Raw genomic sequence first — 72,089 nt, 5'->3', positions numbered from 1 at the left:
TAACATTATTTTAGATATACTTTGATAGAATTAAAAGTTAATTAGTTTTAATAACACAAATATATAGTATAAGTATCCACTGTTTTGGCATTTCAAGTAATAAGTATAAGTATCCATTTAACATAAAATTTAATAGTTATTGGTGATTTTATTAGACGTTTTCTATAAAAAAGATTGTAAATCATACAGTAAGAAATAATATTTAAAAATATGTTAAACTTTTAGGGTTTTAAAAACAGTTAAGTATATTATAAATAACTTATGGTGTATTGGAAGTTAACATCATTTTAAATATACTTTGATAAAATTAAAAAGTTAATTAGTTCAAATAACACAAATATATAATATAAGTACCCACTGTTTTGGCATTTCTCTCCTTCTCTTCCAACACCACAGATGCATTTTTTGTTCAGAACCGTGCCGTTCTTGTCAACAACGTCAACACTTCTTCCAAACTCACAGTCGTTGATATCACTTTTCACTGAAAAAATTAAAATAAACTTTTTTATGCAATACAAAATAAAATAGTTTCAACAACTTTGTCTTCAGAGAAAATTTTGAATTTATGCTTCAAAAATTTCAAAAACTAAAAACTTTTGAATTACAAACAAAGTTGATAATTTTAAGCACTTTAGCACATAAACTAAGTGTTAGAAATTATTCATAGATGCAAACCACGATTGCAAATTTTTCCTTCGTACCCTAGTTGACACGAGCATACTGAACCGGTTGAATTTTGATTGTTGAGCGGTCTGGTAAGCTTGCAAGCTCCAAAAATACACTCTTCACTGCATTGTGGCTCTAAAAATAAAAATAAAAAGTTGTTTAAATATATAGTTTATAACTTATAGTTTTATGTATTCTTCAAGTGTGTTAGTATAAATAAAAAATACAATTAAAACTGTTTAAAAGATTTTTTTTTTAATTTTTGGTTTTAGGAAATTTATATTAAATACTTTTAAATTGTTAATCACGGCCATGAATATTCGATAATTAAAAATAAAATAAAAAAAATCACCAATATTTATCAAAAATACTAAATTAGTAGTAATGGTTAGAATAAAATTTTGAAAAAAGTCTAACCTTTAGGTATGTTTCTGGCGTTAGTAAGAACTAAAAAAGCAAATATTCCGAAAAATTTTAGAATTTTCATCTATTAAACACCCTTTTAGAAAAAATACAACTAGTTTAAACAAAAACTATATAACTAAAAACTATAAATCTTACAAAATCTACTGTAATCCGAGCACTATTTAGTTTTTTTTTTAATTGCTGTTTATTTGGTGTATGTATGTTAATTTAAACAAAGGCCGCTCTAAGAAGTTTTTTACTTTTTGCAGAAAAAAATAAACTAAAAGAGGAGAAGTTAAGTTATGCTATTGAAAACTTTCTCAGAAAAAAAAAACTACACTTAAGGTTTTATAATTTCTTTTTAAATCTTTTAATTTGTTTAAATGCTACATACAAAACTAAACTTTAATATTTATAATAGTCAGACAGGACTAAAAACGCGATTTATAATGAATTAAATTAAAATATTTTTTAAATCTTTAACTTCATTACAATAAGTTTTAAAACATGAATCGGCAAATAGTGATTCGCGGGAAAAAATAGTACTCAAAGTAAGAGTGTTATTTTAGACTTTGAGCTATAAAAAACAAATGCAGAAAAATAAATTTCAAGCTTTCTAATAATTAAGTTTTACAAAGTTGCTCTTATTTTTCTTTGAGAGTAATCTACTCTGAGCTTGAAATAATTTATATAACACTTTTGTTGTTTTTTTTTTATCATTCGATTTTACTTTAAAATAAAACTTTTCATAAATTCTATAGCACTCGAAGGATTTTTTTCATATATTATGTTTCGTTCCTAATAGAATACTGCCGAGTGCCGATCCCTGTTTTAAAATAAAAATGTTTTATTTTAGTTAGATTTTCAAGTTGGTTTCATAAAACGACAAATATCAGTAACAGCCACACTTAACAAATTAATTAATTGTAACCATTAACTATGGTTTCCCAAAGTTGGGAAAGTTGGGAAACATGATAAAAACTTAGGGGGCCAAGAGCAGCAAAGAGGCCACAGGGGGGCCATGAGCAGCAAAGAGGCCACAGGAGGGCCATGAGGTCATAATTTGAAACTTACACTAGATCACTAGAAATTCTAAAGTTGATGATGAAGACAAAAAAAAGATCTTAAGTGTTTTTAATGGTAGTTTTGAAACTTACACTAGGTATTCTCGAGTTGGTGATGAAGTGCAAAAAAAATTCAAAGTATTTTTAACGGTAGTTCTGTAAGTAATCTTGTTGGAGGGGGCCATACCTTTTTTGATTTCTTTAAAGGGGGCCATCTGAAAAAAAATTTTGGGAAACCCTGATCTAAAGAAGTATAAGGAAGAAAATCGACTGTCATAAGTATTGACCTGTTGCTGATAAATCTTTTTCAATCATCAAGCTACTTACTGCTTACTTACTTTTAGTGTTTTGAGTTAAAGATAAACTAACAGTAAAAACTTTGACTATTAAAAAGAAGCCTAACATGAACTAGACAAAGAACGACGATAACCTAACTGATTTACTTAACATGAATTAACAAAATTTATTTAAAAATCAGATCAAAAATATAATCTCTGTTTTGTTAACTTGTTATACTTTCTAAAAACAAAGATATTTTTAAATTGTGAGCTTCCAGAATTTTTTTTTGTTTTAGTAATATTAAATATAATATTTTTCTTTTTATTTAAAGTCAAAAAATAACTATAACATAATGTAAACAGACACAAAAGTCATATAAAAAAATTAGTGTATTCGTTCTTGATAAACAAAACAATAATTAGTACCACAACTTTGTACTTAATTATTAAATTTAACTAGTGATTCAACTATAGCAGCTTTTTATTAACAACATTCAAATCAAAAGCTTGCTTACACAAAAGTAATAGTTAACTACTAAATTAAATTGTTTTCTTTATCTACTTCACTTGACTATAATTTACTACTTTGACTAGTGTTACTGTTTAGCTTAAATTTAAATTTAACTAAACTTTATCAAATTAAAGTGATTTATCTCTAATAATTAAATATCCTTTATTTTTAATTTTTAAAGATAGCTTTTTATTAAACAATGTAACGCCTCTGGCTAAAAATTAAATTTAGCAAAAGAGTTTTCTCTAATTAGGGGTTTTTTATTAATTTGTTAACTTTGCCGCCTTTAGTTTTAAATGAGAGATTTGAAAAAGCTCAAGCTGAACTTCCTGGTGCTAAATTATGAGTATTGTCATTAATCTATTATTTTCTAGTTGTCTCTTAAATTGAAATTTCTAAATTAGTTAAATTGAAGTTAATTTTACTGTGGTTTGCATAAATTTGAATAAACTCTGCTGTTGATAAAATAAAATTGTAGTTAATTGTACTTTTGATTTTGCATAAATTTAAATAACTAAACCTTGGTGTTAATAGATCATTATATTGAAATTATCTGTAAATTGGTTATACAAAATTGAATAAATAAGCTTTGTTGTGGATAATTAGTTAAGAAGCAAGCTGCTTTTTGGTGCTCTTAATAATCTCTGAAATTTACAAACCAAATTTGATTAATCTAAATATCTAAATATCTAAAATATCTAAAATATCTAAATATCTAAAATATCTAAATTTAATTAAATAACTAGTGGGCCATACCTAACTATTATATAGTATATAGTGGGTATAGCATAATGAGTAATAGAGCCAAGCCCATCAAAAAGGATAGTATGTTCTCTAAAGAGGACATACATCATGCCTTAGACAAGGTCAACAACCCCGAAACTCGCTGTAGCCAGCGCAACATAGACAGCGGAATCAACAAAAGGGGTGTTGACCCACACTCTTCGCGCCGTAGCCAACCTGGTCCATCAGACCAACCACAAGCAGCGCGCGAAAGATATGGTGACCACGACGTGAGTGAACACGCTTTAATTGATACACAGAGTTTAGAAATCAGTGCCGAGATTGACATGAACATAGGGGGGAGTCAGTCAGGAAATAACCAAAAGGAGGAAGAACCCCAGGCAGCAATGGGCAGTTATCAACAACCTAGAGACCAGCCTAATCCAAGTGGTCTGCCAAGACAAAGCTACCCACCCCAACAAAATTCTACACCTAGCAACTATGGGCCTCCACCAAGGGTGACAGGACCACCTAGCAACAGCTCCATTCCTCCAGCAAGAACCTCACCCTTGCCACTCCAACAGCAACTCCAACCTAACCACTTAAACATGGACTATTCCCTCCAAAACAACAGGAGACCCCCTATTCAAGTGCCACCTCAAGAACTGGGTGCCGAGGAGTTAGTACAGGGGATCAAAGATTTGAAGGAACAAATTCGACGGGCTAAACTTCTAGAGGAATTTCGAAAATTACAAGAAGAATTACATGAATTGAGAAGTCTAAATCCATCCACAAGGACAAATCACGACATCTCAACTCAGGTTAGACAGAATACATACATGGATCCTCAAATCCAGGTTCCCCACCAGGTTTCACACACCTCAAAGGCTCAAGACCTACCAAGAAGCCAGGTGATATCTCAGCCTCATTCAAAAAACGAGATCCCAAACTCTCTGCAGTGAGAGGGAGAGTGATTGGGGCTACACTATCTCACACAAGAGCTGTCCAATTGGTAAATAAAACCGCCCCTCGACAGCAACCCCCATCTCAACCGAGACCAACCAGAAATGCCTCAAACTGCACTATAAGTCATCCAGGAAATGAAGTGTCCACACCTTCAAACAAACCAAAGATGACTTTTCATATAAAGCAAACAGCCTCACGTAGTGCAGCAGAAACACCTGATGAGAACCAAAGTTCTGAGCAACCGCAGCCAGCATCAACAGGGCCAGCGTCAACGGTCAGCGCCGCCGAAGCCAGCACCTCCACGACAAGCGCCAACGATCCGAGCTACCTTAGCCAGCACCACATCGGGCAGTCCCAACGGTCTGCGCAAACACAGCCAGCATCACCAGGGCCAGCGTCAACGGTCAGCGCCGCCGAAGCCAGCACCTCCACGACAAGCGCCAACGATCCGAGCTACCTTAGCCAGCACCACAACAGGCAGTCCCAACGGTCTGCGCAAACACAGCCAGCATCACCAGGGCCAGCGTCAACGGTCAGCGCCGCCGAAGCCAGCACCTCCACGACAAGCGCCAACGATCCGAGCTACCTTAGCCAGCACCACAACGGGCAGTCCCAATGGTCAGCGCAAACACAGCCAGCATCACTAGGACCAGCGTCAACGGTCAGCGCCACCTTAGCCAGCACCTCCACGACAAGCGCCAACGATCCGAGCTACCTTAGCCAGCACCACAACGGGCAGTCCCAACGGTCAGCGCAACCGCAGCCAGAACCACAACAAAAATCTCTCAACACTACCAATCACAACAAAGATAATAGTGTAGAAAAATGGACATTTCAACTGAAAAAATTCCCTGCACCCAAACCGAAGAACCTCCCTCAGGGCCTACTATTTGTAGCGGATTCAAACACAAATGTCATCTTTTTGGTTGACAGCGGATCCGAAATTTCAATCCTGCCGAAGGAATTGACTAACAGTATAGACAAATATTTTCCTAAACAAAGTGGAACCATCCAAGGGTTGGGTAACAAAACAACCCACCCTATTGGTAGCGCGGATGTCGAACTTCAATTGGGGAATTTGGAACCCATCAACCACTTGTTCTGGGTTACTCAAGAATCACGCCACTTTGGCATTATTGGCATGGACCTGTTAAGAAAGAACGAACTAGCGATCCTGCCATCTACCTCTCAACTATGCAAGATGGGGTCAAACGAATCAGCTAGACTGTTCGCACCTGCTGAGTTGCCCACCCCTATAGTCGCTTCAGTCAACCACATCAATCTGGGTGGTAAGAATACGACTCCGTTAGAAGAAAAATGCAAAAGACTATTAATGGACTTCCCTGAAATTACCAGGAAGCCAACCTACCACGCAAAGCCAAAACACAACTACGAGCTCGAGATAATATTGGATAATTACAAGCCTGCCATGGTCAAAGCCAGGAGACCTGGTGTTTTTTTGTACAAGCATAGAAAGATATTTGGTACTTTTTAGATGAATACTACTTAAGGGCTTATTCAAATAAGCAACAGTTGATTTTCACTGATTATTTTGTACAACACCTAGAAGCTGCTTGCATTGTTTATATTACTGTTAAATGACTTAACTTTAAGAATTTTTTTAATTTTAAAATTAATGGGGTTTTTGATTTTATATTTATTTGTACAACCATTAAAAATTGGTATCTTATAGACATGTTTTTTTTGTAATTATCTTAGCTAAAATAGGTACTGTGTGATATTGTATATAACAATCTAAAATTTTCTATATTGCATTGAGTTTTGGTTGTCTCCTGTTTAGCACTGGGAAAGCTTGCCAAGCAAATTGTAAAAATCATGGCTCAGTAACTTTCACTCATTTAGTTTGGTGGGGTAAGTCGAACTGCCACACCCCAGAGACCTCAGAATTAACCATTCTAATACTAACAAGCTGCCACTACGTACAGCAGAATGGTAGTGACGATGTCGATTCGTCTGGAAATGCATACATGGCAGCACATCTTCGAATCCCATGAGGGCAATGCCAACCCGTCTGCTGATGATGTCAAGCAGACCCTCAAATCCGTTGGCGTTGATGGCGATGGTGAACAACGCCAGGTCGCCAGCGATTAATTCGCGGAGAAGGACGTCAGTGGAGCCAAACTTCCCGCCAGAGTTCCGGGAGAACCGCTACAAGAAGAGCGGCCGCAGCTGGAGCAACCAGAGAAGAGGAGGAGAAGGCGAGTAAGAAGAGGCCGAGCCTCAACCTCCAGTGTAAGAGTAAGGAATCATCATCATGAACGGTAAACACTGACTTTTAAACAAGCTTTTGACTCATGATTGTAATTAGGAACTTGTAAATTTATATTTTAAAAAAGTCTTTTCTTTACAATTTCTTTAGAATTTCTTTTTTATTTTGTAAAAAAAGCATTTTTACCACACTTAAAAAGTGTCTTAAGCATTTACTACATTTAAATACTTATAGTTTTAATTTTACTTTAAAAATAGCTAGTAGAGTGTTTAAATCCAGATTTTGAATTAGCTCAAAAATGTTGTTATATGCAAGTACGTTTTAGCACATAAAGTTGATGATCATAAGTATCTCTTAAAATATTATTTCTGTTTATTACATGTAAATTACAAAAAGAAAGTTATAAACTTATGTTGCATGCTTATATATCTCTAAGTTGAGTGCTTTAGTGTATAATGGTTTTCACCTGGACTATATTTAAAGTTTTTTTCAGTTTAACAAACGTTTAACACCTTAAAACTAATATTTATCTAAAAAACCTAAGTTAAAATTCTAAAAATGTTTAATAAGGGGGGAAAATGTAACGCCTCTGGCTAAAAATTAAATTTAGCAAAAGAGTTTTCTCTAATTAGGGGTTTTTTATTAATTTGTTAACTTTGCCGCCTTTAGTTTTAAATGAGAGATTTGAAAAAGCTCAAGCTGAACTTCCTGGTGCTAAATTATGAGTATTGTCATTAATCTATTATTTTCTAGTTGTCTCTTAAATTGAAATTTCTAAATTAGTTAAATTGAAGTTAATTTTACTGTGGTTTGCATAAATTTGAATAAACTCTGCTGTTGATAAAATAAAATTGTAGTTAATTGTACTTTTGATTTTGCATAAATTTAAATAACTAAACCTTGGTGTTAATAGATCATTATATTGAAATTATCTGTAAATTGGTTATACAAAATTGAATAAATAAGCTTTGTTGTGGATAATTAGTTAAGAAGCAAGCTGCTTTTTGGTGCTCTTAATAATCTCTGAAATTTACAAACCAAATTTGATTAATCTAAATATCTAAAATATCTAAAATATCTAAATATCTAAAATATCTAAATTTAATTAAATAACTAGTGGGCCATACCTAACTATTATATAGTATATAGTGGGTATAGCATAATGAGTAATAGAGCCAAGCCCATCAAAAAGGATAGTATGTTCTCTAAAGAGGACATACATCATGCCTTAGACAAGGTCAACAACCCCGAAACTCGCTGTAGCCAGCGCAACATAGACAGCGGAATCAACAAAAGGGGTGTTGACCCACACTCTTCGCGCCGTAGCCAACCTGGTCCATCAGACCAACCACACCCTACGTGCGAAAGATAACAAAAAACTTTTTTTGGATTACAACTATAAAAGAATTATTATAAACCTCATACAAATTGTACGTTTTTTCTTTAAACTTTTGAGTGTTTTTAGTGATTATGTCTATATTAATTTTACTTCAAATTCACATATTTAAAGTTATTCTATGTACTACTAAGTTATTTGGTAAATATAAAGTATTAACCTACTTTTATTAAACTTTTACTGGTTACCATAACTTTTTTTTAAGTTGCTTATTTATAAAAAATAAACGTTAAACTAAACAAAATTATTACTATGTGTTTATTTTTCAAAACAATTAAAATTCACAAAAGTTAATAAGTGAAAATTTGCTATTTGACTAAAAATTTTATTTTCTCTAATCAGGTAAACATGTTTTGCAAAATTTTACAGCTGGCTTCCATTTACCTACACATGCGGTACTTAGTTTTATATTAGTTTTAACAAAAAAAGAGTTATACATAAAACTTCTATAGAAGTGTTAAATGGTTTGTTGAAAAAAATACTTAGTTTACATTAATATTTAAAACTTTAACAGTATTCTAATATAAAGTTTCTACTTGTACATCAGTTGTTAATACTAGCAGTTAAGTTTCAAATATATTAAATCAAGGTAGTCATAAAAGAATGATCTAATTTTTAGTCTAAAATTCGGGCAATTTTTAAAATTGTAAATTTAATTAAAATGTTTAAAAATTACTTTGCTGATATGCAGCTATAAGTTAGCAATTGTAAAGTATTAATGCTAATTTTTGTTTTTTATAAGTGAGAAATTTTGCTAAAACAAACTGGTAAACAAAAGAATTTTTTTATAAAAAGATTAAACAAGAGATTTTTAGTTAACCTGTTACCTTTTTAACAAATTACAACAATATGAAGCCTAAAACGAAACCGATTTAAAATATTTATAAAATATGTAAAAGTAATTAAGTTCAAGGTAAACTAATGAAGTGAATAATGCGTTTTTAACTACAATTTAATTAGTGTACTACAATAATAGATTTCATAATTATTAGTTATTACTATATTTTTCAACAAACAATCTTTTCTTAGAAAACAAATTAAAAAGTAAACATTTAAAAACTCAAAACTTCAATATTCTATATTTAGCAACTTAGTTATTAACAAACATTATTTTTTGTTAGTTTTTAGAGGTTTTTGTAAATCTATCCAGTGTTTATAAAATAGTGACTTTTTATATTCTAATATTTATGATGTGTAACTTTAGCATTTAACAAAAATTTTTCACACACTCTTTGTTTAAGAACCATCATTTTTTTACCTTACTGTTAACATAAAAGAAAAAGTGTATATAATTTTGTGATTCTTTTAAAATAGTTAGTTTTGAATGTTTAAAAATAAAATAATAGTTTTAACATGTGTTACACTAAACTATTTTTCATAGAACTACTACTAAGTTTTATTAGTAAAAAATTAAAAGTTTAAAACTTAGTAGCCAAACCATAGTTTCATGAAATCTAACAAAACTCACTAAAATTAGTTCATAATGTAAACTTTCACATTCCACAAGGCAAAAATAAAACAAAGTTGTTAAACTTCTACATTTAATTTTTCTTTTGATCATTATGTCCAATATAAATTCAATTCTATACAACTTTTGTTCTTTTTTTTTTAGCTTGCTTTGTAAATTATTGATAAACTAAAAAAACAAACATACAAACTTTAACAAACTACCACTATAACAAACAAAACATAATAAGCAGTTGAATCAGCAACTTTTAGCAAAGAAAAAAGAACAACTCTCCTTATTTCTCTCTCAGTGTCAATACTTATAGTTTTAAACGAACCATAAAAAAGTATAAGATAAGTAATTTGATCTAAAACTAGTCTAAAAATAAAGGAGAAAATATAAATAGGTTTGAAAGGAAATCATTTTAACGTTTTTTTATTTAAGTCATTTTTCATAAATGAAACTTAATATATAATAGAAACTATAATATTTTATAAAAACAAATTATATAAATACAAATAGAATTATAAAACACATTAAATATTTTATTTTAATTTTAATTCTTTTAAAATTTTAAACAACTTTTCATAATTTTAATTGTCATACTCGATTAGTAGCGGCAATATTTTTGATTTAAATTTGTATATATATGAATCAAATAGATTTAAAAACAGCCAATAAGTGTGTACTTAGCAGATAGAATACTAAATTTCTTGTTTATTTTTGGAAATTTTGCTTGACAGCATCAATTTGAAAACAATTGATTTGTATAAAGTTGTACGGCGTCAGACTAAAAGTTGTGATATTACATTTATTTTATTAACGCTTTATTTTGCTTGAGAAAAACTTTATTACAATGTAACTTAGTTCTATAAGAGCTGAGAGGAAAGCTAGTTTTTTGTATTTAGAAAATTAAAACCTCTGGTAAAATGCTGTAATTATTGAACTCCATACTTTTTATAAAAATTTTAGTGTTTTTGATAAACTTTGTAAAATATTTTAATTAAAGTTTATCATTTACGTTTAGAACAAATATTAGTTTGTTAACGTGTTCTACTTCAATTTTATTGGAACATCAAAACATGTATGCTAACTACACTCTTATAAAATAGTTTAGAGTTTAAATTAATATCAAACGTTTTCTTAAACGTATAAGCTTTTTATTTGAACGTTAGAAACACTTTATAAATATTTAAAGTAACAAGAAAACTGTATTACAGCACTACAGCTAAAGTTTCATTTTTAAACAATGTGTTCCAATATAAACAAAACTGTAAAAACTAGACTTATTAAAAAATTAATAATTATTTGAACAACTCTTTTTCATTTGCAACATAATAATCAGTACCATAATAGAATTTAAGACTAATAGCCTAAAAAACTTAAAGAGATATTATAGAAAATTACATTAGTCTTTTTATTTAACACAAATTTCAAAACCGCCGAGAAGACTCAGAAAATTCGTTTCAACAATCTGTTCTATAAAAGTTTAAATGAAAAAGGATATTGTCAAGTTGACCATGCTTTTATACATCATGTAAAGTATAATTCAGCTCCAATCTATTATTAACCTTCTAGTTAAAAAAATCGAGGAACTGAATATTTTAAGCTAGCTATTGAATGTTATAACTTTTTTTTCTGTAACAAAGTATTTTATTATCCGTTTAAAAAGGGTAGTTTTCAGAAATGAACGAAAGGACATTTTTGTACAGCGTCATTTTAGCGCCGTATTACACTTTTAACTTAATTTTATTTTTTGTTTTTTACTATTACGGTTACCCCTCGGTTGCAGTTTATTTGCATATAACTATTTATTTATTTTTTTTTGCTATCATGTTACCCCTAACCAATAATCTTGATCGCCAATTAAGTGGTTCTTTTTCTGCCAATTTGGTGAGCAACAACTGACGATTGTAACGGTAGCTTAAACAAATTATCCGTTCAAAAATGACTTTGCGCAAAACTACCACTCGTGCGAAATTGACCTTCCGTGCAAAATTTACAATTTGTGCAAATCTGACTACTTTTGAAAAAAAATACTCCGTGCAAAAGTGACCATTCGTGCTAAACAAACCCGTTCCTATTTTCTTCAATATACATGAAGGACCCGACAAAATCCTGTTCTGAGTCGTGGAAACTAAGTACTAACATCAATAATGGTGACGAATGAAGTCAAAATATAAATATAAGAACAAACAAATTTTTATTTAACGGATTAGAAATTATCAAGTTAGATAGGGTCAGAAACGATCGGGTTAGATATGATTGGGTGAGAAATTGTTGGGCTAGAAATAATTGGATTAGAATTGATCGAGTAAGAAACGATCGCTTTAGAAATTACCGAGTTAGAGATTATTTGGGTTATTAATGATCGCGGGTTAAAAATGATCAACTCCAAAAAGTTTTATAAATTATCACGAGTCAATCTCGTATTTTTTGTTATGGTAAGAAAGCGCACTAGTTTAATGAAAAGTAATTTTAAATAAAAAATTTTTTTTTTCAATTTTTCGGTTTTTATTATAGTATTTGGAGTATTTTCACATTTTCGCAAAAATTATTGAAACTGACTTCTAAAATACTTAAATACTTTAATAAGATATTTAAAAATATTTTAAACCAAAACTTTATAATCTAGTTTTATAAGTGGAAACTAATAACTAAGACTCTTTTTATTTAAAATAGAAATAATTCCTCGAAAAATGAAAGCATTTACAGTTATCTTAACATTTCTATCAGCTGTATTAATTTTAAATGTTGCTTAAAATATACATTATGTGGAATAATATTTATACTTTTCAAAATTCACCTCAGCTCTTATTAATTTTAGTACGCTACATTTTTGTAATGATAAATAAGGCAAAGGTTTAATTTATCATTTTCTTTAGTATATAATATCTCGAAGCTTATTATTTGGTCGTATAAGCAGATAGCTTACTAAATGGCTATAAGTTGATTATACTGAGTTTTTTAAAACTTACTTTTCTAACTTATCAATTGAAAAACAGAAGTCATATATAATTTTATCGGAATTGTAAGTTAAAGTGTTTAAATAAGGATTCACTATTTAAAATTAAGGTTTAAACAGTAAAAAAAACATATATTTAAAGCTTTTTATTAAAAAAATGTTTATAAACTACTTAGGATTTTATCTTAACTAGAACAATATTTATGTATTTAAACTTTTTAGGCAACACAGTTAGAAACGGACTTAGAAAAATAGTGTTGTTAAATTTTGTACATGTATAAAAAAGTTAACAAAATTGGAAAGAAAAGGATAGTTTTGAGTAAAAAATAACGAATTCAGTTTAAGAAGAGAATAAAAGTTCAATTAAAAGTTTTACAAAAAAATCAAAAAAAATCAAGTCTATACTTTTAGCGTTAGTAAGAAAGTTTATTTTTTTATTTATTAAATTCATTTTTTTATCCTGAGAAGGTTCAGAATTTCTTCACAATTTTTTATACATTACTAAAAATCACTAAAAGTTTTAAGGTTTAAGTTTACTTACAATTAATTATTTTTTGTAAAAATGTTCTTAATTGATATTTGAGAATGTGGTAAAGGCTAAATAAACAAAATTTAATTTTTATATGAACTTCACATTTATACTTTTTCTATACTATATACAACTATAATACGAACTTTGTGGAGTTTGTAAATCAAGTTTTAAAATTTTGTAACTTTGTTTTGTTTTCAGATCTTTGGAAGAAATTTTTTTTTTTTTTTTTTTAATTGGTCAAAAACTATGTTATAAATAGATCGAAAAGAAGCATATATATGCTATTCTTAAGTTAATTTTTTGTCTATCTTTGTACATGATTTGCTTTTATATAATTTATTCAATAATTATCTGACAAGTATAATGAAAAAGTTTAAATAGCCGTTTAAAAAAAATCAAATAAACATTTATACGAAAACTTAGCTCTACATACCTTTTTAAAAGTATCAAAATATTATGAATAAAAAATACACAGAAAAACATATATTAAATATAGATTAGGTACTTTTTATTTATACGGTTTATTTGTTTTACTCAAGAGAAAACTTTTATTTTTTTAAAATGCATGAAATTAGATATAGCTTAATGTAGTTAAAAATATTATTAAATTTGCTAACTCAATTAAGTAAAAATAAGCCAAAAAATTTATTTAGTTAGATGTACATAACACTTTAAATTTCATCAAAAAAAATTACACTTAAATTATAAAGTTCTAATACTTTTTGCATTTTCTCCTTTTTGAGAGAATATAATTTGTTTAAAAGCACAAGATTTGCTTGAGAATTTTTAAATATCTCAATTCAAACGTAACTTGAGTATTTTAGAAACTACCCAGAAAAAAATTAAGTTTACTTAAATTCCATTATAAAAAAATATAAAAAAAACGTTTCAGAATTTATACTTAATACTCAAACATCAATTAAATAAATGTCTTTTTAACCATCTATCCTTGAAGTTAAAAACAATACTAGTCATTTCTTTGCCTTTCTTTGTTTTTTTCTTCTTGTCTGCGATTGTTGAACCAAATCTGAAAGTAAAAATGTTGTTTTTTCTTGCTATTTTAGAATAGATCTTAAGGCACATAAAAACAGTTTTTGGTCAAACAAACTTATATTTTACAATTATATATGTACTTGTTTTAGTTGAATTACAACGTATGATATAATATATTGTTTAATAAATCGAATTTTTATCATCAAGTTTTTAATTAAGTTAACTACATCGACAGTTATCAACCTTGACGTTTTTTTCAGGAAGTCCTGTGACGCAACAGAGGTGGTCGAACTCGTCATGCGTCGGTCTCGTGTTTATGTTTTTGTAATGATTGACGAGCACGTCTAACTGGTGAGAAGTGAAGTTGATGCGCTGCCTGGAAAAATTAAAAAAATTCTATATAATAATTAATTACTTTTCAAGTTTTCTCTGTATTGAAGAAAATAAAAACTTGAAAAATATATATATGGTATTTAAAAACAAATTATACAGCAATCTTCCTTTATTCTACCAACATGTTTCTGTGTGTCAACGAATCAACACACTTCAACTGGGTTCTGTAAAAAAATAATTACTGTAATGAGAGAATAGAAGCATAGAATAAAGTAGGTGTATACATGTTTTCATTAAAATAAGATATTTTCTACAGATAATAGTTATTAATAGGTAAAATACTTAATATTAAATCCGACTGTTGTACTTGTGAAGTTACTTCACTAGGATCTTTTGTTAGCAAACAATTAAAACTTATTTTGAACAGTTATATGGTATTTATAAATTAAAATATAGGCTTTGAAAAATTCTTTTTTCAAACTTTCATCTCAATTAAAAGTAGCTTTAAACAAAATTATAACAAAACCTTTTAGCCCCATAACTTATGTTAAGTTTTGGCTTCACATCCAATCGCTCGTTCACAGGGATTAGTTGCTGGTCGTTCAACATTTGAGTGTAGTTTCCCTGAAAACCACTCGGATAACTCGTGTTCGAAGCACTGGGCTGAGCAATGAGTTGTAACTTTTTATTGATTTATTTAAAAACATCGAAAAAAAAAGCTTATTGGGTTTGTTAAAAAAATCATTTGTAAAGAAAACTTTTGTCTTTTGAAGGATTTATTGAATCTGTATTTAAGAAACTAACTTTCAGTGTACTTACGTTAAGTTAGAAAGTACTTTGTTAAGCGTTAGTACATATTTAGAAACTAAACTAACAGCAGGCATTGGGTTGTGTGATGATCCATAAGTGTAAGGATTTTGTGCCATCGGGTTGTTTTGTTGATACTGGCAAGCTGGGTTTAATGAACATTTTGAATATTAAGAAATATTAGTATATTTATGTTAAAGATGAAGTCTTAAACTCATGACATTAGTCGTCCGCTTGGTACAAATTCAAAAAGTAATTGTTTGTATTAGGTATCACCCCATTACTAGTTAGTTAACCTTTTTTTAATACTATTTGTGCAGTTTTTTACTGCGCATAATGTTTATAGTTGTGCTGGGAAATTATTTAAATTTAAAAATGAAATCTAAGGTGTCTTTTAATGATACATTTCTTTAGAAAAACTTTAGTTTTTAAATACCCCGTAACTAAAATAATTTAACTTCATACCTAAAAAAAGAGTTAAGTAATAACTAACTTGTTCTTTTCGGCCTAATGTGTATATAAGTTTAAATTGAATCGCAGATCATTTAAAAATTTAAAACAACTGATCGTGAGAATTGAAGTAATTTACAACACAAATTTAAGCAATTACGATTTAAAAACTAACTACTTTGATCGTGGTACATTCCACTGTTATGGGGCATCCCATACATACCCATGTTGTCAACAACAAACCCCTTGTTTATCTCAATACCGTTCTTTCTGTCCTTCCTGCGTCTGTTTTGGAACCACGACTGCAAAAAAAATAAAATTAAGTGTTTGGTCATTTATTTGTTGAGTTGATTATTTATTTGTTTAGTCAATTTATTAAAAGAGAGTACCGTCTAATGATCTTTCCTTATTAAGTTTAGTTTAAATGTCTAACTTAGTTTTTCTAGTAGTAATGAGTACTACTAGTTACAAAAAGTATAAGTATATGGTGTTTTTTGTGTAATTTTTGTATAAATGTTAAGCATATTGCAATTCAATTCGAACTACAGATGAAGATTAAAAACAATTTTGATGTTATTTTGAAACATATTTACTGTCATTTTAAAATTCACATATACGCAATAGACTATATATGTATACATACAGTTTATTTAGAAGATTCAAATCTAAAAAGAACAGTACACATGATTTATAAAAACATTAAGTTGTTTTAATATTCAGCTTTAGTTCGAAATGAATTGCACTTTGCTAAACATTAACAAAAGTTATAAAAAAAAAACAATGTGACGTGATTATTATATTTTGTAGAGGAGAAATGTTTAGTGCAAAAATTAATCTTCATTCCAATCAAACAACAAAATTAACAAAACTACAAAAAAGTGACTGTAACATTACATACTTTGAAACTTATAGGATTTTAAGAGGAGCTTTTTCATATGTCGACAAGACGATATAAACTCACTCCTTTTTTTTAAGCAATCTTCTTTTTTCAACGCATACACAACGGCAGTTGATACTTTTAAGCACGGCCTACACAGAGGGTTATTTACTATCTTTCGTAGGCTATGCTCTTTTTATCACCAAAGAAATTATTTTAGAATATTTGAAGTTTGTCCTATCCAAAATTTAAAAATTACGTCACATTGTTTATTGTTTTTGTACAGTTTTTGTATTAATTTTTATCAGTGTGCAATTCAGTTCGAACTACAGCTGAAGATTAAAAAAAAGATTTTTTATGACAAATGAGTACTGTTCTTTTTAAATTCAAAAATTCTTAATAAAATTTTTAAAAGCCCTTCAAGTGGGCTCTGTGGAAAGTGATTTAGTTAACCTAAAATTTTTTTCTATATTTATATACAACTACGAAGACTTAGACATGTTTTTGAAAACAATACAGGTAAAAACCGATAAGTCTACACAAAATAATAATTGAAAATTCGGATACTGTTCCAAAATACTTATTTTTGTTAACTTATTTAATTAAAATATAATCACAAACACATATTATTTTTTGCAACCACCAGAAGCACAAACCTTGAGCTCTTTATCCTTGCGAAGTCCTGTCAGTCGTTCGAGGTTTTCCAACTGATCCACCATGGGATACTTTATTCTCGAGTAAAACCGCTCCAGGTGGTTTTTCTGCGTACTCGTCAGTGTGACCCTTTTCCTTTAAATAGTTTTACACGTGTTAAATAGTTTGTTGTTTTATCAATAATGTAGTAAAACTTGAGTTGTCAGACCTCAGGTAAATGGGGTTATAAACTTTATTAGGATGTTTTGAATATTGCTAAAACTATTTGCTTTTAAAGATCTTTTTTATTATTTTACAAACAAGCTTACTTTCTACTGCTTTCAGGGCTACCCGATTTTTCTTCATCGCTAAGTAAATTGTTTGAAGCCTTTTCTAAATTTTTCTGTTTAAATTTTAAGAAAAAGGTTACTACCATTAACATTTTTAATTACATCCTTTTATATTAATAAAAGGAAATGATACTGTTAATTTTATAATTGATAATTGAGTTGTGTATAAATACTATGTGATTATCAATTAAATTAACTTATAAGACTATAAACTACTAACATCATTTTCTTTCTTCTGTTCATGTGTTAACTTGGCTGCTCTTTCTTTTCTCTCTGTTAATTAAAAATGTTTTTTCACTTATTAAAACGCTTTCTTAAAAATTTTTCAAGCTCAAAGAAAATATCCTAAAAATTGCTGTTCTATTATCACATACGTCTAAGTAAAAATGTAAACTTGCAGCTGAACAAACCTTCACCACGGGGTTGATTACCATGACTGGCATACTGGTTGCTCTGATGCTGTTGTGACTGTGGCATGTAGTTTAAATAAGGTTGCTGCATTTGTTGAGCATAGTTGTTATTGTATTGTTGCTGTTGGTACTGCAAATCATACTGCATATTATTGTAGTCGTTTGGGTCAAACTGATTTACATCTTTACTGAAGTTTACTCCGGTTTTGCTGTCGTTGGGAAAGTTGAAGTTAGCATCATATATCCTTTTATCGACATTTGGATTTTGATTAGCGGCATGGGGAGCAGCATTAAGTAGATCTTGTATATCGGTTGTCTGAAAGTATACATAAAAGATAAAACTTTTTTTCTTATCTTATCTAAACATAAACTAAATAAATATATATCTGTTTTAATACCTGTGCGTCACCATCTAGACCAATAGCTGTTTGATCATAAGCTGGTTGTTGGTTCAAACTGTTGTCGGGAAAAGTTGGATCCAATCCGGGCTGGTTACCAGGATTCAACTGCACATCGTTGTAGTGAATAGGTATACTCATAGTGTTATTTAAGTAAAATAACCTGCAGTTTTTATAAATTTGTAGTAACATAAAATAACACATTTGAAAGACTTTTTTAAGCAATTTAATATCAAAGACAAAGTAAATAAATCAAAGAAAATGACTTTTGAACTAGTCATATAGATTATAAGACTGAAAAGTTAGGTTTATCATTACTGATATTTTGGTTACAAACTCAGATATTTTTGAGTTAATAAATGAAAGAGTAACTAAGCTTTTTTATTACCTGTAATGGTTGAGCAACAATAAAACTATAATTTGAAAGTACTATAAATAAACTTTTATTATATACAAAGCATATTCATTATTTGATTAAAAAAAATAATACTGTTTTGAACATTATTGGTTATAAATTTACCAAAAGCTATACTTGGCTACTTTTCATTACAACTGTACTGCACACTAAGCTTCAATAAATAAAACACTTTATGTTGATTTTTACATACTTATACTTTTTTAAACATTTTTTAATCTTTTTATAGTGATAAATTGATAAGCTTTTCAAATGATGACATTAACAAGGAACATTTTATTACTTTTAATTCAATTAAATTAAACTTATTGATATTATATCTTTAACCTTTATCTACATAAGATCATTAATTTACTATTAAAGGTTATTATGAAAGTATTAAGTTGTTTAATTTCTTTTTTTTATATAAGATATAAAAAATAAAGATTAAAGATAAATTTAGATTTAAGTCTTAAAAATTCTTAAAAAAAAGTATCACTGTTCAGACTAGAACTATACTAGTAACAAAATTAAAACTTTGGCCCCAGTTTTCGTAAAAGTGAAGCTGTTTTCAAAACAAGGTCATTATAATTGAAACTTTCTTAAAAGTTTATATTCTAAAATTTACAGTTTTCAAAATTTACGTGTCTATTTTAGACGCTTGACGGGTTAAGTATAGAGAACCATAGCACTTTTGATATCTAATTCAAGGTTTCGCAAACTCATTTTGTTACTTTTGTTAGATATTGCTATTTACTTGTTACTTAACCATTTACTTTTTTGCCCCTGATATTTGGAATCGCCCCTTAGGACCCAAGAAATGCTTGTTCAAAAAAAAAAAAAAAAAAATTATGGCAACTTTATTATTCATGATTAAGTTTTAAAAAAAAGTAATTGAGTTTTGATAAAGTTAAAATAGTTCCTAATGAGCTTATAATATTTAAAATAATTAAGTCAGAAAAACCATTTAAGTCATTTATATGTAGTGTTAATGGACATTAAGTATTTACTAAATTTGAATATAAAACAAAACAGTTATATTTAAATACCACTTGCAACGAGTTTTTGATTTGACATTTTAATCAATGGTTTAATTGCTAAAAAATAGCAATTCGTTTGTCCTTTCCTTTGTGGTCAGCAGTTTTTGTAAAAATTTTACGCGAGGTCTCCTCAATATAGGAGGTGATCTGGTCTATAGAGAAAGTATACTTATACATGATATTCGCGTCAAATATTTCATAACACTTGCTTTTCATGTCGAATTATTCAGAAACTTTCTTGGTGGTATAAGCTGGTCTTATTTTTTTACCGTCTTTTTTAAAAACTTTTTCGTTTTAGAAATCTTACCAAGCATTTTCCTGAATAACCAGTTGTAAAATACGAACTTCGATAGATGTCAAAGTTTTTACCTGTATTTGTTTTTGCTTATACTTAAAAGTTAAGTTATTTATTTTATGAGTTTCACAAAATTATTTACTCTAGTTTGAACAAGTTGTTCCGAATATTGATTCTTTAATAGTACTTTTTTTTTTACCCGAAACAAATTATACGTTCTAGAACAAATAATTTAGTTGTATAGTACTTTTAAAGTAGTTGTAAAGGATAAAATTAGTAAAAATATTACGAAATAAAAGTAAATAAAAAATTACAAAATTCAACTAAAACTGTTGGTTCGTGGTCGAGTAGTTAAAACAACATTGTCATTGATCAATTTTGAAATTACTATAAGAAGAATTTTATTTATAACCTGAACATTTTAATCACAAAATAAAACATTGCTTTAAAAATACCATAACAAAAGACGTGTGAGATTATACTATAGTTAACAATTTTTTTTTACTACTCGAAAAATTTTACTTCCTAGTTCTAAAACAATGAAAAATGATAACCTATAGAAAAGTTTATGCAATATAGTACAGAGCTTCTTTTTACATCTAAACTCTCATAAATTATGAATTCATTATGACATTACAAGTAAATTTTATTTATATACTTGATTCCAGAAAAATATAAAACTTTTATTAATGCTTAAATGTTATAAATTATTTAACGCTCATTATTTTAACTTTTAACAAAAAAATACAAAATATATGAAAATCTGTCAAGTTTCTAGTCAAACAAAGTGTTTAAATTTTTACAAAGTAATTATTTAAACTTAATCTTTTTAATTTTTTTTATGCCCCAGGAAACCTGTCAAAACTGTCAAAACCAAACCCTGCTTTGAAGTAACTATCGCTAAGCTTTTAATTTATATTTTATTGAAAGAGTTTAACAAAGTTTTCCAATCTTAAAAATCTTAATTCTACCATTGTTATCTAATCCAAACTACTACGTCTTCGTTCTCCTGATAAACTGCCTCTCCGTCGAGCCTTGACTGCCAACAGCTGAAGTTTTGATGCAATTTATTTTAACACACAACCTCTTGGTCCTGGGTGTTTATAAACTTAGCATTTTTGAATAATTTTATACACATTAAATTGTAAAATCAAAACTAAATCTACGCTATCGAATACAAAGATTAACTTTATTACGAAACAAATTAAAAATTGATTTTCTGCGCTTTCAGGCACTAACTAACTAGAAATTCTTCTTGCAGTTAATACATTTTGGTGTGCTGATGATAATTACTCTAGCTGTATTTAATTCTTTATGTTGTCGTAGTTAATTCGAGTTAATGTCGTGATCGCAATCTTAGTCGTTTAAAACAATTGTAAACAAATAACAATAGTAAGTAGAAGTGGTTAACATGACAACTACAGATTGAAGACACTCAATAACTGGTTTGAATAATCAGCTAATAATGAACCACTAGGCGTGCAGACCTTTACTTTTTTTTTCGTTAAACGATTTGAGTCGACGTCGAAATAGGCTAAGACAAAAATTCGCTTCTGGCAGTGTTTTTTCTAGCTAATAAAGATGACAAAAAATGCTCGAGTGACAGTAATCTTCTTCGTTTTATCACTTTAATTATCCGTACTTTGTTTCAAACTTCTTTAAGATAGTTCCGTGACATGTCAACAGATATCTTTTTGTTTAAATTACATTGTTTCATGTGTGCTAACTAAGTTCAATCAAAAGGTCTAATATGCAACTTTAAAATATAAGTTAGCATATTTGTATTCTTTTGTTGGTAAAAAAATTAAAGAAGAAAATTCTGAATTAAAAAGATAAAAAATGATAAATAAATGAAGTTTTCGACATTTGGACGATTAATGTGAACAGAAAAACAGTGTACATTAATGTCCAACATTGCATTTAAAGTTATCAAGTAGATACCAACAAAAGTGCGTCTTAACTTATTATAACTCTTCGTGTTAAGTTTCACAATTAAAAAAATTCTACTCGTAAGACACTTCACTTATAATTAAGTTCTATTATGAAAAAAAATTGATCATAATATAGAAAACCCTAAAAATTATAATTTTCTATTTCATTCTTTAGCTAAAACTGAGAATTGTATTTGTTGCTCACAAAAACAACTGAGAGTGTATTTTATGATTACTAGCAAAAATAATATAAACAACAATTAGAACAGCTCAGATTTGATTCAAATGAACACGATCAGTCTAAAATTGTTTTTCGATAACAAAACAGTTAAATCAATTTATTATGATGGTAAATAATTCTGTCAAATTTTCTTTAAGCACTTATATTCTTTTTCAAAAACGTGGCAAAATTATTTACAAAAGTGCACAAAACTTTTTATGACGTTTAAGAACCATAAAAAGCACGATTATCATTATTATAAAAAACAAATGTGTCTTTGTTTATACTTATTTTTTATTTATTAGTTTATACTTGTCTCTTTTTTTGGCAAAAATTATTTAAAATAAAAATGTAAACGTTAAGAATAAAACTTTGTATGCATTTAAAAAAGTTATAAGTAAAAAATAGTTTTTGTATTTAGTAATCAAGTTTTAATATATTCTACTAAGCTGATAAAATACTGAGTTAACCGCATGATGTAGCCTGATTTTCTATAGTTACCTAAAATGAAGTTTTAATTGTTATCAGGTTTTAGCAAGTTTTTTTTTTCAAAATACATTATTGATTGCAGTATGTACGTTTTGTTAATAATAATGCTAAATTAAAGTTATAATTCAAATTTCGTAGTTAAAAAAGTTCCAATCTGAAATGACATATTTTGAAATACCTAAATTTGTTTCATATATCTATTTGTACGAAGTATATATATTTTTTTTAATTGTCAACTATAAACTGTTGAAAATCTTAATTGTCAGAATTGAATTGTTGAAATTTAAATGTCAGATCACAAAATAATGTAAATGAAATGCTTTATTTGATTTGTTGTAACTTGAATTGTTAGATTTTTTTACCCTAAAATAACACGCAAAATAAGGAAATTAACAAATATAAATGTAGATTTTATAAACTTTGTATATGTTTTTTTGTTAAACACATTATTGCTAAAAACTCGTTTATTAAAAAAGTATAATTTCAGCCTGTACTTGTTTTAATTATTATACAAGTAATACTTAAATAAGTTTTTAAGTTAAAAAAAAAGTTAGTAGTTTTTGAGTCATAAAATAATAACACAATCACTTTTCAGTTTACTAGTTGTAAACTTTACACTAGTTGTCTCTATAAAAATTATTTTAACTTTTCTTAAAAAAGGGGATTTCAAAAATCTTAAAATAAAAACACACTATGTTTTGGGCTTCCTGGCTGTACTGGACAAATAATGTAAATAAAAAATCTTAAATGCTTCAAAACAGTTCTAATTTAATACCATGTGAAACCAACACAGAATGTTGGTTAATTAAATGAGTTATAAATTAGAAACTTAAATGGTTATAAAGTACCATATATCCACACAGTTAACCATAAAACCATCCACAAAAACATTAATTTATCCATATGATAATCAAAGCTACTATATATGCTGCTTATACAAACTAGGCTCAACAAATGAGTGTTTTGGTTATTATTAAAGAACATTAAATGATACACCACTAACAATGCAAAGAATCACACACAAAGTGATAATAAACACAAATTTATGAATAAAGTAACAATAAAAACTTTACTTTAAAATGTACTTTGAATTCGATTAAAACCTTATACATGATATCTCAAAAAAGTATACTACAAAATGTATGTTTTAAGTGAAAAGTTAACTACTTGGAATATATAATTTATAAAAGAACAGGGTTGCCACACACTCAAGGAATTTAGGGAAACTCAGGGAAGTTTCAAGTTATAGAAAATATCAGGGAAACTCAGGGAATTTTGATTCTTTTTTTAACTCAGGGCAGTTTTGGTTAAAAAAAAAATTTCAGGGAAATTTTAAAAATTTTTTCTAAATCTCAGGGAAATTTTATAGATCTAGAATGAAATTTAATTAAACAATTTTCAATATTTTGTTCATAAAAGTTAATTTTATTTATTTTTAATGCTTATTTAAATTTTTTTGGCCTTGTGGTTAGTTCTGAAATATTCTTAGAATTAACATTGTCATTTCTTAACAAATAATAGAATTTTTAAGGATTTGAAAAAAACTCAAGGAAACTCAGGAAGTTTAAGGATACTCAGGTAAGTTTCTGGTCACTCAGGAAAAATTTTTGGCTCAAAGAGTGGCAACCCTGAAGAAATAAAATTAACAAACAAAAACTTTACATAAAACTAACAATGAAATATTACAAATGTCTGTTTATGAAAACTACATGTTGATACTAGTACTTGCTGCAAGAAAGGTTGTGGTTTGAATTTCTCTACTCAAAAGCTGATGATGTTGTTGCATCAAACTCTTAGTTTTCTCTTAAGTCTAACTGTTCTTATTTTGCATCAGTAGATCATGTAACTTATTGTATGATTTTGTTATAAAAGCCAAGAGAGATGGGCTTCTTTTAGTCCTCTTTTATTCTCTTAGGTGTTAGTTTCTCTTTAACGTTTGAACGCTTAAGTAAGTTACTTTAAAGTTTTCATTACAATAACCAGATTATAAAGTGTAATGAGATATCCATTATATATGATAAGAAAAAATAAAAATAATAAGTAAAAGTTCTAACATTTATAAATTACCATTTAAAAAATAATCAGTACCTAAGTTTGTCAAGACAAATAAAGTTTGTATGTAAATAACTTGTTAGAATATGTTAGTATCTATTACAATTTAATAAATACAATGTTATTTGTGAGCATGATTAACTCTTTTGTCTATAAATCCCATGCTACAAAGTTGGGTGTAAGTGAGGTAAGGCTTAAATGGTCTCAAAAAAAAAACCAAAACAAAATAGTTACTTTAGATGCAGCTTAAAATAGTATGTCTGCATATTTTTGAGCTTATATAAAGAATAGTTTTTATTTGAAATTAAATATATTAGCTTAAAAAATAGTAACAGTCCAGGAAAATGTAGCTCATTTTAAAATGATATTAAAGATTGTTTTTTTTTATAATACTGTATTATCTTAGTTATACTACTGAAAAAAAAAATTTTTAATAAAATTTAAATGCTTGTTTCTTTACTTGTAAAATTTACTTTTTTTCATATTTTATCAAAAAAAATGTTTCAAATGTTTAAGATTATGTTCAAAGCTTGTTAAAATGGTTATGCAGACTTATGAACTTTATATTTTATGGTTGTATAACTAATAAAAATAATACTAATAAAATAATGCTTATAATAAAGATTTATGTACTTAAAATAATCAACTACAAATAATCTATGTAAGCGTTAAGTACTAAGACACATAAAAATTAAAAAAATATTATGGCAAGTTTATTTAATTCCTCTGACTTTTATAAAACTTTATAATGAACATTAAGTTGCTGTAAGTTTATTAAATATCAGTATACAAGTAAACATAGTAACTTTATGTATTATATAGTATTTGAATATAAAATAAGTTTTATATTTGTTAGAAACAAGATTAGTAACTTAAGCAAACTAAGAAAATAAATTATCTTTTAACTAAAAATTGAGATATTAAATAAAATTATTGACAATAAAATCCTAAAACTATATTTTAAGTAAGTATCATAAAGTTCAAGTTTTTTTCTCAATATTTTAACTGTTATTTTTAGAGTTTCTGCTGATATTTGATTTAATTACAGTGCTTAAAAAGTTTACTTGTAGACATGTTTTCAACACGGTTTTCTTGCAGCAAGTAAATATTTTTATACAATGGCCGATATCAAGTCGACACTGAGGGAGCTGTTCACACCAAACAATGAGAGGTTGCTGGCTGCCATTCAAATCACCAAGACTGGTGGCAAAAAGAAAAAGTTCACTTACTTGTGTGTATCAGGTTAATAATTCCTAATTATTCTGTGTTTTTAAAAGACTAAAATGGAAATTATTGTTTTTAAATAAAAACAAATTGAGCTATTTTTAACTGTAATTGTGTTTAAAATAGTGTGTAGTTGTATATTCTGTTGATAAAGAATAAATACTAAAAATTTATTGGCAAAGTCGTTTACAAAATATATTGTCTAATAAAGTTGTAATACATTATTGGAAGATCAACTAAAATAGCTTTTAAAGAGTTTTTATTTTAATTGATAATTATAAAAACTTGTATACATATTATTATTTAATGCCATAAGGGGAGGGTCTACCTTGATTTTTACAAGTTGATTTTATTTTGTAGAGTTTTATCTGAGCTATCAGTCACTATTGCTTGAAAGAGTTATAAGTAATATTTGAGATATAACTAATTAAAGTCAGTAAACTCACTAGGTTCTTAATGAAGGGCGCAAGACAAAATCGCAAAAAAAAAAATTTATACTTTGATTCTACTTTCTTCACACTTGTTAAGCAATATTCTTCAAGTTTTCACAGAAAGTGTATTACTAATATTCAAATCAATTCAATGCAGATATTTTTCAACTTTGATAAATAAAAGTTTTATTGAGAAAAAACACTTACTTTTTTGTTTTTTTATCTAAATTTTTAATTTTTGAATACTTCTAAAATTGCAACGTTCAAAGTTATTTAAGATATTAAATCAATGTTTCTAAAAAAATTGAGGTCTATAGCTCAAAAAATGGAGGAAAAAATAGATATTTAGTGATTTTCTTAATCCAAGAAAATTGACCCTAAAAATTTGTGGTCTATACCTTTGTATTAAAAACTCTATACAAAAATTACAATATCTCAAAAGTTAGATAAAACTTTAAAATTGGCTGTAGTTTATACTGAAAGCTTTCATAAATATTAATTTTTGTAAAAAAAATGTTGGAACCCTTATGACCTTTAAGTTAAAATACCAATAATGTTATTATAGCTGTGTTTAGAATTGAGTTTGATTATAAATTTTTTAATCAAAAATTTACTTGATCTGAATTTTTTTGTAAAGCTTAGTAAAAAATAAGTATATTGGTACTTTAAAAAGTTAACAATTCAAACAGATCAAATTATTATAAACTAAATTATTAATCTTTCACAGCATAAAATATTTTTTATGACCTTTTAAATAGTTTTCAAAGATTGTCAAACTAGAATATGAAATATAAATTTATGATACACCAGATCTGGATCGGGCCACATACTAATAAATCTGAGTTCTAATTTCTTAATCTGGTTGTTGATCTATTTTCATCAAAGTTTTCACTAGTATTATTATTTTAAATAATAAATAAGTACAACTTACATAATTTAGGTTCTTAGTTATTTAACTAAACTAATATTTATTTGTGATATTACATTTATACTCCTACTTAATTGTCTCTATTTTTACTTACTCTATATCACTATTTGTCAAGAACAAAAAAGTTAATGTAAGTTTATGGCAGTTAATAAAGTCTGCTTCATCCTGTTAAACTTACTGTCCAAAGTAGCATCTTTATACATGCTTATTACAGTAAATATTATTATTTATACTTTTACTTCAAATAAGCATAATCTAACTATGTTTTAATTTTAGCTAGCTTGTTTCTAAAGTTAAGGCCATAGGGGGGGGGGGTAGGCCATATTTTTTACAAGTTGATCTTATTTTATAGAGTTTTTACTAAGCTTCAAGTTGCTTTTTACCGTTTTTAAAAAATCGAATTAGTTTTTGAGATATGACCGGTTAAAGTCGGGCCGCATAACAGGTTCCTTATGGGGAAGGAAAATAAAACGGCAAAAAAAGACTAATGCATTCAAAATCTATCTCCTCCTTCATTTTTTAAGCAATCTTCTTCAAACTTTCACAGTCTATTCTTTATACAATAACAAAAAAACGTTATTTGTGACTTTAAAAAGTTTCAAGTAAAAATACCTTTTTTTTGAAAAAAAAAAAAAAAATTTGATAAAAAATCACTTTTTTTTTTTTTTGTCATAAAATTTTTATTTTTATTAAATTATTAAAATTCACAAATAACGTTTTTTTCTCATAATGTAAGGAACATTTCCTGAAAATTTGAAGAAGATTGCTTGAAAAATGAAGGAGAAGATAGATTTTAAAGCCCGTTTTTAAAAACTCGAGAAAAACGGCTTTAAAGTTACCCTTTATATACCCTTTATAAAGACAACCCTTTATATAACCGGTCATAAAAAAAAAGTTACTTAATATTTTTAAAATCTAAAAAAAGCATCTGAAAGATTATGAAATTTACATTAATATAAGTCTATATGTTATTTTTGGTCAAAAAATGGCTTCTACCCCCCCCCCCCCCCCTATGGCCTTAAACTGTTAAGACGTATTAAACACTTTCATTATGTTGACAGTAATATATTTCGAGCAAAAAAACAAATTTTAATACCTTTAAACATTATTTTATTATCTTTTATTTTTATGTCCATTCAAACGTACTTCTAGTTTATATAAAATTAAAGATTAAATAAAAAATTCGTTTAAAAGTGTAGTATTTGCTTAACAACTATGTTTTATACTAATATATAATTATTTCAGTCACACTAACAAAAAAAGCAACTGCACACATTTCAAAGTGGAAAAAAGTAGACAAACATGATCAGTACAAGAAACAAAAAGACAACAATCTGAGAGAATTAAAACAAGTGGATGGAAAAAGCATGGTCAGTTTGAAATATAAAAATTTAGAAATAGTACTTAACATAAAGTTTTTAAGTATTTGATTCATCTATTGTTATTATAATTTAAATATGTTATTTCAGTATTTGCATTTTTTTATTTAAGGCTAAACATATGCCTGCGTTTAAAAAATAAATAATAATTTGATGTAAAAAATAAAATGACTTTTTATTACAGTCTGCTAATAGAACTGTTTTTATTCATGGAATAAGAAACATATAACCTTTTCACTGCCTTAACTTTTTTTTTATGTTTTGGTAACTTTTTCATTTTGGAGGAAACTATAAGAAAGTTAATAAAATCTAACATTATTCTTTCATTAGGTTGCTAAAAAATTACGTTACACAATTAAAAATAAATAAATGTTGTAAAAGATTGAAATCAATTAAACTATGCTTTTAATAGATCAATTTTAACTTCTTCTGTATTAGATAATTAACCTACGTTTTGAAACAATTATATAAATACTAGCTACAAAAAGTATAAAAAAAGTACTTACAACTGATGTATCTACTGAATTTATTTGTCAATATAAGTTTAAACTTTTTTATTAGCTTTTTAATTAAAAAAATTGTGTAAGTAACAATTTTTATAATTTTTCAGTTAGTCACAATTTATTTTACTTACCTAAACTAAACTACAGCAGGTCTTGTGTGCACTTATATTTGAAACATGCATTTTCTGATTTAAAAGAATATAATATTTTGTTGAATTTTATCGAAAAATTTGTTATTTTTAAAGCAGTCTATTTGATATAAACACACTAACCAGCATTTTTGAGTCAACCTAATAACATTATATGCTTTTTAATTATAATAATTATTATTTTATAAAATAAAATTTGATTGTCTGTAAAATGGTAAAATTGGTTGATTTGTTTTGCTTGACTTACTTCAGTATATGGTTTTGTTTTAGTAATAAAACAAGTTAGCTTTAAACAGGTGCCTTTTATAGTTTGAGGGCCACAGTTTTAAAATAATTGCTGTAAGCAAAGTACTAGTTTAAAAAAAAACAATAATGATGTACTAGTAATTAGTAGTTATTAAGTTGAGAGCGTAATTTTTAGTGTTTACATAAAAGTATATTTTATCATTATTTAAAAATAAGTGTGCTTTTAACTGGTAAGCACATCCCAAGCTGCAGAATTTTGCTTTACCGACAGCGTTTGGCCTGCAGGTCCAGTTTAGGAACCCCAGCTTTAATAAATTATTAATAAAAGTGCTACTTTTTTATGTAAGTTTTTGTAAGTAGTGTGTTTAATATTGTTGCAAAACTAGTTAAAAAAGTTTAAACATTACAAAATGTTTTCAACTTTTGTTCAAAATGTTTTGTAGTTCTGAGACTTTGCTGTAAATAATCAGAAACAGTAAACTTAAACAATCAGTATATTCTGTAATTTAAAAAAAAATACTGTTTTGTATACAGGAAGGATCAAACGTGGATTTCGACTTGATTTTTGATAAAACAGTCATCAAGGCATCAGCACAAACAGTGACACAAAAACATTCTTTTCTCGGTACTCTATACAAAGTTTGTTTTTATTCATACATTTGTATTGTTTTTTTATGTTTCGTGACAAGTTAAAAATTTTTTGAGTATTTATTATGTTGTTTTTTAGTAAGTTTAATAAAAGCCAAAGTATGTAATAGTACTAGTTACTACGTTTCGTATTTTAGAATAAAGTTTAAAAACAGCTATTTGAGTTTATGTTTAAGTTTAAACCTTCATATTAAAAAAAAACTTTTTATGCAAGATGCTTACTTAGTATCCATTTCTACAGATCTGCAATCGTTATCTATCTTCATCTGCTCAACCAGAATTCCTTAATATTCCAAGCAGCTATTTAGGTTTGAAACATGCATATATATGTAAAAACTTGAGACAACAATTCATTTTGCAGTTTATTTTATTTTTTGTGAACTTAATATTTTTCAATCTACCCTTTTCAAAAGTTCTTGTAGATAACTACATATATATGTATTTGTTTTGATAGTCCTTTTAGACTTGTTTTAAAATTGCACTTCAATTTAGTTTTAAAAAATCATGCATTTTCAATAACATTTTCTTTACTTTAACACTAGAGTTACTGTAAAAAATAAAGTAAAACAGTCTAGAAATAATGCTAGTCAAAAGTTATAGTAGTATATATTTTTATTTAAACCACAATTACTTATACTTATTTTTTGTAACAGTTTCATATACAAATTCTGACCAGACCAAGAGCATCTTGGCGAGCATTTCACAAGATGAAGATAAAAGTAGTGATTATCATGTAAGTTGAACTACTATTTATATTCAGATCAACTATAATATTTTTATTTCTATTTTATAGTTGTATCATTTTCAAGTCCACTGGTTTATATTTTCACTCATAGTTTTTAATTATCATAAGAAAACTATTGTAATAAAAACCTTAGTGATCTGTTTTTTAACTTTCATTATAAAAAGTTTTTTTTTAATTTTCCTTACTTAATGTTTGTATCTATAATTTTTATATTAGACTACTTGTTCTATAAAAATATCTTGTTGAAAAATTAAAGAGGTACTATATAAAAGTAGTACGATAAAACTAGATTTTTAAAGAATTAATTGTTAAATAGAATTGAACAGGTTTGTTAAAGCATCACTGCATAAGCTAAATCGAATTTAATATTTCTTTTAAGTATATCTAGTACCTTTTAAATGTTTATCATAAAAATGTCTTTGGAGTTTAACGTTTTAAAACTCGTAAAGTATTTATTAACTTAACACAAAGCACTGTTACAAAGATTCAATAAAGCTTAGTGGTTATCATTGATTTTTTTCATAGCAGTGGCTCCTGCCAAATTAGATCTTTAGCCCCTTAACTATACTTTTGATTAATCTTTGGCTTTGTTAAAAAAATAGTTAAATATTTTTTTTACAAGACTTGGATGGTTTTTGTTTCATACATACTAAAATATCTTATTTCCAAGAATTACAAACGTATAGTGAGCATATAAAATTCGGTTTTATTTCATTAATTTTTACATCAACTGTACTTCTTCAAAAAAAAAAGCTGCATCAAATGCCTGAAATGTTAGTTTTTAAATTTAAACTATTTCTCATGTTTTTACCAAAGTTGTAAAAAAAAAACAGATGCTTTGTTAAAATAAATGCTTCCTCACTGCTGCATGAAAATAACATTCAGCTTCCAATTATAACATCACATTGTAACTTCTTTATGAAGTCACACTAATTTGATAATGACATAACTTTTATTTACAACATCAAACTTGTATCAACGACGTCACTATAGCTTTAATTATGACGTCACAGGCGATAACGGAGCAGGAGGAGGGCGACCTGGACAAGATGATGGAGGAGTGCGATTACGCGATAGAAGATTGCGAGAAGTTCGTCGGCAACCTGTCCAAGGAGCTGTCGGTGCTGGACGGCGACAACATCCACTCCATCATGGGCTCCGAATCGCAAGTTTGAATGCCGTTTTGTGCATTTAAAATTTTATTGTATTTACAGGTTTGCCACTTTACCTGGAAAAACCTGGAATTTGAGAAATTTTGAAAAAAAAACTGGAAAACCTGGAATTTTGAATAAAAAACCTGGAAAAACCCGGAATTTTGATCAAAAAACCTGGAATTTTTAATAATTTTAACATTTTCAGTTGTAAAATTTTGATTTGACACAAACAATCTATCATATAATTAAGATTTTTTGTAATCATCAATTTTTTTTTTATTAAAAAACACATTTAAAGTAACTTAACAGTATTTTTCAACATTTTTATACCATTTAACACAGTTTCTTAAATAGAAATTAACTTAAAACTAAAAATAGACCCAAAAATGTGTACTTTTAAAAACCTGGAAGAAATTTGGTAAACCTGGAAAAAAATTTGAAAAAACTAGTGGCAACCCTGTATTTATTCAGCTCAGGCTTTTTCCTCTGTTTGATTTTTTTCTAAATAGTTTTTCTAGATTTCTGTTTGTAAAAGTTTATTTCTGCGTTCATATGTAAAACATTCAACAAGAAATAAACTTAACTAAAAAAGAAAAGAAAGTCTGTAATAATAGTGCATTTCATAGCAGCTGAAATCACTCTCCAGGTGAACTCGCTGATGCTGTTGTTGGACGAGGCGCTGTCGGAAGTGCAGTCGATGGAGTGCAAGCTGGACCGGTACGACCTGATGCTGGGGGGCGTCACGTCGCAGATGGGGCAGATGAGGAACCAGGAGTCGTTCATCCAGATCACCAACCACAACCAGATGAAGCTGATGGCGCAGCTCGACACCGTCGTTGTTAGTTTTAACTGTTTGAAAATTTTCGTCTACTAGTTAACATATTTAAATATTTTTTAAATGTTTTGAAGTAAGTTGAAGTAAAAATCGTGCATATGTAAGTTTGTTGGAATTTTTAAGGTTAAGCTATAAGGATTTTACAAGTTGTTATTGTTTTGTAGACTTTTATCATAGCTATCACACACTTTTACTCGACACCGTTGTTGTTAGTTTGAAGTGGAAAAACATTTTAAGTAGTTTTAAATTTTAAGGCTATGGGGTTGCCAACTTAGTTTTTTTACAATTTGATCTTGTCTTGTGGCTTTTTATATAAGCTATCACATACTTTAAAACTGTTTATTTTAGATTTTTAGCTTAAGCCATAAGGATTTTACAAGTTGGTCTTATTTCGTAGACTTATCATAGCTCTCATATCCTTTTTATTAACAAAATTTAGTTTTGATTTTTATACTTAATGCTGTTGTTATAATCTTAATATTAAAATAGTGTTTTTGTTTGTTTTTATAGATTTTTGAGCTTAAACCATAAGTTTTAAACATGTTGAATTTATTTTGTAGAGCTTTATCTTAGATATCACTTTTAAGTTTAGCACTTTTAAAATGTTAGTAAGAAAATTGAATAAAGTAATATTTCTGGAAATTGTAATAGAATTACAACTCTTTTTTTTTTCAATGTACTGTAAGTTCAAATAACATGAATTTTTGTCATAACTTTGTTTTGTTTTTTTAAAACGAGATAAAAATTTTCTGCCTAGTTTTTTGGATCATTACTATTTCTAATTCTTTATTTCATAACGTTTTTCCTAAATTTATTTAAAAAAGTTTGTTGTAAAACAATCAGCACTGTTAAGGTGAGATCTAACATTTTTTATCACAAAAAATTAAATTATCTCTTGTTTAAAAGCTTAGAGTCTAGACTGAAGATGCTTTCTATAAATCAAAAAAACAACACTTACTTTTGAGATATATTCAGTTTTGTAAAAATCCGATACAACTGTATGAGATTTAAAAAATTCAATACATATTTGTAGCAATTTTTAAGATTTGCTAAAAATCTATCTCCTCCTTCATTTTTAGCGCAATTCACACAAACATTCAAAAGAAACTTTTTTTGAAATATTACAAACAACTTGTAGAAAGCTAACTTTTGAAAAAATAAATGTACAACCAAAAAATAAACAAATCTTGATATTAACTATAAATTACTTTTTTTAAATTTTTTTGTATAACCTTAAATATTCAGCCGAAGTATAAACTTAACCTTCTAATGATTCTTTAAAAACTACGTGTAATAAACAACTTGCAACAGATGCAGTTGGATTTGTCGAAGGGAGCGATCAAGGCGCTCACGGAAGGAGATTTATCAACAGATTCGGGTATCGAAGCTTGCACGGATGCTGCAGACGCATTGCAGCAAGCTATGGAGGTTCAACTGCCACTAGGTATGAATATTTGTTTGTTTTTATTTATGTATTTATGATACTTATTTTTATATTTTTATAAGTTTCTATAATTTCAGTTTTGCTTAATAATCTTAGTTTCACTCTTGTTTTTTTTCGAAAAAATAATGTTGTGTTAAGTTTTATAACAGTTTAAACTTCTATAGGTAAAAATGTGCTTTAAATATGATCAAGCCAAATTAAAAAAGGATCAAATAAAACATTGAAAATAAACTTTTTGTTGCGTACTACTTTTTTGCAAACAAGCTTATTCCATTATTTTCTTTTCATTTGTTGCAAAAAGACATTTTCATACCACACAATGTGTTGTGGAGACCAAAAAGTTGTTTTAAACCAAGATAAGAAGACGGCAATTTAAGTAGTTTTAATTTCAATAAACTGAATGTTTTTTAATAACATATACATGTTACATAATAAATTTTAGCTGGTTCTAATCGCTTTGAAATGGAAATAGGGAACGAATTTTATATAGATTAAGTGTTTGTTAATCTTTTTGAATTTTTATATAAAACAAGGTTATATCTATTGATTTTTTAAAACTTCTAATAGAACAAAAATTAGCAGACTTTAAGTATTATTTCTCTTTTTTTTTTGTATATGGTTTTTTTATATTCAATTTTTTTTTACGAATACGTAGATCGATATTGCAACTGACGTGTACCTGTAACCTTATAAATTGTTTGTTGCTCAATTTGAAACAATCTTATTAAAAACAGTCATAAGCAATTTACTACAACTGGTATACATTATTTTGATAAGATATTTACACCTAATTTTTTTTAAAGTTTTCTTATATTTTTCGGCTTAAATTTTGATTTGCAATGCTTTTTTATTCATTAACTGATTTTTAAAAAAACTGTCATGTTTTAAAGTTTAGTAGTAACTTTAAGTTTCGGTTTCGTCTTGCTATATTAGTACAAAATACATCTCACAGTTTACTATTAAATATTTAACCAGGTTTGTCCAAGCTACAAGCTGTAGTTGAACAACAAAAATTATTTTCAAGTTTGAGAGAGAAGTTTTCCAATCGTCTATACAACTTTCTCGAACAACTTTTTAACAAACAGGTAACTGAAACGTTTAAAATAGTTTTACAGTTAATCTTTAGAAGTTAATTACACGGTTGCCACACACTCAGGGAGTTTTGATTTTTTTAACCCAGAGAAACTCAGGGCAGTTTTGATTTTTTCTAAATATTTCAGGGAAGTTTTAAGATTTTTTTTTTTAATTTAGGGATTTTTTTTTTTAGATCTAGAATGAGATTTAGTAAAACCAGTTTCAATATTTTGTTCCAAAAATAATTTTATTTATTTTTAAGTGCTTATTTTGAAATTTTTTATCCTTGCGGCTGGTTCTTCAATATTCTTTATCAGCTACAGCTTCTTAGATAGCTATAAAAAAAAAAAAGAATTTGAAAAAAACTCAGGGACTTTCAGGGAAGATTTTTAAACTTAAACAGTGGCAACCCTGTAGTTAAGAAAAATGCTTTAAAATATGCTTATTTTTCAGTAGTTATTAAAATTTAATGCAGGTCTTAGAACGTAATTATTTTGTATTCTGTATCTGCTGCTATTTTGTTTAAAAATGTTAGATCTGTGTTCTTTTCCGTTTTTATTGGTGAGTCCATTTATTTTTTTTCTAATAAAAAACTTTCGCATAAAACAAAAATAAAATTGCAATATAAATAAAACTATGCAAGTTTTTTTGAATTACAATATAATTTTTAGTTTAATTTGTTTTTTTACTTATGTAATACTTGCATACTTACACCATAAGATCTCAGTAACTACTATTTTATTACTACTATTTATTACTATACTTTGTTGTACAATAATAAGTTGTAACTTACTGAAACCCTATCAAACAGTAGTGCTTGAATCGTAAACTAGAAGTTTCAAATAAAACACCCATCTTATATAGAACAGACTAATGTAAAATAATTCAAGGGATCCACACAAGTGCAGATGAATGTGACGAACGGTGAGATGAGCTTGCCGAAGCACTTCACTTACCACAGAAGCTTGCTGCCCTACAGGCACGTTTTGTTGTGGCTGAAGAAAGCCGACAAGTCCAAACACCAGCAACTATCCGCTGTTAGTTTCATATAAAGTTATTTTTTGACATTAGTTAATAACATAGTTACACCAAAGTTTTCTTTAATGGATTCTCATCAGGTTTTTTATATCTAAGGGGTGTATCTACTGGCAGAAAACATACAGTTGATTTCGAACTTAAAGCTTTACAACTTTTTTTTTGTTTATGTTGTTCAATAAACTTATAATGGTTTGCTTTCTACCAAAATGTCAAACTTGTTAGCCAAGTTGAAATGGTCTGTTAATTTGTAAGCTGTAGTGAGTGTGAGGCCTACATCACCAGACAATGTTTTGTGACAATGAGCAATGTAGATTATCGTATCGTTTTTATTTATTTGTTATCCTTACTAATGGTTAATTATTTATAATTAGATAATAAACTTAAGTTGGTAGATAAATTATAACACTAAAATATAATTGATTGGCAAATTGTGCCTATTTGGCTACATGCTTTGCTGATCAGGAAATTTTTTATTTTATTTTATAGAAATTAGATGATCAGGCCTTATCTTAGAGTGAAACATATTAACTAAAGTTTTAATTGTTCTGTAAAAAAGTTTTCGTTTTATGTTATTACTCACACCAGTGGCGTCGCGTGGTATTTTTATTAGGTGGTGCAGAATTTTAAAAAAATCCCCTACTTTAAAACTCTTTTTTATCTTAAATAAAGACTTTTTTCTATAACAATTTTATCATCTACTTTAGAATAGAATTATTTTAATGAAGTTAGTTTCTACAGTTTTAATTTAACTAAAAGTCATCTTTTATCAATATAAAAAATTCATTTTTTGAGATATGGTAATTCACAGTCAGAGGTACAAAAGAATCCTTATTAATATAATATAAACTCGAACAACAAATAAATCAAATCACTATAATAATATCTTTTTTTTATAAGTTGGCCTTAAAATCTTTAGATGTTTCTTTTATAAAACAAAACAATTTGCTAAAATAAATATTTAAAACACTAAGAAAAAAAGTTATAACAAAAGTAATTATTTTTTTGTATATATAAAAATATATATTGATACTTAAAAATTTAAAACTTCTCTTCAACAAAAGTATAAAATTTTCTAAAAAGTAGGATAAAAAGTTTGATAAAAATTGCTTTAAAAATTATGGAGAACATAGGTTTTCAGTAAAATTGTATTTTTTTGGTGTTTTGGTTTGCTCCTTGTATAACAAATCATTGTACTCTCTGGCTTTGACCAGTTGTATCTAAAAGTTTAATTGGAAATTTTAAGTTTATTAAAAGTAACTATTAGCTTTCTGAAAACGTTAAAATAAGAACAACATGAAAAAAGAGCCTATACACCCCTTCCCCCCTTTACCCCTCAAAATTTTGCACAATTTTTTTTACAAACATTTAGATTTTTATTAACTTTTTTCTAAATTTAATGTTTATTTGTTGGAGGTTTAAAATTCAATAGTTCTTTAAGGGTATCTTTTCTTTATTTAAATTTAATTTGTTTTTCATTTTGATGACAGTATTTTTCTCAGGAGCTCAACTTTTTTAAGTTTAGTTGGTGAGGCTGTTGACTTTTCAAGAAATTTGAAGATAAATTATAAATATGTAACCATTATAGCATTAAAAAAATTGGTTAGTTAGTTTTCATGTGGCCATAGGGGTAAAACACTTATTTTTTAATTATAAATAAGCTTGTTATTTTCTGAGTAAAAACTAAAACTGCTTTAGTCAGCCTGAATATTTTTCTAATTTGGTCTGTTTTAATTTATCTTGGGTCATCTTTAGTTTTTTTTAATTTCTAAGTTATTCTGATTATGAGGCAAGGCAACCATGTTTCAGAAATTTTATCTAAAATTTTTTCTTTGTTAATAAAAAAATTAAACCAAAAGTCATATAAAGTAGACTAAATTCTCCTAAAATGTTAAACTACTCTAAGTAATCAAAATTTCTAAGTTAAAGTTATTTACTTTATTTAAATATGTGACTGTATCAATAATACTAATTTTTATTTAATATAAATCTAAATTATTTTTCTGTAAGAGTAAACTAGAAGTTTATAATAAACTTCTTAACATTTATTTTCAGCACTCAAATTTTATATTTAAATATAATTTAATTAAATATTTTATTAACTTTATGATAACAATAATCAGTTATAGTTAAGTTTATGTATGCAGATTTAAATAAAAAAAACAATTTTTTAAGACTTTGGTGATTTAGGTTTTTTTTCTATTTTTTTCAAAATATGTAGTTTATGACAAGTTTTGTTCTTTTATTGTTTCTTTTTAATAGAAGTGATCTCTTAAATTTAAAAAATCATGGGGGTACATAAACTTAAGTTTAATCCTTTGCACTTTGCAGTAGCTTAGCTTTGTGTTTACTTTATGTTTACAATAGCTTGTAGATGATACTTAAGCAAGTCCTGTTTTAGGGAATTTTCAACTTAGCTTACTTACCGCAAGATATTGATTTTGCGGTAATTCTTGAAGAAATTTTGCTTTTTTGAGTTCATTTGCGGCAGTCAGCTAAGAGTTTGCGGCAGTGAAGTGGGCAAAATGGTCGTTTTCAAAATTGGAGTTTTAAAAGAGATTTCGTTTAAAAAATAACGAAAACGTTATAGATACTTTTATTTTTTCTTACAAAATTTCAAGGTGGTGCAGTTGCGGCAGTGCAACACCCCACGCGACGCCCCTGACTCACACTATCTTTTAAATTTAAGTTTAATGTTTAAAGCCTTTTTTTTTTTGATATTTTAATATTCAAAACAGTTAAGATATATTCGTTATATAAAGCTAAATTTTAAGATAAGTTATATTCTATTTTTTCTTAAACTAATTTAGTGATCAGTTTTTTTTTGATACTTAAGGTTTGTAATATTTTTATTATATATTAACAAGTATTTTTACCTGTCGCATCATGGTCTTACGATTTTAGTTTTATTTAAAATTTTCTTGTTTCACTAACTGTGACACAATGGTCTTATGATATTTTTTATTTTTATTTGTTGTTAAAAACTTTATTATACTTTCTAACCATTATAATTGTTATCATAACAAGTATGCAAGCTCCCTAAAATTATTTATGTATTTCAACTGAAACTAACAAACAAATTTCCAGCTGTACACGAAGAGCCTCAACAAAGTGTATTCGAACGAAATAAGAGAGTACATGCTCAACATTAAACAGTTTGTCCGCGAACAAGGTGCGTTGTTGATTTGTAATGAAAACTATTACAAATAAATAGTTGATTTAAGTAAATGTTTTGTGTACAAAATTTTTCATTTGTTTTAAAAAATATTAAAGAGATATTTCAAGGAACAACAGAGTTGTTTTTTTTTTGAACTTTTTAAGGCAGTTTTCTCCTGAAAAATCTATTTTGGTAAATAAAAATTTACATGTAAAACAAATGTCTTTTTTGCCGTAAATAATAAAACAGTAATGTTTAGCTAAAAAGTATTTATTTTATCTTCAGCATTGTTGTATAAACTTTTGTTTATAAACTTTTCAAAATTTAGTGCAAAAGGAAGCTCCAGCGGCAGGTTAACATAATGCGAGTGTTTTAAAATAAATAAAAGTTTTCAGCAATCATCATTTTTTAATTGTTTTCCAAGTAATTAAACATGCAATTGTGTCGCTATTATTACATAATAACTTAAAAATAATTTTTATCCTTGTTTATGATGCAACAATTCACACTGTTGTATCGCTTCATGATAAAATAAAACAAAAAACCGTACTTGTTACCATCTAAAGCGTGTTTGTGACGTAATAACGCAGCTGTTTACGAGCGGGAGTTGTACGGAGCGGCCTCCTCCAGCTTGAAGCACTCCGACAGAAGCTCCTCCAAACTCCTTTCCTCCTCCAAGCTGTCCCTCTCCAAGTTCTCGCTCAAAAGTAAAACAATGTAGAAAAATGCTTGGTATAATCACTAACAGCATGCCAGATTAAAATTACTCGTATATCAGTATAAACCCTGTGCTTTTTTGCCAGCTTTTTTCTCAAAGATATTTAAAGTTAGGTTTGTGGTTTCTTTTGCTTAACCTACTCTTTATATAATGATTATTTATTGTTTAGTGTTTACTGGTTGCATTAATTTTTTTTACACCATAATTGTATAATTTTAATGTGGATTTTACTGTAAAAAATGAGAGTAACACAACATTTTGTTTTGTTAAACCTTTGGAGTGTTGGCAAGTACTGTTATAGTATTTAAGTAAGATTTTGTAATTATTTTAGTTTACATTGTTTTCTCCATACAGATCTTGTTTTTGCTAAAAATATTTTGTCTACAGACTTTTATATATGTTTAAAAAATTTGTAATTGTTTTTTTTCTCACCAGTAATCGCCAGTAAATAATAATTTTGTGTGTTATAGTCTAATATCTGATTAATTTCTATTAATTTGCTGAAGTTACTGAGTTATTTTTAATTATATGTTTCTGTTTGATTTAAAATTAACAACAAATTCTACACATTAATGGCTTATGATTAACTGTGATTAATTGAAAAGTTGTTTACTAAATCAATGGTTTTTCTTCTAAGCTGTAAGTTTTGTTGATACCAGAAAATTTAACAATTTATGATATCACCTCTAAAAAGTTTTAGTTTTATTTTTAGGGTTTATTTTTGTTAAGAATTTTTTTAAACCTTAACTACATAATAAAAACCCTTTTTTATATATATATTTTTATATCAAAAAGTTAGTATGTTCAAATTTATTCATAATAAAGGCTTATTTTTATTGTAGATGCTTTATCGAATTGCTTGTAAAATGCTAAAAGTTTTGATTGATGCTTGTAGATTGATTAGTTGTTAAACTAACATAAAACAACAGCTTTTAAAAATTTTGTTATTGAAAGACCATACTAAATTAAAGAAAAAACATGATTTAAAAATGAAAAATAAGTAGTATTTAGAATAAATATTGAAACTGCTTTACTAATAAACTATTTAGTATTTTTTAAAACATTTGTTACATATATAATTGCTTTACATAGTGCTTGTAGCTAGACAGTTGTGTGCACAATAAATACTAATTAGTTTTTAAATAATATTAACTCTGTAGTTAAATAAAGTTAATTTTTTTTGTTATTTTTTTAACTTTAACTCTTATTCAAATTTATCAAACTTTTTTTTAGTTGAAGAGAAACATTATTATTCATTATAAGTAGTATGAATATTTTTTTCCTAGCATAAAATTAATTTAAACTTATAAAACGTTAAGCAATAAAGTAGAACTTTCATTGTTTTATAGATATTTAAGAAAAAAAAAATAAACCTTTAATTTCTCTTCAGAGATCGGAGGAAGCATCAGGAATTTGTCAGGATCCCAGTTGAGCCTGGGTAAGGAGAAAAAGAAAAACAAGTTCGCCTCCACGTTGAGTCTCGCCGCTGGGAAAGCACCTAAAGGTAGAATTAGAATTTATGTGTTTGTCAAGTATAATGAGGTGAATAAATAATTGATTTTAGTTTACATCAATAGTTCTCTACTAATGGATGCATCTACACTTTTATTGTAAACTTAACTTAAAAAGTTAAAGGTTTTTATTTATAAATAGATCCGTTTCCATATTTACACACATAGAGGGTGCAGTTACTTTATAAACCAAAGAAACTAACAAATAGAGAGTTAACTCAGTAATGGCATACAATGATGATAAATAGTTATTTAAAATTTTCTGAATTGTAGTTGACGTACAGGCATGAAGAAGCTCAAGGCGGGATTCAAGAGCAAGAGCAACCTGAGGGCTAGCAGGGAGTCCATTGCGTCCAGGGTATCCGAAAACGAACCGGCCAACTTCAAACGTTTCAGCACTGTTAGTTCATTGCTTTGTTATTCTTAAATAAACACATTCATTTATCCGAGTTTCGAAAATGAGAAAAGAAACACTGAAGAAGGTCAACAAGCTTTTTAAATATTTTAATTATTTTTCCAGACGTTTCGTGATGTGCTGGGTCAGCTGGAGCCGATTTGCCAGGAAGAAGAAATATTTCTCGTCAAATTTTTCAACCTGAACATCGAAACACTAGATGTCGATCTACCCGTGAGTTTTTATTTTCTGCTTTATGTTCAGATACTCAAACAGTGCACTTCTTTTCTTAAATACTTAAAAATTTTCATGAAAAATAAGTGCATCCATTTCGATAATTTAAAAATTTAAATTTAGATATGAAAAACATATCTTATAAAGCAGTTGTGTTCTATTTAATGCATCTTTAAATGAAAACATTAAGCTATCTATAACACTCATTGAAACTAGGTTCTAACAACCATAACATTTTATTACTTGTGTACACATGTTGTGAACTATTTTCAAGATTTTTTTTTTTACAGGATGATGAGTTAAATGGTAATTCCGAAGCTTCAGAAGAAATAAAAACTTTTCAGCAGTTAGTAAATTTTAGTTTGTACAATATAAAAACCGGCATTTATTTATTTTTTATTGCAATGAAACAAATTTTGACACTATTTGGTAAGCTAAAGTCGATGTTTCTGTTGAATTTTTTGTTGCTTATTTTATTGTTACTCCACTAAACTATTTTATTTAAATAAACGGTCTAAAAATAAATTTTAAAATTAGTCATTTTGAGAAAAGTATTATTCATGCTTTTTATATACACGGTTACCAATAAGTCAGGGAAACCCGAAAAACATTAGGATTTGTTTTTGCATAATGGTCTGAAAATTTATGTGTACAAAATAAAAGGGTTAGGAATTTTTTTTGTCAGATTTTTTTTTAATTTTTTTTTAAGGAAAAGAAATATTAGTTATTAATTTTTTAACGTCAAAATCAATTTTGTACATATGTGTTACCTTCTCAATGTAACTTTATTAATTTTTTTTTGCACAAAAAAAAAGAATTGAACATTTTTTTAATTTCGCTATTTTCACAAAACAAAATCGTTTATTTTATTATTTAATTAATTGTTTTTTAAATTTTTAATTTTGACGGGTAAATATTACAATTTTTACCATAGCAACAAATTTTGTATCTTATTTATACAGGCATATCAGTATAGTTATCAAAATTTAGTAACTTTTTTTATACTTTTAATTAAATTAGAAAGCTAGAAAGTTGTAAACATCATTAAGTAAGTTTGAATTTTTTTTTTTTAAATTTTATTGTCTGTTTAACTTGTTAATCAAATTAAAGTTTTTGATTACTTATTGTTTTAATTTTACTATTGGTGTCAAATATCTTGAGAAATACAGAAACATTGTCAATTTTTTAACATACTTTACTCGTTTTTTCGTATAGATCATTTCAACCTTTTCGAAAGCTGTGCAAACTAAACTATTTGAATATGAATTCTATAAATAAGCATAAATCATCATTAAAAAGCACATTTTTCTATTTTTAAGTGTCCTAATATATTAATACCGTTAAGAACTCTTTGTTTATGATACAGTTAACTTTTCTTTTTCTAAAATAACAAAGCAAAAGTCGTTATTTTTTTTTCTCTAGACTAAATTTTATTTGTACGTGTGTTAATAAAAGTTCTTATCAATAATCAAGGTGCAAACTGTGAGGACAATTGTTTTAGATTGATAAAAGTTATTTCTTATCACATCAACATTTGTATACACTACGTGCGTTCTAGTAACTTAAAAACTTTAGTTTCAAACAGTGAAAAGATTGCCTCATTACACTTACTATCCAAACTTAATTCAGTAGACTTTTTAAAGTTGGTGACTTTGATATATAAATTGCTCACAAATAATTGGTATATAATGACTTTTTTGCTATACAAGTAAACACAAAATTTACAATAAGAACACAACTAGTAAACTATTACAAAAGGAATATAAATATGGAGTATAAATAGAAGTTTGTATCATTAAGACTTAAAACAGCGGTAGAAAAGTTCTGATTTATTTTATACAAACTGCTATCAGTACCTCTTAGCAAATATTTGTAAAAATGTTTGTTTCTACTAAAGTCAATGGTGATTTTTTTTTTTTTTGAGATTTCCAGTAGCAACCATGTTTTTATGATGCTTAACTGTAAACTAAAAGCTTTAACTTTTTCAATAACATATAGTTTTAGATGTTAAGCGAGCTATTTAGTAAACTAACTAAACATTATTTATAGGTCACAACTTACAAAGGATATCAGGTAGTTGAATTTTTGTTTTGATTCTTTTAAGTTAATTTAATAAGGTTATAAAACTAGTCAACAGATTTCTAATAGTATTTTTATTAAATAGTTTGATATTTTAAATAAACTAAATGCCTTAAGTTTTTATCCTTTATTTAATATCTTTTCATACTTTTAATAATGTTGTTTTTTGTAAAATGTTTCAATTCTGGTTATATACGATCCCCTATATAAGTTGATTGTTGTTAAATAAAGTAAAAACAATAATTTGGAAATTTAAACACAATAACAATAATAGTTAAACAATTTTTTTAGCATTTCATGTAGTTGCTATAAAGTTATTTTTTATTTATTTTATCAAAACTAGTATATGATAAAAACTAATGTTCTGAATACAAAGCATTTACTAAATGGTGAAATAACAACTTTTTACAAATGCTGTAATGAACTAACTGTTGGTAATGTACAAAATATCTGGCAAGTTTATAAATCTCAGCTAATAACTTACCAATTAAAATGGAATCTATAAATCCATGTTGATAATATGGAAAAATAAAATAAAAAGTAAATTATTTTTATGTATAGAAAAGAGAATACTTCGTGGTAAGTTGAAAAACAGATTGCAATAAACTTTTAATTGAGTTTGATCTGATTAATTTGAATTTAGTTTCTTTTTCTTGTGTTAATTTGAAATATTGATTTTAAATCTATTCTTATTCAGTTTTTTTCTTTAATTTGTTCAATAAAAACAAAATTATATACTTTTTTAAAAATACTAACTAAAGAAAAGTAGTTTAATTTTTTTTTTTATACACTAACTTATATCATTTCACTTTTATATAACACCTTGGTGTTACATACATTATCTTCCACAGTAACAAATAAATATTGTACTGTTTTATTTTTACTTGATATGTTATACTTGTAGAAAAAATTTACAAACTTATACTATATTCTTTTGGAACTTTTGTAATTAAAAGTTTTTCTTGATTGTTGTTTTAGCAACTTTTTCTTATTATTTGAAAAACTTTTTAAAATTGGTTTGGTTTTCGATAAATAATATAAAGTTTAAATTGAGTTGGAATAGTTCTTTAAAGTTTAAAACAAAATATCATTTGGTTTAGTTACCCCTTTATGTAATTGATTAACTTGATAAAAATTAATTTATTTTTTAAATTTTCTTCAATAAAAATAGTCATTTAGTGTCAAAAATCTGTATGCAAGCATTTTTTAAAGATTTTAATAAAGTTTTTCTACTTTTCATGTATTTTGTTGAAGTTTTTTCTACTATAAACTGTTTAATTATACTTTTTAATAATGAATTTATGCATGGGCTTTATACTTAAATTCCCTTTTTTTTTGCAATTGAGAATTAACCAACCTTTAGTTTTTTAATTTGATTGAATTGTGATTTGAAATAAAACTTCAACTAAGACTGTTATGAAAAAAACTAATATATTCTCTGCGTACTTATTAGAATTTGTAAAAAAGTGTGTAAAATTAATATTTTAAGTAAGTTTATTTTTGTGCATGATAATTAGAAGAAGTGGATTTTTTGAGTTTTGCCTTTTGTTTAAAGCTTTTTTATTAGTTTCAAATAAAGCTAATAGTCTTACGTTAAAAACATACTTTTTAATTACTAAAACAACCTGCTTTAAAGCAAAGTAGTTTTGCCTGAAAAATCCAAGTCTCTAAAGTTGTACCAACAAATCATTTAAACATTATCATTATAAATAAGCTAAATTTAAATTCTTAACGTCATCAAAACTATGAACAACAATCAAAACAAACAACCGACTGTGACGTAACAGGCAGATGATGTCGGACATATTCACGGGAATGGACGGCGAGCTGCAGCAGCTGATCAACTTCGGCAGGGAATTGGACGAGCACAACACGCTCCACATGCTGCTGGTCATCGGTGAGCGAGTCGATGTCGCCAGGCAGGTTTGTTGGCAGATTTAAAAGTCGATAACCTATTGTAAACCATTGATAAAATTTAATAATAATCAATAATAAATATTGATAACCAGATCCTATTGTACTTTCTTACCAAAAATCATCGCGGGCCGCACTCAGGGTCGCCACAAGGTCAGGAAATCAGGAAAAATTAAAAGAAAAAAAGACTATTGTTTGTACTGTTGCTCCTGTTTTTAAACGCCTAGATGACTGCAAATTTTATAAAAGCAGGGAAAACTGTTAACTGCCATTTGAATTTCTAAGTTTTGTGTTAATTAAGTTTTTACAGCTTTAGTTTTGAATAGTTGATTTTTTACAGTAATTTTAAATTTATTTTCCTATGTCGATGTTACCAGACAGGTTTGTATGTATCCACGTTTAAAAAGTTTTAAAAGTTTACAACAGGCAACCTATTATAAGCACGCCAATTTTCTTACAAAAATCTTCGCGTTTTACTGAGTCTTTGCGTGCCGCAGTTGTTCTGGAACAATTTTAGCTGTAGATATAAAATTATCATTTGTGATCAAAAACGTAACTGAGTAGGTAACAAATGTGCACTAGTGATGAGTAACTATTAAATTAGGAGCCTAGCTGTAAGTTTTTCAAACAAAAAATTATCTTTCTACAGTTTTAAAAAAGTAAGTTTTCGGCTGAAAACCACCTCGTGGGTCAAATATTTTTTGAAGACACTTTTAAGGCTACATTGCAATCAAGAGCTTGATACGACAAACTGTGACCCACTGTCCTAATTTAAAGTTTTCATGTTAAATTATCTATTTTAACTTTACTTAAAAAATGTTTTTGTTGTTTTTAAGTCTATTCAAGCTACTGTTTCCTACAAAATATTTGAAAACGCCGCCCCAAAATTTATGTTTTTAAACAATTTCAGATCATTAACTTTAAAGACTAGCGACTCCTGTTTTAAAAGTGTGCAAAGATAAATTTTAAATTGCTTTTATTTTAATACTATTTAAAACAGCAAAGTGATGGTTCTTTCTTAACAAAAATCTTGGGAAGATCTCTAGTTGAAGTGAAAAGAAATTTTGACAGTTTTGTTGTGAGTTTTAGATTTTTTAACTGCTACCGTTTAGCTTATCTAATTGATTGAATATGTATTAGATGACATATGTCAATATTACTTCATAGAAAATAAAGTTTTGGTTAAATAAATTTTAAAAGTTTAACTAACATTCACTAAAAGCCGTCATTGTTTTAGAAATTTAACCAACATTATAGTTATCATAAAAGTTAATCTGAAATTATCAAATATCAAATTAAAAAACTCATTAAAGGCTATCATAAAATCTCCATAATAGTTTCCGAAACAATTAGGAAAGCAAGATACGAAGTTACCAGGAATGGGCGCTACCAAGCGGTAAAAAATGCGGAATATTGCCGTTCGTTCACGATTACGAAAATTTCCTGGAACTTTCCGAGACAATTTTCAGGGAGTCGACTTCCAGGAGGTGTGAGATAGACAAGGCTTACAAGGACATCATGCAAGCGGTTCTCACATCCAGTTTGTTTTTTGAAGTTATTGAGAATCAGTTTATGAATGTAATCAAGTTTATAATTGTATATTTAAGCATTGTTCAATAACACTCATGATCCGTTGTTGTTCAAGAGTATAAATTTTACACTAAGTTATAAGAAATTTGTGCATATACTGAAAATGAAATACGTAAATTAATTTGAAAATAGTTATTTGTTTTGAATGATAATACAATCCTTCAATATATACTCTCTACAAAATAAATAGATAAAAGTTTGAATTAAAATAAAACTAAAATTTCTGCTAATTTTGGGTGTAATACTTTCGAAGTACAGATATTCTTTAACTTTATCAGAGTTTCCTCAATTTTCAAAAAACTAAAATGTTAATTAAGTTGTATTTATTTTTCAAGTATTTAATTTGAAGTTAAATTATTAAAAGTTGAATGTGGGAAAATGTTTTATGTTCAAACAACTACCAAACTGTTATTAAAAATTGTTCTCACTCCCCCATACTTTTAAATGTGAGACATTTGATAACTTTAAACAAAACGAGAGAAGTGGTAAATTCGAGAGAAAACAATTGAAACTGTTTACAGTCGAGGCGGTGGCGGTGCAGAGCGACAAAACGCCGTCGTCGGTGGTGGAGTTTCAGAACTACCACCACTTGAAGGACTGCCTGCACACGTTCAAGGTTCAGTCGCTGGAGGGCGTGAGGGGGGAAGTGAGGAGAAAGTACGAGCACTCGGTCAAGGTGTACGTGAAGAGCATGATGGGTACGCCCATGAAGAAATTATCCGTGAGTTCCTCGATTTTATGAAAAAATTATCCGTGAGTTTCTCGATTTTATAAAATAGTTATCCGTAAGCTCCTCGTTTTTATGAAGAAATTATCCGTAAATTTCTCGTTTTTATGAACAAGTTATCCGTAAGTTTCTCATTTTTATAAAGAAGTTATTCTTAAGTTCCTCGTTTTTATGATGAAATTATCCGTGAGTTTCTCGATTTTATGAAGAAGTCATCCGTGATTTCCTCGTTTTTATGAACAAGTTATCCGTGAGTTTCTCGTTTTTATGAATAATTTTTTCTTAAGTTCCTCGTTTTTGTGAAGGATTTATCAGTAAGATGCTTGATTTTAGAATAAATTATACGTAAGTTAAAGAAGCAGTTGTTTATGAGCTTTTAGGGATTATCTGTAAACTTTTTAAATATCTGTTGATTCCAGAAAAAAATTATTATAAAAAGATCTGTTAAGATAAGCTGATGAAGTCTAGTACCTTGTTAAATGTTAAAGCAGTATTATATTTGTTTCACTCGTAATATAGTACGCAAAGAAATTGTGTAAAACCATCAAAAATAAATAGTTTTTAACAAAACATGACAATTACACAGACGTTCTTCAACGGAGTTTAAAGTAGCAAATACTCAAAATTATAAAAAAATTTCCATCGAGTGCACCTTTTTTATAAAATATATTTAAAAACCACTTATTTTTAAATGTCTGCGAAAAAAAATTACCTGTAGAAATAAAAAAAATTAAAAGACTTTGTTTTATTTCAATTTCAATCAGACGTTCTTCGAGGGGGTTAAGCAGCTGATGGAGGGGGGAGTGAAGGCGGAGGAGGTGGGGTTCCAGCTGAAGTACTCCAAGCAGGAGCTGCGGAAGGCGACGAAGGAGTACAGCGGGAAGGAGGTGAAGAAGGGACTGGAGGGATTGTACCACAAGATCGAAAAGCACACCAGTGGTAATGACAATCAGTTGCAGCAGGTTGGATTTTGTTGAGATTTTTGTTTGTTTTTATTTAATTTATATGAAGAAGTTTGTCACACAAAAGGCAATGACAATCAGCTGCAGCAGGTTGGATTTTGTTGAGATTTTTGTTTGTTTTTATTCAATTTATATTAAGAAGTATTGTGGAAGGATTTTCAAATCTGATTTTTCATTTCAGTTTGAAATTTATACATAACTGTTTAATCTTGTTAAACTTATTCGAAGAGTTAAAATTATTTAATAAATTTGAAATCAAACTTTAAGTTTTGTTTTTAAAATGTTTAAAAGTACATTTTGATTGCAGCACAACCTTTGAGATTCTTGTAATTATTATATTAAATAATTAGCAATAGAATTATGATATTTTAGTTCCTCAAATCCAACTACCTTAGTGATTGTTTTCTCTTTATCATTTACTATTCATATAAAAATCATATGTCATACAAATCAACAAAGCTTTTATTTTTGCTTGAAGTACTTTCAAACCGTCCTCAGCAAGCAAGTTTAATAATAACTGTTAAAACAAAAAATTCGATGCGGTAAAATTATAAAGTGTATGACGTACCGATGAAAATTAACTCAGACAAACTTAGACTGAGAGTTTTGCTAAACATGAATTATAACTGTCTTCAAATTAAGATGTGAAGCTTTTGGTTTTAAATACCTGTGTTTTTATCTAAATCTTCAAAAATACTAGGAAAATTTTAAGTTTTAAAATTGTAACTTTAACTTATTGTGATATATTCCAGAAGAACACACAGCTTCACAATAAATGTTAATTTTATATCAACAGGTGGTGTGGCGTCAAATGCAGGAGGAATTCATCAGCCAGTACAAGGAGTTTCAATCACTGATCCAGCAGTGCTACCCGGATTCCTCTTCCAAGCTCCAGTTCACCATTGAAGACGTGTTAGAATATTTCAGCAACATCGCACAGAAGAAGTAACGCTCGGATGGGTTCATTTTTTGTATGTTTCTCAAGTAAAGAAAATAAGCGTATCCATTTGTAGGATACTAAATGATTACTTTACTTTTCGTTGCTAGTTTTTAAGTAACTAGTAGATTGTTTAGTATTTTAAAGATTTTTTTTTGCCAATGGCTGCACTTCCAAGTTTAGTAAGTGACTCTACTGGGTTGTACTACAGGCTTAGTATAAAAAAATAGATTTACCACTTAATAAACAAGCAGCTTGCCACCATAAACATGTTTGATAAAGCAACTAATAATTACTACAACCTTGTGAAAATGAATGCAACTGTTTAGAAACTGGATAAACAAGTGCATTTATTTGTAGAAGAGTAGAGATTAATTTATTGTACATGTTTACTAACTGGATAATAGTTGTAAACTTTGTAAAAACATTTAACAGTAATAATTTTATTGAAATATAAAATATGTTAAAGAGATTAAATTAATAATTTATTGCAAATATTAAAAAATTATTATTCACTTAATTATTATATTGGTTTAGCTTTTTCTGCTGTTTTGTTTTTAAAAAATTCTAAACATAGGTTTTTATTTGTGGATTTTAAGAAGATTTTGTAATTATTTTACTGAAAAATAAGTTTGACAAGTAACAATTTTTGTTCAGTATGTTACTATATATTGCTTCGTATAATATTTTTTTACTTTGTAGTTTTTGCTATGCTAAATCAAATTATTTATTATTCTTATTTATATCATGAAAATAAAAACTTTTAATTCAAATTTTTACACACATTTTTGTTCAAGTTTTTTCCACTATCTAACAGTCATGATTTGTTTTTCTTTATCGCTTTTTTTCGTGCAATTACAATTATTTAAACAAGTATTCGATTATTCGTGATAAAAGTAAAAATAAAACTTTGATAAATATTTAAGAGCAGATTAATGTTATTTTATCTAATAACTATCAAGCAACTTCCTAAGTTATACTAAATAATTTTTTGTTGCGAAGTTGAGTCTATAATAACCGGTGGTAACTATCAAAATCCACCTGATCAAAATCGACCCGATTTTTTTTTTATTAATTTGTTTTTTGCTTTTTTTTTTCACTATCACTGTTACCCCTTACCCTCAATCGGTAAGCGGTTCTTGAATTTGACTGGATGGGTTTTGAACATGTCCCATAATATCTTTAATTTGTTTTTCAATCTATATTTCAGATTTATTTTCTGGATGGCCAGTTAACCTGAACAACTTGGAATTTGATGTGTTTGAAAAAAAAGGATTTTAAATTTAAATTATTATTATTCAAAAACTTGAAGTATAACTTTTGTGTTGAAGAGAGCTGCTTTTGAGAAAGCTAAAAAATGATCTTTTAGAATTAACTGACTGTTATTTTTTAATTTATTTAAAAATATAAAGTATGTTGTACAAAAACTTATCTTTTAAGTAATTTTTAAAGAACATGTTAGAAATAAAATTCATATCAGTTGCTAAAAATAACTTTTAACTAGACTAGGCTTTTAAACTTTGTTGTCAAAGTAAAATATTTTCAGTGACATGTTTGTAAGTATAAAAATTCATGCATAATATAGTTTTAACGTTTTCAAAGTGTATATTTCTGACCGGCATCTATTAGATTGCTGATATTCACAAATAGAGAATCGCTTAGTTCAAGCCCGCGACTCTCACCCTTTAAAAATTCAAATCTGAGAACTTCATAACCGACCAAGAGTTAAGAGTAACAGTGATTGTAAAAATAATAAAAAAGTTTGAGTTGTAAGTTTAAATCAGATAAAAACTAGTGATGTACCGGACCCACAATTTTAGGTCCGGCCGGACCCGGATCCGGACTTTTTTTTCAAGTTAGAATCCGGCCGGAACCGGACCCGGACTTTTTTTTCAAATTAGAATCCGGCCGGAACCGGATCCGGACTCTTTTTTCAAATTAGAATCCGGCCGGATCCGGATCCGGACTTTTTTTTCAAATTAGAATCCGGCCGGATCCGGATATCAGACAAAAATGGCAATATCCGGCCGGACCCGGATAGTGAGTCCGCTACATCATTAGTATAAACTAGCCTGAGTCAGAATGAGGTTTTTATAAAATGAAAAAAAAAAGAACTTTAATCTAATAATAAGTAGAACAGCTAGCCACAAGGTTTACATATTTAGGTGTTATTTACACTTAAAAATATGAAATTAAGTTCTTGAACAAAATACACTAGAAAATTACCAAATATTGAAAACTGGATCAGCTCAAACTCATTCAAAATTTAAAAGAAAACTAGCCTGAGTTTTTGTAAAAAGCTAAACTAGCCTGAGGCAGTCCAAGATTTTCTAGAATTCCCAAAGATTTTCAAACTAGCAGGGTTGCCACCGTTTAAGTCAATAAAACTAGCAAGAGTGAGTATAAACAAGCCTGAGTCATAATGAGGTTTAAAAACTGAAAAAAAAAACTTTAATCTAATAATCAGTAGAACAGCTAGCAAAGGTTGACAATTTGGTAGTAAAGTTCTGGACTGAATGTGGTACACTTAACTTATTAGTACTACCAATCATAATTAAATCCTACCTTGTTTAATTAATATCTAACAAATACTAAATCTTAACTGAGACTACTTTCTATAATCAGACACAACAATTTTGAGTGATGAATCTTTTATATAAAACACTACAAGAAATACTAGCATATACAAAGTTATTAATTACTTTGGTAACACTTTAAAAACTGGAAGCTATTTTAATCTATATCAAATGACTTAATACAATAAACTAAAAATTAAATAAAACATTTAGTAAAAAAGAAACTGTAAAATTTTTGATAAACTATAAACCTGGCTTAAATATTTAAACAATTAAACACTAGTTGAAATATTCACTTTTAAAACAAAACACTACTTACAATAAGCATTTACAAAAAAGTTCAAGATATTTTGTTGCTTCAAGCTGCCCACCAAACTAACTAACTGCTTACATATAAACTGCCTGTCATGTTCTGATGTTTTGTTGCATCAGTATTTAGTTTTAAACATTTCGTCATATGATTCTCATTGACTCGTACATTCAACCATATTAACTCTAAATATTCTCTGAGCTCAACTTTAAACAATAAATAGTGCAAGTATTCATTCCAAAGTTTTCAATTTTACAACATATGTAAAGAGTTGCATTTCTAAAATGTTTATTTCATAGTTTAAATGTAAACAAATGTAAATTAGTCACGTGTACAAAATGAGCCAATCACGGTAGGTGTTTAATTTTAACTGACGAAAATGACTCTTATAAATTTACACAGAGTTTGTTTTTGAAAAAATACTTTTCAGTATGCTCTATTTTACTAACTAGATCCGGTCCCGGCCGGATCTCTGTTAGGATCCGGCCGGACCCGGATCCGGACTTTTTTTTCAAATTAGAATCCGGCCGGAACCGGATCCAGACTATTTTTTCAAATTAGAGTCCGGCCGGATCGGGATATCAGACAAAAATGGCAACATCCGGCCGGACCCGGATAGTGAGTCCGGTACATCACTAATAAAAACATACAGAAAAGATGTTTGTAACTTGAAAAACAAATGATGATCACTTTAGCATAACAAAATTCGTTTTTATCTAAACTTGACAAAAAACAAATAAAGTTAAACAATTTTAAAAAAACTGCGTAGAACAGGGATCGGAAAATTGCGGCCTGCGATGACTTTTAAGCAAAAAATATACTTTAAAAATTATTTGTGGTAAGACTTACTTTATTAGACCTTCATCTAACAGTTATTAAACTCTAGTGCTTTGTTGTTATTGGTTTTACCACATCATTGATTTAAAATAGCAACTTTACAATTAAAAACTAGTTATTTTAAATACTTGCTGCCTGAGGAAGACTTTTTTCAAGCAGATATAAATATTTTTTTGAAAAAGCTACCGAGTACCGACCTCTTGTACATTGATGTGTCGTTTCTAGAACTATGTAGTAGCGTTTTTCAAGCTTGTCTAATTTTTTTTAGGTCAGGGTTCGGCAAGGGAACATGCAAATTTGGCTCAAGAAACACAACTTTGAAACTCATACTACAGATTGTGGGAAGTAAAATAAACAGCAAAAAAAGGTCTTAAGTACATTTTAACGGGTAATTCACCATATATTTATGATTAGGGAACAGTGAAAACTACAACTGCGAATATTTTTATTATCGAAAATTGACCCGAAATCACTAAAATGCTGCTGACGCATGCATTATAGTTATTCAAAACTACTTTTAACAAAAACTTTTATGACTTAAAATATAGAAAGACCTATACAACGTTAACATCTTGTTGTGTTGTTATTCTTTATTATACTTATTTAGTAATTTGGTTTTTATCAAAAATTTTATTTATTATTCAACTCATGTCACTTAGGCTTAAACAAAAGTCTAATAAATTTTAATTTAGTTGGTTTCATTAAAAAATTATTTTTTCCAATTACAGTAATTTCCGATTGCTGGCGTGCCTACAGCAACATTCCGACTTTTCGTGAATGGTAATGGGCAGCTATTGAATTACATTCACCAAACGTTTAATCATACAGTCGGGTTTGTGGGTCCTATAACCCGTTGATTCACACACAAACTGTTGAGAGGCTATGGAGGGACCGTAAAGGTCATATTGTAAGAAGGTTTTTTTTTACAAAAAATGCTGAGGGACATGTGTGCCTCTACCTCTTTCTACACCAACATAAAGAGATGGCTCTTCACCACTTACTCTTGGAAGCTGTAAAAGCTTTTCCATTTAGCCGGCACATCAATGAGCCTTGATTTTTTTTAAACTTGCTTTTTTTTCTTTTAAAAAACATTTATTTTTTTTAAATATAAGAATTTCCTATAAACTTATTATCACGTTGTTTTAAAGTAAAGCATTGAAGATATTTTATTTATACTTTTAGAAAAAGTTTTAATCACGAAATAAGTATAGTTTTGCTGCATTTTTGTCTATATCAAATCATTAAACAATATATTTTTCAATACTTTGTTCTAAGTTTTTGTTATAGTTTTAACTTAACTACGTACACTGTTATTTAAATACAAAGTTAACTGTATGAGTTTATTTTTACTATTTCGTTTTAACCAAGGTTCATGTAATCAAATCAAATGATTATGCTGAAAATTTCTTTTTTTTGTTACAAACATGGTAATTAATTTCTAATATTATGAATAAAGAAACCTCTATTAATAGAATGATAAAATAAAAGTTTATTTATTATAAGAGGTAAGAATATGATAATGGATGGTTTCGATGTTACGTACCTCGATAAGTATTGAAGATTGTGCCGTTTACATCGCTCGGCTATCATAGAGACGTTGGAATGCCGATTTTAGGTTTATATATTTCATACATTTTGCTCTTAACCACAAAGTTAGTACTATCAGTTATCTTCCATACACAACTATAATTTTAAAAAAGTATTACTTACAAAAAATAAATAGTTTTTTGCAACACTACAATAAATGTGTGTTATTAAAACCATATAGTTGAAAAAAAAAATTGTGATAAACTAAAAAATAATGCAAAGAAACAAACAATATAACAAGCAGTAGTTTTTACGATACGATCCTTTGTTGTTTCTTTCGCTTAAGGTGGTATGACGATATATAAAATTAGTATTATGACATAAACTTACAAAAAGTTGAAAGACTCTGCCTCTACAAACTCCATGTATTTTTTATATATTTTCAGTAGTTTTAAATTATTTCTTCCTTAGTTAAAATTTTTTATTTTTACACTTACTTATTAGTCATAAACTTAAAGAGTTTTTCTTTCACTTAGCTTAATTATATAATTTAATCTTTTAAAAACGCCGTTTATTTTATTACTTTTTTGGATTAATAGTCTTATTTTTTTGTTAAATAAAAATGAATTAAAGTTTAACATTACAGTTATTAACTAAGTTGTGTTAAATGCAACTTGGTTGATTTAATAAACTCAAAAATAATGTTAAAGTTCATCGTAAGATTGCATATATCAAAATTTACTCATGAATAGTGTAATACAGTTGTGTGTGTTGAAAAATATTACTGTTCTCAAAAACTTTAATGAGTAGAATGAATATTTCGGTAGTGTTATTAACTAGAAAGAAACAATTAAAATAAGGTATGAATTGATAGAAATAGATTAAGGGTGTAAATTCGGTTTTATTACAAGTTAGTTTTTATTTAGTCTTTTTTAACATTAATTGATTTTCGGCAACTAATTTTTAAATCATAGTTCAAATACGGAACCTAATGATATTAAAAGTCTATCTAATAAGATAAAATTTCAACAATAACTAGTAAAGTCTACTTAGTTTATCAGTATCTATCCTTTTTAAATACTTAAACTATATTTTTTGAAGTATTTATGTATAAGAGTTTCATTATTTGAATCAATATAATAAAGTGCATAATCTAATATTGTTTTTTTTAGTTAAGGAGTTCTTATTCAGTTTAAAGTATATTTCTTTTTATTATAAGTATTATTTGGCACAATTATTAATATACAAAAATTATTATCAAATTTAAAATATATATATATTATTTTCAGTTATTTAAGTAAGTATTAAAAAAAAGTAGTTTTTATCTAACAATTGAAAGTTTTATCAATAAGTTATTAGTATGTTGCCGGCACGTGGCTTAGTACGTTTCTGCAAATCTACAGAAACGTATACTTGTATGCGAAAAAATTGTTTTTATTTCAGCTTAAAAAGACTCTGCTTTCTTAGCTTAAAGTATTCATTTAAACTTAATTATGCACTCCTGAGAGATAATTTTGACATGTATGTACCAGTGGCGTAGCGTGGTATTTTGGTCAGGGGGTGCGCAAATTTTTTTCTCAAAAAATCCTCTAAATTAAAACTTTTATAATTAGCTATAAAAAAACTTTTTTATAAGTAAAATAATTAAAAAAAATTAATTAAAAAATATAAGCTCGTAAACTGTTTTAAAAAATATTTATATATTACAAAATTAAACAATTAAATAAAATTTTTAATTTCATTAGAATTACTTATACTTGCAAAAATGTAAACTTACTAAATAAAAATTGTTTTTATTACTTATAGTAAACTTTATATCTTTAAAATATAATATATTCAATAAAACGAAAATATCTGTTTTATATACAAAAAAAATATCAATCTCTTTAATATACAATACAACAGTGATAACAACACCTCATTGCACATAATTTTAATATAGTTACAGATAAGTTAAAATAGACCAACTTTATAACTGTTATTACAGTTTATTACAACTTTGTAAAATAGTTAAAAGTATACTTTTTAAATAATATTAATTTGATGGTATTTGTTTAAAATAAAAATCACAAACAAAGTTTATTTCTCATAGGCCGACACGCTTATCTTGTATGTTTACAAAAATAAAGTTAAGAAAACTAGCAGTAGTCTTAACAATGTAGCATAAAAAATAAATTGTAAAATTGTTTAATTTTTCTTTAAGCGTGACGTATTTTTGTAGAAAAATAATTTGCCATAAGGTTATACTACACTGGTGCGCTATATTAATTGCGTACTTTTCGAGTCTAAATTCTTATGAAGTTAATGAACTTATAAAACTTTTCATTATGGAGTTTTTCATCAACATTGGTGCGTATTTGCAATTATGCACCGAATCAGTATATTGAGTAATAACATGTACTTTCCTAACTTGTCACTAATTGGTATTCAAAATTTCGTTTAACTTTTTGAATACTAGATAAACATAGTTGAAAAAAGGTAAATTAAGCAGAAAAAATAAACTATAAAGGATAAAGATATTACATTCTTTTTTTTTTACAGTTTTCTTTTTTTGGGTGGCACGCATGCGCCAGTGTCCCTCCCCACGCTGCGCCCCTGGTATGTACTCTTTAGCATTTTTAGTGTCGTAAAAAAATTAAACGAATTAAATACATCCAAATTGTAACATTTAGCGCGTTAAACCTTTAATTTGTCAAAAAAAATTCATTGCAAAGTTGATGCTAAAGGAAGCTGTAGCTTCAAAACTCAAAATCATACAATTTTATGTTACAAAAATTTGCATAACTTGTTGTCTCTATTAACTACGTTAAATGTTTAATTTTTAAATGTTTTTGACTTAAACTGTGATTTTTTTATGCTTAATTTTAATGAATGTTTTCTGGGTTATATAAGTGGCATGACATAAAGAGTCATAGGAGGTGTGGAGCAAAATAAATTGCCTTGTATATAGTTATAACTCGTACTTCAACATTCCATTTTTGCTGTATTAACATAACTGCGTAGTTTCAGATTAAATTCAATAACATTAGAGGTAGTCTAAGTTGCTGTGTTCCCGTTAGGACGTTATCTGCCGTCATTTCAGATGCTTTAATTTTTGTAGATTCGTAACTTTTTTAAGCTAGCTACGTCCCTGGTATGTTGGTAATAAATTGTTTTATTTTTCAATGAGAAAAACTAAAGTGTTTAATTGTATTGCTCAATATCAAGTGAAAAGGTTGAAAATTAATAAATTATTTTCATGATTTACAGTATCTTCTTTCATAACTAAAAACATGAAAAAATTAATTTGCTATTTTAGTACATTAAGTATAATAAAAAAAGACTTATACTTTTTTTTTTCACTTTAAAATTTTGGACAAAAATTAAAAATAGTTAAATTAACGATAATTTATAAATGTTATTGTTTTAGTTCAATTGCTTATTTATAGTTTGCTTGCTTATATACCTTAGTTAGTTTGAAATTTAACAATTTTATATTATTGACTTTCTTTTTTTTGTTGCTCAATTTACTTGTTAGCTTATATATCGTCTTTAATTAGTTTGTGTTGAACTTTGAAAGCTACTGGTGCATAATTGCAGAAATAGTGTAACTATATGGCATTGCATTTCTTTCTTTCAAATGACAACCAGCAGCACCACCATTAGAACACCTAGGATACTCAAGATAGCTAAGAACAGCTTAAATTTTTTTTTAATCTCAGGCTGACTCAGATAGTTTAAAAGAAATTCAAGATACCTCAGGACAGTTTGCATTTTCATAAAAATTTCAGGATTTAGTGATCAGCCTGATAAAAAAAGTAGTTTGAAGATTAAAAAAAAAACATCAGTCTAGTTTTCTTTCTCAATCTTGGATGAGATTTAGTTACTTTAATATCAGTATTTGATTTTCTACAACTAACTAATTTTGTTAAAAAAAAGACTGTTGAAATTTTGAGGTTTATTAATTTTATTTTACAATATTATTTATTAAAGGTAAAAAATATCACAACAGTTTACAAACTTTTTAATCATTAAATAAACTCAGGATGACTCAAGACACTTTAGTTTCATCTAGGACAGTTTTTGGTCACCTCAAATTATTTTTGACCCAGGTATCCTAAATTATATGATATTGTTTATACAGATAGAATTTTTGGTTATGATTAACTTTAGGTGGGCACCAATATCAAAGTGTAATTAAACATATACAAAGTTTTCAGCTTTATTTCAAATAATTTTCAGTTTTATTTTGAAAATAAGTACATAAGCACATGCTTCGCCCTACTTATGTACTTATACTACTGAATGTAATTTTAGGTGACTCTTCAACTGTATATAACAGTGTCATTTCAACAATGCGCCTTTTAAACTATTTTATATTCTTTAAGTATTATGGTTTATATAGGTTACATATCACTGTAAATTAATTATAAAAATTAAGTCGGTTTTTAGGTCTTATTTAACTCTAACAATAGTGTCATTTCAACTAAGTGTCATTTCAAATTATATATTACATTAGTAGATAAATTGATTGTTTCTGTTCTTTTTAATAATTTTAACATCGGAAAGCTAAAGATGTTTTAAAATAATAAATTCTTATACTACTGAATGTAATTTTAGGTGACTCTTCAACTGTATACGACAGTGTTATTTCAACAATGCAACTTTTAAACTATTTTTTATTCTTTTAGTATTATGGTTTATATAGGTTACATATGGCTGTGATATAATTATAAAAATTAAGTCGGTTTTTAGGCCTTATTAACTATAACGATAGTGTCATTTCAACTAAGTAAATACAATAACTTACTTTAAAATTAAAGTGCTAGTATTTAGTTATATGTACAACACTACACTAATATCAAAGAATTTATTTATTAAGGCCATAGGGGGGTCCAACATTTTTTTTACAAAAATTAACTTTGGCTTTTATATGAAAGCTTAAAGTACAAACTACAAGCCAGTTTTTATAGAATTCAAAAATATCATTTAACTTTTGAGATATTTAATTTTTTGTAAAATTTTTCCCATATAAACATATGGACCGCAAATTTTTTGGGGTCAATTTTCTTGGAAATTTTAAAATTTACTAAAAATCTATCTCCTCCTTCATTTTTCAAGCAATCTTCTTTAAATTTTTAGGAAAGGTTCCATATAATAAATAGAAAAAACGTTACTTTAGAATTTTATTAATTCAAAAAAAATTTATCACAAAAATTAAAAAAAAAGTGTTTTTTTTTCAAAAAACAAATATTTTAACAATTGTTTTTTTAATTCCAAAGTAACGTTTTATTGTTATTGTATAAAGATTAGTATAAAGATATTTTTTTTTTCAAATACTTACTGGTTTTAAATGTATTTAAAGTTTACCCTGGTAGTAAAATAATTGAGTTTAACTTTTCAGAATAGATATTTTTATTCAAATTTTATTTGCAACTAAATATTACTATAAATTGATGTACAAGAAAAAACTTACTATTAAACTATACAATAAAAAAAAGTCTAGTATGTTAAGGCTATGATCGCTTATTCCTGGAGGCTACTTTACTATTAATCGGCACAACAATTTTAAGCTATCTGTAATTCTAAGATGAAATAAGTGAAGTTTTGCTTTTTTATATATATCAAATCACTAAGTAATGTCTTAAAAAGATTATAAAATATTTTCAATAATTTTTTTGTTAATTATTGTTAATAATAGTTTTATTTAACATCGTTTATAAATAAAGTCCTTGATTTTACTGTAGTGTTGTACATATAACTAAATACTAGCACTTTAATTTTAAAGTAAGTTATTGTATAACAAAATAGTTTAATAAAAATGGTGTATAATGAAAATAGGTAAAAGTTTAAAAAAACAATGATGAAGTTTTTAAAAACAATAAAATATTTTTTGATAATATTTAAATGACAACTATTTAACATAACTTTTATAAAATAGTAATTAAATTAAAATGTTACTATTTATGCTTTATTTAATTTAATATAGTTATTAATACTGATTTTTAAGTATTTTAAAAATCTATGCTTTTATAATATTACACAAAAAAGAATTTATTATTATAAAATATCTTTAGCTTTCCGATGTTAGTATTATTGAAAAGATCAGAAACAATCAATGTATCTATTAATCCAAAATATAATTTTAAATGACACTTAGTTGAAACAGGGTTGCCACTTTACCTGGAAACCTGGAAAAACCTTGAAAAACCTGGAATTTGACAATTTAGGCAAAAATAACCTGGTAAAACCTGGAATTTGAGAAGTTTTGAAAAAAACATGGAAAAACCTGGAAATTTGATCATAAAACCTTAAAAAACCTGGAATTTTTAATAAATTTAACATTATCAGTAGTAAAATTTCGATTTGACACAAAAAATCTAACATATAAATAAGATTTTTTTGTCATCATCAAACTTTTTTTTTATTAAAAACACAATTTAAGTAACTTCACAGTATCTTTTCAATGTTTTTATACTATTTAATACAGTTTCTTTTATAGAAATTAACCTAAAACTAAAAATAAACCCAAAAATGTGTACTTTTAAAAACCTGGAAGAAATTTGGAAAACCTGGAAAAAAAAATTGAAAAAACAATTGGCAACCCTGTTGAAATGACACTATCGTTAGAGTTAAATAAGGCCTAAAAACCGACTTAATTTTTGTAATTAATTTACAGCGATATGTAACCCACATAAACCATAATGCTAATAGAATATAAAATAGTTTAAAAGTCGCATTGTTGAAATGACACTGTTATATACAGTTGAAGAGTCACCTAAAATTACATTCAGTAGTATAAGTACATATTAACTGCTTATGTACTTATTTTCAAAATAAAACTGATAATTATTAAAAATAAAGCTGAAAAGTTCCTGTATATTGCATTACACTACAATATTGGTGCCCACCTAAAGTTAATCATAACCAATTTTTTTTTCAAAATACTAGTATTCAAATTGTATCTCAATTTTGACATCATTAAACAAATTCTAAAAACTAAGAGTTAAGGCACTTTAAATGTTCCCTCCAGTTCAGTTTGTAACTAAATACCACTCCAAAGCATTTTTTATTCTGTTATTTGTAATTTTTATTCTGCTCAAAAACAAAACAATTTACTTTAACACTTGATTCATATGTATTAGGAGTTCTATTATACAGCAAAAACTTTGTCTTTGTATAATAATATATTATATACTTACACACTGCTATTCATCAATTTTCCTCAACTACATATGTATAACAACATTCACATGGACAGAATCACAATTTTGATAACTCAACAAGCATTATCTGAAAAAATCTAAATATAATATTTGTAGGTATAATTTAAATACACAAGAAACAACAATGGACCCAAACAAAAACCCTGATGTAAAAAATTTCAACATTAAAAGTTTCAAGCTTAGGTTAAGGGCATAGGAAGGGGGGGGGGGGGGGGTTATAGTTTGTATTAGTTAAGCTACAAGATGTTTTTTACAGATCCAAAATAATTTTTGAGATATAGCCAGTCAAAGTCAGAGGCAACAATAGTCCTTTTGGGAGGCGCAAACTAAAACAGCAAATAACTAGAAATCACTAAAAATCTATCTCCTCCTATGTTTTTTGAGATAACTACCTCAAATTTTCAGGAAATGTTCCTTGATATATTTAGAAAATTCTGTTGGTACAAAATTTAAAAATATTTAAAATTAAAAATTTTATTGCAAAAAAAAACAGAAATAAAACTTTTTTTTTGTTTATTACTTATATATTTTTTTTTTCTTAATTTCTTTTCAACAGAATTTTCTAAATATATCAAGGAGCATTTCTTGAAAGACTCCACATGATATTTTTGAAATCAATAGAAACAGGTTAAACATTGAAAAAAATTTACAATACAATTTACAGTTAAAACATGCAGTCATTCTTAAGTTTTAAGATTGCAATAAAAGGGTAAGTTATTTTTTAAACCTTTTAACAGATACTGTGGTATATTTAAGATGCATCCACTTAAAGCAGCCTTCTCAAAACAAACTGTCATCTAGATAAGAACACTCAAAAATTTACAAAAATAATTATTCTTAACAGTATTTTTACTCTAGTTCATTAACGCTATATGTACAAAAAAGGATCTTCATTATGAAGGGTTTAAGGGGTGTGTCCAACATTTATTTTTAAACAATTTAACATTGGTTCCTATATTTAAGCTATAAGTATAAACTTTAGTCAGTTTTTATATAATGTAAAGATTTTTATAAGTTTTTGAATTATAGACATCTTTCTAAAAAATTTCTGCTGTATATTATGCAATGCATAATAAATAATAAAAGCTTTACAGTAAAAAGATAGTAGTTTTGAGTCAAAGCTAGTAAAATTATAAATAATAAAAGCTAATTTTTAGATCAATTTGTTTAATTAATTTCTTTGGTAGAAAAACAACAGACTTACTAGCCCTTTGCAACAATATACATTTTTGAGTATAAAGCAAGTAAATTTCATTTTTTGTAATTCCACCTGCCCTAACTCCCTAACTTTTAATTTAAAAAAAATATTAGTTTTTGTTTGAGGAAAAGAATAAATTAAATTTATATTTAAAAACAAAAACAAGTTTATAAAAATAAAAAATTAAAAACCTATCTCTAGTTTTGAACAAAGATTGATTTTAAGCTTTAGTAATATTGTTATGTTATAAGACATTTAAAAATACATTCAAAATTTTTTTAAGGCATGAAAACTTAAATATTTGTATCACACAAAAATGTTTGTGTTTATTATTGAAGTTTTTCTTCTTTACTGATGCTGTCCAAATAAGTGAAGTCTAGATAAGTGAATAAGCTTTGTATAAAAAAATTAAAGTTTAACATTAAAAAGGGTTTGTGCGCGTCAGGCTAAATCAGTCTAAGTCAGGCTAAATCAGTTCTTTTGAAAAAAGTGAAAAAACGTCAGGCTCAATCAGTTTTTTTATCTAAAAATTTGAGAATATCAGTTTTTCTCAGTTCAAATGCTTAAAAATTTTTGATAAAAAAAAAGAAATCTTTTTAAGATCAGATTGAGATGTGAATTTATTTATAAATAAATATTTAGTTATTAAAGACAAAATCAGTCCGTATTGGTAAAAATAAATGCTTAAAACCTTTTGTTGAATCTCTAAAAAAAACTAAGAATCTTCATTATTTTGTTTTGAGTAGATTATATACGTCATAATTATGAAAGTTCATAAAAAAATACAGTTTAAACATTACAGTTTAATTCAATAACTTAGCTGTTTGTTTGAATTTGTTTACATCAGCTATGTTTTTCAGAGCTTAGTTGGTTAAACTGTTATAATTTCCAATTTGGAGGCTTTATACCAAATACTTTTTACATTAAAACTCTTAGCAGTTAATTCATATACTTTACTGGTTGTTTTAAGTTACTAGAGGTATTCACAACACTAAAACTTAGCTTTAAGATATAAGTACTAAGTTTTGTGGGAGTACAAATTTTAGGTACAATTCATTTTTCTATAAAAGATCAAAATATTAAAGGTTTTTTTTTTAATTTAAGTGTAAGATTTTTAAATCTGATGTGATATCAACAATCACCTTTTTTATTTAGAGTTTAGGATTTATAATTATGTATCAATTTTAAGTATTAGTGAAAATACTATAATAACATTTTTTACTTACTTGAATACTTGTGTAAGGGTTTCATTTTAAATTTTAATAAAACACTGCAATGCACTTTGTTTTATTATAAATCTTTTGGTTATAATGTTTTTACTTAGTGCTTAATTAAATTGAACAGTTGTGTTTAGTAATATATATTTAATTTTTGCACTAGTAATAGATCAGATATAACACTTTTTATCTATAGGGGGTGGGGGTCAATCACCCTTTTCCTACTTTAGTCTTATTTTATTGAGTTGTAACTAAGCTATGAGTTGCTTTTTCCAGATTTTTAAAGCTCAAAATATTTTTGAGATCAAGCTGGTTGAAGTCGGAGACTACAATAGTACTAATAAAGACCCCCAATATCTAAAATGACTTCTAAAAGGGATTTTCCTTACTTTTAAAAAATGTCAGGCTAAATTGGTCTCAGTCAGGCTAAATTAAAAAATTTTGCGCACAAACCCTGTTAAGGGCATAGGGGGGGTAAACACCCTTTTTTGGTTTTTTATCTTATTTTATATAGTTTTTACTAAGCTACAAGATGCTTTTTACAGATTTTACAAATTCAAAATAATTTTTGAGATATAGCCTGTCAAAGTCGGAGGCAACAATAGGAACCTTATGGGAGGCGCAAACTAAAACGGCAAAAATAGACTATTTTACTAAAAATCTATCTTCTCCTACGTTTTTTGAGATAACTACCTCAAATTTTCAGGAAATGTTCCTTGATATATTTAGAAAATTCTGTCGGAAGGAATTTTTAAAAAATTAAAAAATAAAAATTTTATATAAAAAATAAACAAAAAAAACAGTTTTTTTTTAGTTTTTTTGTTATAAAATTTTTATTTTACATTTTTTTTTAAATTCTGTTCCGACAGAATTTTCTAAATATTGCAAGGAACATTTCCTGAAAGTTTGAGGTAGTTATCTCAAAAAACGTAGGAGGAGATAGATTTTTAGTGATTTCTAGTTATTTGCCATTTTAGTTTGCGCCTCCCATAAGGTTCCTATTGTTGCCTCTGACTTTGACCGGCTATATCTCAAAAATTATTTTGAATTTTTTAAATCTGTAAAAAGCATCTTGTAGCTTAGCAAGAACTATATAAAATAAGATAAAATACCAAAAAAGGGTGTTTACCCCCCCCCCCCTATGCCCTTAAAAAAGTATGTAATTTTTTTATAATTTTTTTGTTTAAAAAAAGAAAATCCTGCATTAAACTGCTTTAAATACTATTAATGGACTTACTGTAAACTGAATCTTAGTTGATGTTGCTACTGAAAATTTAATGTTAAAAAAGTAAGGAGAATATATATTTTCAGTGAAATAGTGTTTTTTCTTGTATTTGTTTGCGCCTATTTTCTTGTATTAAGTTTAAATAACATACATATTTAGCTTATCAATTTTGTTCACTTATATCTCAAAAATTACTTTGAACTCTTCTAAGTGGTTGATAATTTTTCATAGCTCAGATATAACTCTACAAAATAAGTTAAGCTTGTAAAAACCAAGGTTGATCTCCCATGCCCTTGACATAAAATTTCAACTCATCTCAGATATTCTACAACAGTTTATATGAATCCAGCTCGTACATTTATAACAATAGATAGAATTAACATTACAGTTATAAAGTTTTTTGACAAACTTTAAAGACATTATCAACATAAATAACAGCAGACTATTAGTCTCAGATTTTAAATTAATCACCTAAATAAATAAAAAACTTACATATAACACAATAAATTAAAAGTTATTTATATTTAGATTGTTTAAGTTCTTCAATATAATAGATAAAAAATAAATGTTGTCAACAAATGTAGAAAGACTTATAATTTAGAAGTTTTTGTTATTTTATAATACATTTAAATAAGCTTTACAGTATCTTCAGTAATTTATGCTGATAAGTATAATTATTTTTATATTTAACTTAACTATCTTGTTCTTAACTTAACTATAACTGTTTAATCTTGTTTCTAAATAAATTGATTTAGTTGAAAAGATATATTACATATTTTATTTTTATTTGTTTTCATTCTAATAAGTGAGTTATGTTTTTTAAGGCATTTCTTAAGTATATTTAAGTTTTATTCAAGTTAACAATTTTTAGTTAAACTATATCTATTATTAGATTTTGTTAATAAATTAAAAATGGCTGACCAATTTATTCAGTTTTGTGCACATCTTAAAGAAAAATTTCCAGAGGGAATAACTGCTTTTCATTTTGAGAAAGAGTTATCTAGAAGAAAAGAACTACTAAATTTTATAAAGAAAGTAGTTAAAAACATAGAGAATAGTTTTGAAATTTCAAATGGTAGTTTGTTCTTTCCTAATCCAAACTCAAAAAACAGTTTACTAGGTGAAATTGTCTCAGGGCCACTGATTTCGGATGAGAAAGGATCGGCACCAACTATAGATTCTAGTAGTAAAGAATTATCTTCTGGGTCACTGGTTAGTTTGGATGAGAAAGAATTTGATCCAATATTAGGATCTACTAGCCAAGGAGTTGTTTCACTTGTTAGTTTGGGAAAAAAGGAAAATAATTCTGTTTCAGGATCTGCTAGTAAAAGAGTTGTCTGTGGACCATTGTCAACCTGTCCTAGTAATACTGACACGTTAGTTTCTTCTCCGGTGTTATTCAACTACTTTGGTGGTTCATCAATTAAAACTACTTCAGTTGGTGTTGGCATAACAAAGTTTAAATTTAATGAAGCAGATTTGAAAAAAGATTTTAATTCTCTTGCTAAAAAATATAAATTGGATAATCTTTTTGCAGCTAACTTGTTAATTGATTTTAAAATACCTAACGTACAACTTACAAATATAACTGCTAATAACTGCTATTTTAAAGTTGATGATATTCATAAAGAGAAAATTATATTTCCCTGTGAGTGGAAATGTGCTCAAGGAAGGAATGGTCGGACTTTTTTTTGGGTGCATTTTGAAAATAAAAATGGTCAGTTGAAGGCTGTTCTCCATAATGATTGTGTGCAGAACAGTAACAAGGAAGTTTATAAATTAACTATTAGGCAGTATAGGGCCAAGTGTTCTAGTAAGTTTATAAATTTCAGATACACTCTAAGTAGTAACTCGTATAATAACAATTTGTACCTTTTTATTGGAAAACCTAACTTGGAATGTAAATGTAAAACTAGAAGTAAAAAGTTTGAAATAGTAAAAAGTAATAAAGATGTCACGGCTCCTCAGTTATATAAAACATACAATTCTGAATTTTCTAATACTAGAGAAATTTATAATTTAAAAAGAAAATTTGGAATATCCAGTAAAAAACCTTAAAGTTGAAATTAACTTTAAAGTTTTTTTTTAATTAAAGTTACTGTTTAGCTCCATTCAGGAAAAGGCATTGAAAATTGTAGTATAAAATGTTTTCTTTTTAGTGTTATAAACTATTGTTACACTCACACATTTATTTTTCTTCTTTTAAATCATATTTTAAAAGTCATTTCTTCTATAAGACATCTCATAATTTCTTTATTTGAATCACAGGACAACTCAGGAAGGTAATGTTTGTAAGATAATTTTTTTTTATAAAAGAATTATTTTCATAAACTTTATAAAAATGGAAGGGCTTCTGCTTTCAATCATCTCGTTTGCCTCGTTCAAGCTGTACACATTCCTGCTGGACAGATTCGACTTTGTTCCTGAAACATCAAAAAGCAGTGATTTTCGCAGGAACAAATACCTGAACATCTTCGTTTCCTTCACTCACTCCGTACTTTCCAGCGTCGCTTGCATCCACTGCTACCTCACCAACGATCGCCTCTTCACCAACCCCCTCCACGGACACACTCCTCCGACCAAGATGCTCGTGTCCTTCTCCTGGGGCTACTTTCTCCACGACCTGACCCACATTGTATCAACTCAGGGGATTACCCAGGGCATTGTGTTGCACCACTTGGTGATCCTCATGTGCCACGGTATGGCGCTGTTCACGGACAAGTTCGTCAATTTCGCCTGCGTCAGCCTCTTCTGCGAGATCAACTCGGTGTTCCTTCACGCCCGCCAGCTGCTAAAAATGCACCGCTCGGCAGCCACCTTCCAGTTGGAGGCGGTGAAGTTTGCGAACATTTTCACTTTTCTAACACTCCGCATTCCCATCATGTGCTACCTGGCTTTGAACGAGTGGAAGCTACTGGAAGTTCTGCACCCGGCCGGCTATTACGCGGGTTTCGCGGGAGGCGTGATGATGGTGGGAATAAATTTGGTTTTGCTGTGGAGACTGTTGAAGGCAGACGTGTTCGGTTCGGAGGTTAAGAAAGTGGATTGAGAAAGTTTTGAAATTATTCTGCTATTCTTTAGTTTTTGATGTATATTACTATTTTTTCTCTTTCAGAAACATTTAATTGTATGCAAGTTTTATGTGATAAGTGCTTATTGTTTAAAGTTTGTGTAAGCTGTTAGTTTAATGGTCAATAAATTTAATTAAACAAACACAAGTTTAAAAAAATAGAGATACTATTATAAAAAGTTGTCAATATCAATTAAATAATGTTTCAAACCAAAACTTTGACAAATTTGTTTATTGTAACAATTATCTTGTTTTACATTTATGAATATTTTTTTTTCTTTGAAAATTTTGCTCTTACAACGTTCTAAATAATTGACTGAAGTTGTGTTCAAAACACAATTAATTTAGAGATTATTGTACATTTAAAATTTCATTAGAGCAAAACGTTGTGTAGAGTTTACTGGGTTAAATATCTTGTTTGCTAACTTTTATTTTTTACTTTTTTTTTTGCATCGCCTTAACTTTCTTGGCTTGCCCTCAAAATACTATTTAAATTTTTGTTAGCAAAATGTTTACCTAATCATATAATAACCGCAATTTAAAGATGATGCTTTATGAAACTATCTTTCTGTGTTAATTTGTATTTAAAATAAGCTTTTACGCATAAGTGTTTTTGTGTAATTTTGTTTGTAAAGAGTGTTTTAGTTTTAATTTCAAAAAATGTTTGCAATGAGGTTTTAAGTTTTAAAGATGTACAAAAGTCTAACAGTGCCCTTTTAAAATTTTATTTTAAGAAAAAAAAACTAACAGATTGCTATAATAAAAGTTTCGTATCCAAGTAATATTTGTCTTAAAATTATTTTTTTTAATTTTGAGACATTGATATAAATTAACTTTAAAAGTTGTTAGCCTTGGTTTAGATTAATGATTTAACTAAAAATTTAATTATTTTATGTTAATGTAAGGATATTAACATGAGCTAATTTAAATTGAAGAGTTAACTTTTTTAAACACTAAACTACTCTATTTTATTAGTTTATTTAAATTAAACAGCTAAACTTTATATAACCTATTGATTTAAAGTTTCTTTAAGATGTATTAGTATAGTTTTTAAGTTTTTAAAACTTAACCCCTAAAGTTTAAATTTATCAATTTGCAGAAATTTAATAATATTTAAAAAGTTATTGTTTTAAATATTTATGTTCTAAAATAGAGTTTTGATAAAGTTATTTACTTCCATAAAATAGTGGAGTTTGACAATTTAGGTTCAAAAACTAGAAAAAACAATTTTTTCTTGAGTATGATAGCTTTTTAATTAGATCATATACAATAAGATGATTTTGTAATAAAAGAAATTAAATTTTATAAAACACATTTCTGGTAGCATTATAGTGCCTTTTTAATACTTTTATACTATTTAAGACAGTTTTTTACCTTGAAAATAGTTACTAAAAGTTACTGGTTATTATGGGCTTTTTTACTGTTTTTAAAAGTTATATTTAGTAAACAGGTTTCTATAAATATTCATAAAGATTGGTCTCATTGTTACTATTCTTATCAATTACAGGTTTCATAATGTTTTTTTAAATATGCTAAGAAAATTAAATAAGATTTGTTTAAAATTCTCATTTTTAAACTCTAAATGTAAGTGCTGATTTATTTGAGTTTTAAGTAGAAAAATATATTGTATATATACTTCAAAGGGCGTATAAATATAAAAAGTTTTAAGAATTAATTAGATTATTTTTATAAGGAAAATACGATTCAGCATATTTTATAACAAAGTTTAACAAAAATTTTATTTTTCAGAAACTCAAGTATCAACGTTTTTTTTTTACAGTAAAAAACTAAGTGCTTACTTTTATTTTAATTTAAAAATAATATTTTCCAGAACTGTGTATTTTTATCTTAAAGTAAACAAAAATACTTTTGTACCTTCCAACTTTTAAACCATGGTTTTGATTGCTCTATTGTTTGTAAAAATTGTTTATGTTACTCAGCTTTTTTTGTATGATTAGTGTCATCAGGTTGCTGTATGTAAAACAAATTGTACACTGGCAAGTCAGCTAGCATGTGATAAGATTTAATAAAATGTAAGCTTTTAGTCATTA

General features: G+C 27.2%; 2 protein-coding genes across 4 annotated transcripts; both read left to right on the top strand.

Annotated features, from left to right (window-relative positions):
- Positions 1-25,957: 25,957 nt before the first annotated feature.
- LOC145841085 (exocyst complex component 1-like) lies at positions 25,958-51,579 on the top strand. Of its 3 annotated transcripts, XM_082948454.1 has the most exons (24): positions 25,958-26,097; positions 28,684-28,808; positions 30,250-30,354; positions 30,605-30,671; positions 31,017-31,096; positions 32,122-32,277; positions 32,909-33,100; positions 34,409-34,541; positions 35,517-35,626; positions 36,506-36,652; positions 39,738-39,822; positions 40,398-40,514; positions 41,916-42,029; positions 42,321-42,436; positions 42,557-42,664; positions 42,955-43,010; positions 44,714-44,737; positions 45,305-45,322; positions 46,531-46,666; positions 47,658-47,735; positions 48,011-48,197; positions 48,769-48,968; positions 49,739-49,936; positions 50,733-51,579. In XM_082948454.1, the coding sequence occupies exons 1-24, from the start codon at positions 25,974-25,976 to the stop codon at positions 50,883-50,885; spliced, it is 2,829 nt and encodes a 942-aa protein (XP_082804580.1). In that variant the 5' UTR covers positions 25,958-25,973; the 3' UTR covers positions 50,886-51,579. The 3 variants fall into 3 exon arrangements, with proteins under 3 accessions (XP_082804580.1, XP_082804582.1, XP_082804581.1); XM_082948456.1 differs by lacking the exon at positions 40,398-40,514; XM_082948455.1 differs by lacking the exon at positions 45,305-45,322.
- Positions 51,580-69,309: 17,730 nt separating this feature from the next.
- Positions 69,310-70,017, top strand: LOC145841264 (TLC domain-containing protein 2-like). Its single transcript, XM_082948630.1, has one exon. The coding sequence runs from the start codon at positions 69,310-69,312 to the stop codon at positions 70,015-70,017; it is 708 nt and encodes a 235-aa protein (XP_082804756.1).
- Positions 70,018-72,089: the final 2,072 nt, after the last annotated feature.

The sequence above is a fragment of the Thalia democratica genome, chromosome 7, assembly GCF_965202585.1.
Source record: "Thalia democratica chromosome 7, ktThaDemo2.hap1.1, whole genome shotgun sequence".
Lineage (NCBI taxonomy): Eukaryota > Metazoa > Chordata > Thaliacea > Salpida > Salpidae > Thalia > Thalia democratica.
The sequence above is the reverse complement of the archived record's forward strand: the minus strand, read 5'-3'. Positions and strand labels throughout refer to the sequence as shown.

Bases quoted from the DNA above. Each gene is read 5' to 3' on its own strand.
- LOC145841085 (XM_082948454.1), top strand. From the start codon at position 25,974: ATGGCCGATATCAAGTCGACACTGAGGGAGCTGTTCACACCAAACAAT. The intron at 42,437-42,556 runs GTTAGTTCATTG...TTATTTTTCCAG, and splicing joins ACTTCAAACGTTTCAGCACT to ACGTTTCGTGATGTGCTGGG. The intron at 48,198-48,768 runs GTTTGTTTTTTG...AACTGTTTACAG, and splicing joins GCAAGCGGTTCTCACATCCA to TCGAGGCGGTGGCGGTGCAG.
- LOC145841264 (XM_082948630.1), top strand. From the start codon at position 69,310: ATGGAAGGGCTTCTGCTTTCAATCATCTCGTTTGCCTCGTTCAAGCTG.